Source organism: Rhinolophus sinicus, linkage group LG16 (assembly GCF_036562045.2).
Source record: "Rhinolophus sinicus isolate RSC01 linkage group LG16, ASM3656204v1, whole genome shotgun sequence".
Taxonomy (NCBI): Eukaryota; Metazoa; Chordata; class Mammalia; order Chiroptera; family Rhinolophidae; genus Rhinolophus; species Rhinolophus sinicus.
Window position 1 is genome coordinate 11399582 of NC_133765.1, and position 72089 is coordinate 11471670.

Consider the following 72089-nt stretch of genomic DNA (forward strand, 5'->3'; position numbering starts at 1 on the left):
TTCATGCTGATCCAAGGACGACAGAAGAGTAAAAGTTGTTTGCTCTTTATCAAGTTGTGACCCAGCGTTTAGATGCCAGTGCAGAGCATTCAGTAAGCACCTCCCTTCTCCTATTACCCCACGGGAAGGAAGACAACTGTGTGGGGAACCTCCTCCTTGTCAAAGAAAGCAAGAAAGGAGGGAAGGGGACACTGAACTCACCTCTCGTCAGAAACTTTCTGAGGTTTTATTTATAAATGAAGGAAGGCTTATGAAGGCTGTTAAAGTAAAAAGATAAAAAAGGCAAATCAGAGAACAAAAGTGAATCCCTCCACTTGCTTAGCTCTGTACATACCAAATAACTTTCTAATGGCCCGTTCATGGCTACAGTGACAACAGGCAGGGCCTCAGAATTAATCATCTGGCTAACTCGATGGGGCGATCCCCAATGTGCAGCAATTGTTGCTTGTAGGTGATTAATTTTCCTCGAACTTATTTTTAAATTCCTTTAATAATGCTAACCTCCAATAGGGTTAATAGTACGTGATGCAAAGTTGGTGATGCCTCAATTTTGTATTGCTTCATCAAAAGTCTACTACTAATTTTTACTTATTCTGTTGGTTTGAGACACACAGAGTTCATAAATACATTCCTACTACCTTATGGGAAAATAAGGTTTTAAGAACTGATCTACTTCATTTGAGTCTTTTTGGAGAAGAGGGAACCTGTGGCAAGCAACTTACCATGATCTGATTTAGCAGATCTACCCTGCAAGATAATTGACTGAATATAACTGAGGATGAGAGTTTAATGGCAAGAAGGGTAAGGAGTAACAGGGTGGAGGGTAACTTTAGAACTTGATATATACCCAAGGAGACTAGACCTCTGTATGATACTACCCATGGGAGATTTGGGGCAGCCAATAAAAAGCATGTGAAATCATGAAGCAAGTTTCCACAGAATTGGAAGGAACATAAACCACCATCTGCTCTAGCTCCACATATTTTAAATGAAAAATAATTAATACCCAGAGAAATAATGTCCATCTTGTGATCACTCAGGTTGATAAGACCAGGACAAGAACTCAATTTTCCTGACTTTTAGTCCAGAATCCTTTGTGCAAAGCCACATTGCCCTCCTTCTCTTGAGGCAATGCCCACAGGTCTAAATCTTATCGTGTGGATCTCAAAACAACTGTTAAATGTGAACAATAACAACACTTGTCATCTCTCTCTTTTGTTAAAATTCAAAGACCAACACAGAGTTGTACAATGGTCATGGTGGTCTTCATATCTCTAATGAACTTATGTCAACTTGGAACACAGAAGTGACTCCCATAGGGGAAAGTAGCAGTGAAAAATCAATCTGCGTTTTTGTTTTGGTAGACAAAGATTTGGATTTAGTTTGAGCTGAGTTTATTTGCATAGATTGGAAAATTTTCTGTTTGGATATGATGTTTTGACTTTTTTGGTATGGGGGCATTTTGGTGGGTGATTGAGGAATTGATTTGTACATGTTATCTAAAATGCCTAAAACTGTTATTTCATTTGAACAAGAAAGGGAAAAAGAATCGCTATTAATGTGTAGAAATCTTGCGTTTCCCTTGCTGGCACCAAAACCAGTGTTTACTACCCTTTGGGAATATATTCCATAATGTAAGAAGTTATAATTTAAACTTTGGGTTCTCATATCCTGGTAGGTCCTACAGATTAGGTACACGTGTGTCTGTGGGAGTTGTTGAGAGACACAGAATCCTCTTGAGGTCTATTCCTTTGTAGGATGCTAAGAATGCCTTTCTATAACTTTACAGTTGGATATTGCTACTGCTGTCACAACAACTATGGAAAAATTTAAAAATTAGAAAATAAGAGCCTGTCCTTGACTGGCTCTTATTATATAAGTAATACAATCTTATTATAAAAGTAACACAAGTTCACTGTAGTATATATAAAAAACACAAATAACAAGACAGAGGGTATAAAATGAAAGATAACAGGTCTATCTAGACTCTCCCACAATCTAATTTTTACATATAAATGAGATTATACTACGCATGTATTTCCACTTGCTTCTTGCACCTCTACTTTTTAATACTTTCTGATCATTTTTTCGTTGCAATACATGTAGGTCTATATCAATGTTAACAGCTCTACAATAGTTTAATTGCATACTTGTACCATAAGTTCAACCATATACAGTGTTTCCCCGAAAATAAGGCCTAGCTGAACAATCAGCTCTAATGCATCTTTTGGAGCAAAAGTTAATATAAGACCTGGCCTTATTTTATAAGACCAGGTGTAATATAATATAATATAATATAATACCGGATCTTATATTAATTTTTGCTCCAAAAGATGCACACATAGCTGATTGTCCAGCTAGGTCTTATTTTCAGAGAAACAGGGTATTCAGCCAATCCCCTGTTGATGAAATTTGTTTTCTTCCAATTTCTTTCAATTACCAACAATACTTCAGTGAATGTCCTTTCAGAGACCTCCACTGACCAAGGTAAGTATAGACTAATCACAAATAAAGTGAGGCAGAAAGCAGCAATGACCAAATGCAATGATCTTCTCAACTCCTTTCCAGTGAGAATTGGAATGCAAATGTAAATCAAAAGAACATTTGATGAACATACAATGGGATTTATAGATGATGTAATACAGAATTGTACACCTGAAATCTATGTAATTTTACTAACAATTGTCACCCCAATAAATTTAATTTAAAAAAAAAAAAAAAAGAACATTTGAGTGAATTGTTCCAAAAACAAGTTTACATTTAGATTTAAAAATGGGGTACATTTTGTAGATGAGAGAGAATTCAGACAGCTCTCTGTACTAGAGAACTAAACCAATTTCTGCAAAAAAGAAACAGAAATAATGAATTGCTAAGCAACAAAGATCCTGTTTATATGCAAATATTGGTAGTAATAACAAAAAATGAAACAGTACAAGAATAACACAGGAAATATGATCTGAAAGTAAAATTGCCTATAATAAAATATTTGGGTTTTGTTTTGTAGTGATTTGGTTTTCCACAAGTCAACAGCTACTTATGTTGACAACATCTGAATTAATCTGCCCCAGAGCTAACCTGACATTTAGCAACCTGCCATCTGTCTAGGAAGGAATTTTATTTTGACAAAGACAAAGACCAAAAAAGTGTTTGTGTGTCAGCTTTCTTTTCAAAGGACCTTAATAAGAAGGTCAGTCTTGTGATACTTTAGTCCTTTCTTATTAACTCTCAAAATAAGATTATTTCTACTAAGATGTTGGCCCTTTAAACTATCTTACTTTATTCTTTACTAGGGTAGACTGTTTACCTTCCAGTAGAATGCACAGAGGCTAAATAAATTTACATATTAATTTCAGAGTACATGTCCTCTGCTGATCTAAGACAACTACATAGGACTCTAATGTTTAGGATGCTGCTGCTACTCAAAAGGCATTAGAGGAATCTTGATGGATCATAACTTCATGTGCCCATGTAAAACCTTGAGGTTAGTTGGCCTGACTCAATTCACACCTCAATTTTTAAATCTTAACACTATTTCTGTTCTCCACTCCCCACCAAAATGAAAACCTCTTGAAGAAAAAGAAAAAAACTTTCAAAACTTCTTTTTTTATCCATTCTAGTGCCATGCTTTGCAAATTATCGGTATATAGTAAATGTTTATTGACTAAATTCCAAGTTTATTAACTAACCTCCTAGTACACTAAAGATGCTATGTGTCATTCAAAATTTATTCATATACTCAGTAACTACTTATTCACCACCTACTATGTGCCAGACAATGTCTAATGAGTTGCTCACTCATAAATTTATTGGAGATTTATTGGAGAGGACAGATAACCAAATGATAATTAATTATTCATGAATGGGTATTAATGATAAGGTGCTATGGAAGCATACAATAAGCATCTCAGGAAGAAAGCTATCTAGGTCAAGATCTCAAGGATAAATAAAAATTATTCAAGTAAAAAGGCTGAGAGAATATAGAAAAGGAGTGGCAAACACACTACAGGCATATTTAAACAGTGTATGCAAAGTCCAGAGAAGGAAAGAGCACGACACGATTGAGAAATGAAAAGAAATTAAACATGGTTAAAGCTTATAGAAGGGAGTGGGTAAGGGATGGACCAGGTTACTGACTGCTTTGTAAATCATTTTTCTTTTAAAAATAATTTCTTTTGAAACTAGTTACTTTCTTTTGAAAATAGGTACTTCTCTAAGTTTCAACTATACTTAGTTTTTTTTTTTTTTAATGAAATAAAATGCATTTATTGATTCACAAAATCTAGAGAGAAAAGTTATGGCCATATATATATATATATATATATATATATATATATATATATATATGACTTTATTATTTTAAGAGCAGTTTTAGGTTCACAGCAAAATTGAGAGGAAGGTACAGAGATTTCCCATGTAACCCCATCTCCACTCATATATAACCTCCTCCACTATCAACATCCCCCACCAGAACGGGACATTTGTTACAATTGATGAGCATAAATTGACACATCATGATCACCCAAAGTCCATAGTTTACATTACATTTCGCTCCTGGTGTTATACTTTCTGTGGGTTTGGATAAATGTATAATGATGCCGTACATGTCCTTCTCTGTGGTATCATACAGAGCATTTTCACTGCTCTAAAGATTTTCTGTGCTCTGCCTATTCATCTGTCCCCCACTCTAACCCCTGATCGTTTCACTGTCTCCAGAGTTTTGCATTTTCCAGCATAGTATATAGTGGAAATCCTGAAGTACTTAGACTTTTCAGGTTGGTTTCTTTCACTTAGTAATATGCATTTAAGATTACTCAATATCTTTTTTATAGCTTTATAGCTCGTTTCTTTTTAGCTCTGAATAATATTCTATTGTCTGGATGCACCACAGTTTATTTACCCATTCACCTACTGAAGGACATACTGGTTACTTCCAAGTTTTGACAATTAAAAATAAGGCTGCTATAAAACATTTGTGTAGAGTTTTTTGTTTGTTTGTTTGTTTGTTTTGTGTGTGGACACAAGTTTTCACCTCCTTTGGGTAAATACCATGGTGTGCAATTACTGGATCATATGGTAAAAATGTGTTTAGTTTTCTGAAACACTTCCAAACTGTCCCTCAATGTGGCTGTACCATTTTGCATTCCCACCAGCAATGATTGAAGAGTTTCTTTTGCTCCACATTCTTGACAGCGTTGGATGTTGTCAGTGTTCTAGATTTTGTCCATTCTATTAATAATAGGTGTGTAGTAGTAGCTCATTGTTGTTTTAATTTACGTTTCTCTGATGACATACAAGGTGTGATCAAAGAATATGGTGAATACTACTGCCAAGTGCCATCCAATGGAAAGGCAGGGATCTTCAGTACAGGAAGCTGCATGTCAAACCTTAGTAACAGCGTGTGACAAGTTTCAACTTATTCAATGCAGCCAGTCTGGTGTGAACTACAGTAGAGAGAAGGTGTGTTTTAAAGTGTGCCATAAATCATCTCCATCATGACAACATTCTGTGTCACACATCACTTCTGGTAGGTGGCAAATTCTTTCAAATAAAAACATTGCAGTGTGTCCTCATCCACCTTATTCATCGGATCTGGCACTATGTGCCTTCTGACTCTTTCCCAAAGTCAAAATGTCCATGAAAGGTAAACATTTTGAATTGATTCAGGACATTGAGGCAGCCACGACAGCACAACTGAAAACACTCATGAAAGAGGATTTCCAGAACTGCTTCAGAAAATGGCAAGAACAATGGGATAAGTGAGTTCCAAGTGAGGAAGAGTATTTTGAGGGAGATTAATAGCAATGTGTTTTTACTGTAATAATTTTTTAAATTTAAACATTCACCATATTTTTTTATCACACCTCATATCATATGGAGCAGCTCCTAATATGCTTATTTGTCACCTGTATCTCTTCTTTGGTGAGGTGTCTTTTAAGGTCTTTGGCTCATTTTTTTTTTAAATTGAGTTGATTTTTTTCTTATTATTAACTTTTAAAAGTTTGTTGTGTATATTATATAACAGTTCTTTATCAGATGTGCATATTTAGTATTTTAAATTTGCTCTTTCTTTTTTTAAAAAAAGTCATTACTTTATAAAATTTTCCACATGGTCAATTCTACCTATAAAACTTACAGCTCCAATTTCTATCTTGGAGAACTCCCTCATAAAAATTACAATCCTTCGTTTCAATTTAGAATGACCTTTACTTGGTACTATTGCAGAGCTGTCACCTGGTAATTTCCTTAGATATGGTTTTTATCATTTCTAAACTGTCTCTTGTTGCTCACCTATGTTGGGTGAACAAATTCATTCACTGTCTTGATATAGTCACTTGCTTTGGTGGATCATGTTTCCAGCAACTTTTCCAGGAAGTAAAAATAAATGTTAGGCTTTTTGTTTCTAGATTTTTTTTTTACATGTGAAAATATATTTTTCTGTCCTTAAATGTGTTAAATTAGTGATTATACAAGAGTAAAAACTAACTTCTTAACTGAAATAATGGAGGACAGAAAGCAGTGGAATAAATTGCATAAAGTATTCAAAGAAAAATCTGTCAACCAAGAACACTTTATGCAGCACAATTACTGTTAAAAAAAAGGGTAAATTAACACTTTGCAGATAAATAAAACTGAGAAAACTTGTTGCTATCAGATTCACCTTACAAGAAGCACTAAAGATTAATATGTTCATGCCAAAAGCAAGTGATCACCAGTCGTAATTCAAATAACAGGAATAAACAAAGAGTAAAGGTAAACAAAGAGGTAAAAGTAGTTATGTACTTATAAAAGACTAGAGTGCATATATTTCTCCTTTATTCTCTTAACAGATCAGAAAAGCAATTGTACAAATAATATGTGCATAATGTATTATTAGGCTTACAACATATGGAAATAGAAATGTAATATATTTGCCAATAATAGTATAAAAGAAGTAGATGGGAGTAAATTTGTAATGGACTAAGGTGATTATGACAGATGGTAAAATAATATAATTATAACAATGTTTTGTTGGGTTTGTAATAGATGTACTATATATATATATATATATATATATATATATATATATATATATATATATAACAATAATATAACAAAAAGGCGGAAAAGGAAACAGAAATGTAGGAGTAATGTACTAACATATCACTAGAATTAAGCGAGCATAAATTTAAAGCTTATTCTCATAATTTAAGATGTATATGGCAAACTCTAAAGCAGCCACTAAAAAACCCCCAAAATATATTTTAAAAATCATTAATGGAATTAAAATGCTACATTAAAAATAGTCACTAAATGCAAAGTAAAGCAGCAAAATAGAAATAGAGAACTAAAATGGCATGCAACATATAGAAAACAAAAAGTAAAATGGCTGACCTAAATACAACCATAGACTGTAATAAAATAAATGTAAATAAATTAAACAATCCATTCAGAATACAGATATTATTAGACTGAATGACAAAACATAATTCAATTATATGTTGTCTCCAGAAGACATATTTTAGATTCAAAGACACAGATAGATGTAATGTAAAAGGATAGAATGAGATATGTCTTGCAAATAGCATTGAAAAGAAAGCTGGAATACCTTACTAATATCAGATAAACAGACTTTAAAATGATAAATGTTACTAGAAATAAAGAGGGGTATTTTATAATAAGAAAGGTGTTAACTCATCATCAACAAGATTTAACAATTATAAACACATGCAACTAATAAGAAAGCATCAAAATAAACATAATATAGGAAAAACTGATAGAAATGAGGGAAAACTGAATAATTCAACAATAATAGCTAGATACTTTAATACTGCACTTTCAATAATGGATAGAGCAATTAGACATGATTAATAAAGAAACAGAAGGGTTGAACAACACTATAAACCAACTGCACCTAACAGACATCTATAACACTACCCAATAACAATAGAATGTACCTTCTTGTTAAGTGAATGTGGATCATTCTACAGGCTACACTGACCATATGCTGCACCATAAACCAAACTTCAATAAATTTAAAATAAAAGAAATAATAGAAATCTCTGACAATAATGGAATGAAATTAGAAATCAATAACAGAGAACAAAATAATCTGGGCAACTCACAAACATGTGGAAAAGGAGTAATATATTCCTAAGTAACAAATGGGTTAAAGAAAAAACCAAAAGAGAAATCAGAAAAAACTTTGTGATAAATGAAAATGAAGATAAAATGTACAAAAACATGAATTGCAGCTAAAACAGTGCTTAGAGGGACAGTTACAGCTGTGAGTGAATGCTTATGTTAGGAAAGAAGGAAGATCTAAAACCAGTAATTGGACCTTCTACATTAATACACTGGAGATAGACCAGCAAACTAAATATAAGGCAAGAGAAAGAAAGAAATAATAAAGACTAGAGCAGAAATTAATGAAAAAGAATACAAAAATAATAGAGAAAAACAAATCAAAAGCCAGGTTTTCAAAAGCTCAACAAAATTGGCAAAACTTTAGCTAGTTTAACCAAGGAAAAAAGAGAAGAGACTCAAATAACTACAATCAGAAATAGAAGGGGGCATAACTACTGACTTTAGAAAAAAAAGATTATTTTTAAAATACTATGAAAAATTGTACATCAATATATTAAATAAATAAGATAAAATGGACATATTCCTAAAAAGACTCAAACTACCTAAATTGACTCATGAGGAAATAGACAATCTGAATAGAACTATAACAAGCGAAGAGATTGAAGTATTAGAAAGAAAAGAAAAGAAAAGAAAACGGAAAGAAAAGAAAAGAAAAGGAAAGACAAGAAGAGAAAAGAAAAAGTACCTACAGAGTAAATATGTGGCCCAGATAACTTTATCACTGAATTCTATCTAATATTAGAAGAAGAATCAAATTCAATTTTTCACAAATTCTTCCAAAAACTGGAAGAGAAGGAAAAACTTTCCAACATATTCTAGTACCTTCATACCAAAACTAGTCAAAAAAATCACAAGAAAAAACAAAAACAAAAAAGGAATGCTATCTGTTACGAATATGGAGGCAAAAATCCTAAACAAAATATTTACAAACCAAATCCAGCTGTATATAAAAATAATTATTCATCAGACCAAATGGGATTTACCTTAGTTACTCAAGGATGGCTTATCATCTGAAAAATCTATTTATGTAATATGTCTTATCAATAGAATAAAAACAGAAATCACATGATCATTTCAATAGATACAGAAAAAGATCAAAACTCTTGAACAAAATCCAAAACTCTCAAAAACCCACAGCTAATATCATACTTAATGGTGAAAGACTGGATGATTTATTCCTAAAATAGAGAATAAGACAAGGATGTCTGCTCTCACCACTTCTATTCAACATTATACTGGGAGTTCCAGCCAGAGAAATTAGGCAAGAAAAAGAAATAAAAGGCACTCAAAATAGAAAATAAGTAAAACTATACTTACCGACGGCCTGATCTTACATATGGAAAATGACAAAGGATCCACTAGAAATTATTAGAATTAATGAGTTCAACAAAGTTGCAGCATATAAGGCCAAAATACAAAAAAAATTGCATTTCTATAGATTTTAACAATCGATACAATGAAATAAATTAAGACATCAAATCCATTAACAATAGTATCAAAAAGAGTATGATATTAGGAATAAATTTTACAAAAGAAATGCAAAATTTATATTCTAAAAACTATAATACATTGTTTAAAGAAGATCTTAATAAATGGGGAAACATACCTTGTTCATAGATTGGAAGATTTAACATTGTTATGAAGGTAATACTACTCAAACTGATCTGCAGATTTGACAGAATTCCTACCATAATGCCAGCTAACTTTTTTTTGTTGAAGTTGAAAAAGTGGTTCTAAAATCTATATGGAATTTCAAGGGATGCCGAAAAGCCAAAACAATATCAAAAAGAGGAATAAAATAGGAGAATTTACACTTGGTGATTTCACATTCATACAGAGCAACAGTAATCAAGACAGTGTGTTATTGGCACAAAGATATATATGTATATATATCCAATAGAATTAAATTGAAAGTCCAGAAACAAAACCAGTCATCTATGGTCAACTGATTTTCAACAAAGATGACAAAACTATTCAATTCCCGACAAATGGCCCTGGGACAACCAGATAGTCACATGCAAAAGAATTAAATTGGACATTTATTCACATTATATACAAAAATTAACTCAAAATGGATCAAATATCTAAATGTAAGAGCAAAAACTATAAAACTCTTAATGAAAACAAGAATAAATCTTAATTACATTGGATTTTCAAACGATTCTTAAATATGACACCGTAAGCATTGGCAACAAAAGAAAAATAATAGATAAATTAAACTTTATCAAAATAAAACTTGTGCTTCAAAGGGATTCACAAAGAAAATGAAAAGATAACCCACAGAATGAATGAAAATATCCGCAGATCATGTGTCTAATTAGAGACTTGTATCTAGAATATATAAAAATCTTTAATAATTCAATAATAAAGGGACAGTTAATCCATTAAAAATAGGTAAATATACAAATGGAAGATATACAAATGGCCAATATGTGTCGTGTTCCGTGTGACGAGAGTTGTGGGGAGCGAGGAGGGTGGCGCAGCATTAAGGAAAGATAGCAGTCATGAATAGAGTTTAAGCAGACCAAGGGACCCCCAATCTCAAGGACTAGAAGCCCCATTCGGGCCTTGCATCAGCTTTTATTAGTTTGGTGGGGAAGCAAAGGAGATAAAGCTTGTCAATCTCAAGATCTGTGAATTCTATACATCATAATAGGAAACATTTAAGTCAATCATCCTTGCCTGCAGGCAGCTGGGCCTTAAGTCTCAACTATATGCATATGAATAGATGGAGAGAATCTCATTGAATCATTTCCCTTGCAGGTTTTGGGAAGGAATGCAACCACAGAGGCTGAGGATTTCCTTAGCCTGAGGAAGGTGGGGGGGCTGTGCCCACCTCTGTGAACCCCGTGGGTTCTCCTGTTGGTCCCCACGATTGCGCCTGGCTTGAATTGTTCCTTCCGTGAGGAATCTTACTCGTCATTGACTGTCCAGTCATCTTGCTGGGACCAAACAGGGAGGCATAAGGAGCAAACACAAAGGTTTAGCCAAGTCCCTGAAAGGATCCGTCTTACAAACTCTCCTTTCTTTGGGGGCAGGTAGAAGGAAACAAACGGTTAAGCTGTTGTGTGGTGACAAATGTGTACCTGCAATAAGCACACATAAAGATGCTCAACATCATTAGTTATCAGGAAAATGCAAATTAAAACAACAGTGAGTTACCACTTGACACCCACTAGAATGGATGGAATGAAAATAAAACTTGAATACATTAAGCTAAGTTTTAAAAAGCCAGCTGCAAAAGACCATATACTATATGATCTCATTCTTATGAAAATCCAGAACTGCTAAATATATAGAGAAAGAAAATAGATTCAGAGTAGCTTAGGGCTGGGGTGGGGGGAAGGCATATGAGTATAAGGGAATAATATTTAAAGAGTAAAGAGGTTCATCTTAACGTAATTAAGTGTTGAAAATTGACTGTGGTGATGTTTTGTCAAAAAAATGTATACACAGTTTAAGAAAGGAAAGAAAACTATTAAAATTATGCTGATGGTAACCACTTTGAGCACCTCTTGTAATTGCAGAAGTCAACGTGACTTGTATTCATCTTTTATTATCAGTATATATTGAGTATTACAATTTTAATACAATTTTTCCTTTTTAAAATGTGTATACTTTTTTTGGCACCCTCTGTACTTGTGAATATACTAAATTTTATATAATTGTCATTTTAAATAGGTGGGTTTATGATATATGTATTCTATCTCAATAAAGTTATGGGGTGGGGGGGAGAAGTACAGAATTTGACCTGAAGTTTCTGATAGTAAATCAAGAGAATTTCTTTGACTTCCAACATGATCTCTCTCTCTCTCTCTCTCTCTCTCTCTCTCTCTCATTGGAATTAGGTACTTGATTTCACTAGATTTTTGTTTTGTTTTTTCCCTTGTTTGCTTTCTATAGCAAGAACTCCCAAACTATTTAAGGAGGAAAAGCTAACTAGAACAAATTCAACAAGTCACCACTCAAATATACTTTCTGGTCCCCGAAGACCTTGGGTCTTCATGAAATCCTGTTGTATTTTAAGGTGAGAATGGGTGATATTTTAACTATGCAACCGTAAAAGTTACACTGGACTGATGATACGGGCCAGCAGATACAACTTCTTCATGAATATGTATATATTTGATAAATATGTGAAAGAGTATTTGATCATATAAGATGTAGAGTGGGGAAGGCTACTAAGTATTGAGTTGACCATACTGTTGATTTCTTTGAAAAATAGGATGAGGCTGGAAATATCAAAGATAGCTCTAGATTAAGAGCTTGTCAAGAAATTATAAAAAAAAAAGGAACATATTTTGACCTTCTAACTACTACTTAGAATACAAATGAAGAGCACACACAGACTTTGGAGTCAAAGAGATGAGAGTTGTATGGCTTTCCCAAATTTATTAATTGCTCTAAGCCTTTGCTAACATGATTGAGAATAGACAAAATAATATATTGGATTTGAATGTATTGTTTAGTTCTCCAGGGCAGCAAAGCTCTGTGTGTTTATAGGTAGCTCAATGTGTCCAAGTGTGTGAGTGTTGGGAAATTATTTTGAGAGCAGATGAAACATTTTAGCTGAGATGTGTGCACTGAATGAGGTCTGTTTTCTACATCTAGCAGCTTACTTTACCTCAGGAATAAAAGTTGAGGTTTGGACCTTTTTTTCTTATTAACGGTCCTCCTAACTCCCAACCCATGCAGTTCCCACAGATTGAAACCAACATGCTCTGGCCCACTGTAGCCTTTCCTATGCTTCAGGAGCCTGAGATATATTAAAACATGGATTTGCTGAAGTCATTTATTCTGCAATTTCCCCAAACACATACTGAATAAAGAAATTCTAAAACTTGTTTTTATGGGCTATTTGTTGTTTCTTCTCTTCCCACACCCCACCCCCCTTTTTAAAACTTAAATGATGACTGAAGTCAGCTCCAAAGTACATAAGTGACGGTGATTTTGCTTCTCATGTGCAATGTTTTTACTGGCTTTAAAACTAATCTGATCATTCAAAGAGTTGCAAAACCCAACCCTGTAATAGGCAACCCTAAATGGGGGAGGGTGGGCATCCAGAGCTGCTGACTAAGAGAGCACTTCCACCAGGTGTGACTATATTAAAGCCGTATTTCACTTTAATAGGGAAGGACTGGAAGGGACTTGGGGGAAGGTGGCCTCTCCTGATGCATGGGGCTCCATTTGAGCTAATAAAAGACCACTTAGCTATGAGGGCTAGTTACAATTAAACTGTCTCTAAACAGTTGGTTGCTTGGTAAACATCAGGAGTAGACCAGCTGGAGCGTTTGTAGCTGGGGGAGCTGAGCTCTGCCCCTGCCTCTGGAGCCAGAGTGCATTTCAGTGACCCTTGTAAATCTAACTGTGTAGGAGGTGCTGCTGAATGTACTTTTAGTCCTTTTGTATTCAGCAGAGGACCCATAGCCAATATATTGATCTGCCTGCCCTAAAGCTCAGTATAACTTACTCATATCTTTTTCCTTTCTCATGCTATTCTGTTCTAGCATAGTTTCAAGGTAATGTTAGTCTTGTTAAATGATTTGAGGATTGTTCTTTCTATTTCCTGAAACATCTTATAGGGTACGTGTTTATGATTTGAGTCTTTAATTGAACTCACTATACAACCTGAGAACAGGGACTTTGCTTGTAGATTTTTGTTTTTAAATGTACACTTGGTAAGTTTTGACATATGTGTATACCCATCAAGCTATCACCATGATAAGATAATGAAAATATCCATAATCTCCAATAATTTGCTTTAGTTCCTGTGTAATTCCTCTCTCTGGTTCCTCCACACATTTAGCCCAGCCTGGAGCCCAGGCAGTCATTGATATATTTTCTGTCATCACAGTTTGCATTTCCTAGAATTTTATATAAGTGGAAAAATATAGCATTTGCTCTTTACTGAGTTCTTAAATGAACATAATAGTTATAAGATTTATCCATGTTGTTAAGTGCAGCAGTAGTGAATGTTTTTTTAGTGTTGAGCAGTATCCTATTGTATGAACCACAGTTTACTCACCCATTTATCTGTTATCCAATGAAGATCTGGGTTGATTCCAGTTTTTGGCTATTAAAAAATCAAGCTGGGAAATTGATCAAAATGGAGGCGTGAGGTGAGTCTCACGGAATCTTCTCTGGAATTTACAACAATTGAACAACTATAACTCCACAAAGGACTCCCTGCACAGCAGACAGTCACGATGAAGAGGCTCACTACTGAATTCACCTAAAGGTGGGCAAATTGTGCAAGCAGGGGATGAGGGAAGGGAGAAGTGTGGAGATGGGGTCACGCGGGCACAGGTCGCAGACCTAGCTCAGTGCTCCAAGCTTGCTGCATCCCGGGACTACTGCAGCTGCGAGAGAAGGAAGAACTAGGACTGCTAGGGCTCCGTTTATGGCCCACAGGACTGAGGGGACAGCATATAACACAGCTGAACCCAACGCTCATGGCAGAGCCCTCGGAGCACAGACTGAGGGAAGAAGACTGAAAACAGTGGTTTAAGCCCTCACTGCTGAGCAGAGAACAAAAGCCTTAGGCACTGAGACTAGCCGCCCCCTCCCTACCTTCCCAGAGCTTGCCCCCCCCACCTGCCCAGTGCTAGAAACAGAACAGTAGCAGTGTCAGATCAAAAGAATAGAGACTGGTGGTACCCTAAGAAGCCCAGGAAGTCTGGCTGTGCCCAGAAGGACTGGTGGTACCCTGAGAAACCCTGGCTGTGCCCATAGAGCCTGGCTGTGTCCAGGATAATGCATTCACCTCCGGGCTCCTCGCACAGGGCCCCTCGCGGAAGACACTTATTATGTAGATTGTGAGGCGAGACCCTGTAGGGGTGAAGTGTGAGGACAGAGCCAGGAGTGCAGTTTCCAGGCGCTTGCCCTCACATGGAAAGGTGCTCACTTGGGGAGTAAATGACCATCAACTGTGATTGGATGACCGTCAGCTGTGGCTAGTTGGCCATCAACAGTAACCAGGGAGCCATTGACCACTCATATAACTGCCGTGGCTATGCTAGCAGCAAATGGGGGCTAGCAAGAAAATGGTGGCTGGGCTACCAAGAGCGGATTGCAGTTAGCATGGCGAATTGCAGTTGGCAAGTGAGGTTGGTTGGCAGAGAGAAGTGGACGGCAGGTTGCAGATTGTGTGGCTCCTGCTTTCTGTGTCTCCAACCCAACCCCCAGTGAGAATATAGTGGTATGACTCCCCTATCTATGGCTCCGTGGGTGTTCCTTTTTGGCCTCACCATATCCTGCATTCTTATGTGGGGAGCGGGAATAGAAACCCCGCATGCCACCCTGCATGACACACCCCATTGTGTGAGAAGCTGAAATATTGCAGAGAAAACATAACACTACAGTGTGAGAGAGAAAAAAGGCTGCAGTCGGAGAGAAAATAGAACACTCTACCAACACGTACTGGAAAACAAAAGAAAGATCTCTTCCTATCAACCTGTTGTAGAACCCACTCCTGTAGATATTTAGGAAGAGAAATAATAAATCATTAATTGCCATGAATAACCAAGGCAACAAGACAGCTCAGAAAGAAAGTGAAAAGTCTCCAGAAAATGAACTTAAAGATATGGAAATATGTGACTTAAATGACAGAGAATTCAAGATTGCAGTTCTGAAAAAGCTCAACAAGATGCAAGAAAACACAGAAAGGCAGTTTAATGGACTCAGATACAATCAAAGAGCAACATGAACATTTTACCAAAGAGATTGAAATTTTTAAAAAGAAGCAAACAGAATTTCTGCAGATTAAGAACTCAATAGAAGAAATGAAGAATGAAATAGCCAGCAAGGTAGTAGAGTTGCCCAGATGGAGGAAAGAATCAGTGACATCAAAGATAGAAACCTGGAAATGACATGGACAGAAGAAGAAAGAGACTTGAGACTTCAAAGAAATGAAAGAACTCTACAAGAACTTTCTGACTCCATCAGAAAGAGCAATATAAGAATAATGGGCATACCAGAAGGAGAAGAAAGAGAGAAGGGAACACAGAGTATATTCAAACAAATAGTCGATGAGAACTTCCCAAACTTGTGGAAAGAACTGGATCCTCGAATCCAAGAAGCGAATAGAACACATAGTTACCTCAACCCCAACAGACCTTCTCCAAGACACATTGTATTAAAGCTGTCAAAATCACTGACAAAGAAAGACCCTCAAGGCAGCCAAGGAAAAGAATATGGTAACCTAAAAAGGAAAGCCCATTAAACTATCATCAGATTTTTCAGCAGAAACTTTATAAGCCAGAAAGGAGTGGAAACAAATATTCAAAATATTGAAAGAGAGAAATTATGAGCAAATAATAAAATACCCAGCAAAGATATCCTTTAGATATGAAGGAGGAATAAAGACCTTTCCAGACATACAGAAGCTGAGGGAATTTTCTAATACACGACCTGCACTACAAGAAATACTAAAGGAGGCTATTCAACCACCATCAACAGGGACAATTTGTGGCAACCAAAACATAAAAAGGGGGAGAGTAAAGGCCTGAACTGGAATATGGGAATGGAGAAAGTAAGCATGCTGAAGAAAATGGAATACTCTAAATATCAAACTTTCTTTTACATAAACTTAAGGGTAACCACTGAAAAAAAATCCAGAACTGAAATGTATACTGTAATAAAAGAAGAAACAGAGGGAAAAATCAAAGAATACCACCACACAGAAATAACAGACAACAAAAAGGAAAAGAAACAATGGCGACACAGTCTTACCAGAAAACTAAAGATAGAATGATAGGAAATCCCCACATATCAATAATCACCCTAAAAGGAAATGGACTGAACTCACCAATAAAAAGACACAGAGTAGCAGATTGGATCAAAAAATTAAACCCAACCATATGCTGTCTCCAAGAGACGCATCTCAGCTACAAGGACAAGCATAGACTCAAAGTGAAAGGGTGGAAATTGACACTCCAAGCAAATGGCATCCAAAGAAAAGTAGCCATACTGACATCAGATGAAACAGACTTCAGGGTGAAAAAGGTAACAAGAGACAAAGATGGACATTTCATAATGGTAAAGGGGACTATACAACAAGAAGACATAACCATCATCAATATTTATGCCCCCAATCAAGGAGCACCGAAATACACCAATGAACTACCAACAGAACAACAGGGAGAAACTGACCAAAGCAAAGTGATAGCAGGGGACCTAAATTCATCATTGACAGCTATGGATAGATCATCCAAACAGAACATAAATAAAGCAATATCAGTCCTAAATGACACTTTAGATGAGATGGACATAATTGATATTTATAGAGCACTTCATCCTAAAATATCAGACTATACATTTTTTTCTAGTGTACATGGAACAATCTCAAGGATAGACCATATATTGGGACATAAAACCAACCTCAGCAAATTTAAGAAGATTGAAATCATTCCAAGCATATTCTCTGATCACAAGGCTTTGAAATTGGATATCAACTGCAAAAAGAAAGCAGGAAAAACACAAATACATGGAGATTAAACATACTTTTAAAAGAACGACCGGGTCAAAGAAGAAATTAGAGGAGAGATCAAAAGATACAAAAAAACAAATGAGAATGAAAATACATTCTACCAAAATTTTTGTGATGCAGTGAAAGCAGTTTTAAGAGGGAAATTTATATCATTACAGGCCTATCTCAAGAAAAGAAAAATCCCAAATAAATAACCCCATGTTACACCTTAAAGAACTAGAAAAAGAAGAACAAATGAAACCCAAGGTCAGCAGAAGAAGGGAAATAATAAAAATCAGAGCAGAACTAAATGAAATAGAGAACAAACAGACAATAGAAAAAATTAATTTGACAAAGTGCTGGTTCTTTGAAGATTAACAGAATTGACAAACCCTTGGCTAGGCCCACTAAGATAAAAAGAGAGAAGACACTAATTAACAAAATCAGAAATGAAAAAGGGGAAGTTATCACGGATGCAACAGAAATAGAAAGGATCATCCAAGAATACTATGAAGGACTATATGCCACCAAATTCAATAACCTAGAAGAAATGGACAAGTTCTTAGAAACATAGAGCCTTCCAAGGCTGAACCATGAAGAACTGGAAAATCTAAACTGACCGATCACTTGTAACGAAATTGAATCAGTCATCCAAAACCTTCCCAAAAGCAAAAGTCCGGGACCAGATGGCTTCACTAGTGAATTCTACCAAACCTTCAAAGTGGATCTAATACCAACACTGCTCAAACTCTTCCAAAAAATTGATGAAGAGACAGTACTCCCTAACTCATTTTGTGAGGCCAACATTACCCTGATACCAAAACCTGGTAAGGACAACACAAAAAAAGAAAACTACATACTAATATCTCTGATGAATACAGATGCAAAAATCCTAAACAAAATTCTAGCAAATTGAATGCAACAATGCATTAAAAGGATTATTCATCACGACCAACTGGGGTTCATCCCAGGGGCACAAGGGTGGTTCAACATACACAATTCCATCAATGTGATACATCACATAAACAAAATAAAGGATAACAATCATATGATTATATCAATTGATGCAGAAAAAGCATTTGACAAGATACAACATCCATTTATGATTAAAACACGTAATAAAATAGGTATAGAAGGAAAATACCTTAACATAATAAAGGCCATATATGACAAACCCTCAGCTAATCTCATAATTAATGGTGAAAAACTGAAGCCCTTTGCTCTACGTTCAGGGAACACGACAGAGCTGCCCCTATCACCTCTGCTTTTTAACATAGTGTTGGAAGTACTTGCCAGAGCAATCAGGCAAGAGAAAGAAATAAAAGGCATCCAAATTGGGAATGAAGAAGTTAAATTATCACTCTTTGCAGATGACATGATGCTATATATAGAAAACCCTAAAGACTCCACCAAAAAGCTATTAGAAACAATCAACGAATATAGTAAAGTTGCTGGCTACAAAATCAACGTACAAAAGTCCATTGCATTCCTGTATACTAACAATGAAGTCTCAGAAAATGAAATACAAAAACAATTCCTTTTGCTATTGCAGTGAAAGAATAAAATACCTAGGAATAAACTTAACCAAGGATGTGAAAGACCTATATGCTGAAAACGGTAAAACATTTTTAAAAGATTGAAGAAGACACAAAGAAATGGAAAGACATTCCATGCTCATGGATTGGAAGAATCAACATAGTTAAAATGGCCATATTACCCAAAGCAATATACAGATTTAATGCAATCCCCATCAAAATCCCAATGGCATTTTTTAAAGAAATAGAACAAGAAATCATCAGATTTGTTTGGAATCACAAAAGACCCTGAATAGCCAAAGCAATCTTAAAAAAAAAAAAAGAACAATACTGGAGGTATCACACTCCCTGACTTTAGCTTTTATCACAGGGCAACAATAATCAAAACAGCATCGTATTGGCAGAAAAAACAGACAGATACACCAATGGAATAGAATAGAGAACCCAGAATTAAAACCACATAAATATGGACAGATAATTTTTGACAAAGAAACCAAAAACATACAATGGAGAAAAGACAGCCTCTTCAATAAATGGTGCTGGCACAATCGGAAAGTCACGTGCAAAAGAATGAAACTGGACTGCTATTTGTCACCATGTACCAAAATTAATTTAAAATGGATCAAAACTTAAGCATGAGACCTGAAACAATAAACTGCATAGAAGAAAACATACGTACTAAACTTATGGACCTTGGGTTCAAAGAGCATTTCATGAATTTGACTCCAAAGGCAAAGGAAGTAAAAGCTAAAATACATGAATGGGAGTATATCAAACTTACAAGCTTCTGCACAGCAAAAGAAACCATCGACAAAATAAAGAGGCAACCAACTGAATGGGAGAAGATTTTTGTAAACAAAGCCTCCGATAAGGGTCTAATATCCAAAATATACAAGAAACTCATGCAACTCACCAACAAAAAAACAAACAACCCAATTGAAAAATGGGCAGAGGACCTGAAGAGACATTTCTCCAAAGAGGACATACAAATGGCAAATAGACATATGAAAAAATGCTCAACATCACTAATCATCAGAGAAATGCAAATAAAAACCACAATGAGATATCACCTCACCCCAGTTAGAATGGCTATCATCAACAAGACAAATAGTAACAAGTGTTGGAGAGGCTGTGGAGAAAAAGGAACCCTCATACACTGTTGGTGGGAATGCAGACGGGTCCACCTTCTATGGAAGGCAGTGTGGAGGTTTCTCAAAAATTATGTGGCTGTTCCTCAAAAAATTACGAATAGAATTGCCATATGACCCAGCAATCCCTCTCCTGGGTATCTACGCAGAAAATCTGAAAACATTTATACATAAAGACACGTGTGCACCAATGTTCATTGCAGCTTTGTTTATGGTGGCCAAGACATAGAAACAACCAAAATGTCCTTTGATAGATGAATGGATAAAGAAGTTGTGGTATATATACACAATGGAAAACTATTCATTGGTAAGAAAAGATGATATAGGAACATTTGTGACAACATGGATAGATTTTGAGATTATAATGCTAAGCAAAATGAGACAGAAAAAGCAGAGAAGCATATGATTTCACTGATATGTGTTATATGAACCAAAAAGAAGAAAAAGAACAAGAGAAACAAATGAGAAACAAAAACTCATAAACACAGACAATAGTTTAATGGTTACCAGAGGGTAAGGTGGTAGTGGGGAGTTAGATGAAGGTAAAGGGGTCAAATATATGGTGATGGAAGGAGAACTGACTCTGGGTGGTGAACACACAATGGGATTTATAGATGATGTAATACAGAATTGTACGCCTGAAATCTATGTAACTTTACTAACAATTGTCACCCCAATAAATTTTAATTAAAAAAAGTTAAGCTGATATAAACACTTGTGGACAAATCTCTGTATGAATGCATGCTTTTGATTATTTTGATTAAATAATTTGCAATGGAATGGTTGCATATATGTTTAATTTTTAATAAATTGCCAAATTGCTTTCCAAATCAGTGATACCTTATCACCTTCTCATCAACAGTGTATAAGAATTTGAATTTTTCAGCATCCTTACCAAGGCATAGTATAGTAAGGATTTTAATTTTAGCCATTCCAATAGGCGTATAATGATAGATAACTCATAGGGTTTTAATTTGCAATTCCCTAGTGACTAACGGTCTTGAATTATCTTTTTGGTGAAGTATCTGTTCAATTCTTTTGTTTGTTTATTTTAATTTTACCCTTATTACTAAGTTTAGAATATATTCTGAGTGTAAGTACTTTACTAGATATACAGAGTGTGCCAAAAAAGCGTATATACATTTTAAGAAAGGAAAAATACTGTATTAAAATTACGCTGATGGTAACCACTTTGAGCACCTTTTGTAATTGCAGAAGTCAAACGTGACTTGTATTCATCTTTTGTTATCAGTATATATTGAATATTACAATTATTTGTTTAATTGAAATTGGAATGGTCATTAGAATAGACTTAGTTCAACACCCTCATTTTTCAAACTAGGAAGGTAAGGTCCTAATAAAACCAATGGTTTACCCATAGTCTCACAGCAAATAATGATTTCCTGACTCTCTGTCCAGATTTCATTTCATTAAACCATACTAAAGGTAGGAAGAGATAAGCGGAATATACTGAAATTTGTGCCTAAAGAGTAACCCCTCAGCTTTATATCTGGAAAACAGGGAGGCTGAAATAGGTCAATTATATTGCCTGTTTCGTGTTTCTATTTTACTTTTATTTTTTAAATTTTTTATTTTATTTCTTTATTTATTTAAATTAAAGTTTATTGGGGTGACAATTCTTAGTACAGTTACATAGGGTTCAGGTGTACAATTCTGTAATACATCATCTATATATCACATTGTGTGTTCACCACCCAGAGTCAGTCTCCTTCCATCACCATATATTTGATCCCTTTTACCCTCATCTACCACCTGCTCCACCCACAACCTCTGGTAACCACTAAACTATTGTCTGTGTCTATGAGATTTTGTTTCTTCATTTGTTGGTCTTGTTTCTTTGTTGTTTTCAGTTTTATATGTCACATATCAGTGAATGACATGGTTCTCTACTTTTTCTGCCTGACTTATTTCACTTAGCATTGTAAACTCAAGATCCACCCATGTCGCAAAAGGCATTATTTTGTCTTTATTATGGCAGAATAGTATTCCATTGTGTATATATACCACATCTTCTCTATCCAATCATCTATCGAAGGCCACTTTGGTTGTTTCCATGTCTGGGCCACCATAAATAAAGCTGAAATGAACATCGGAACACACATATCTTCATGGATAAATGTATTCAGATTTTCTGGGTAGATACCCAAGAGAGGGATTGGTGGGCCACGTGGTAATTTTATTTTTAATTTTCTGAAGAACCTCCACACTGCCTTCCATAGTGGCTACACCAGTCTGCATTCCCACCAACAGTGTATGAGGGTTCCTTTTTCTCCACAGCCTCTCCAACACTTGTTACTGTTTGTCTTGTTGATGATAGCCATTCTAACTTAGGTGAGGTGATATCTCATTGTGGTTTTTATTTGCATGTCTCTGATGATTAGTGATGTTGAGCATTTTTTCATATGCCTATTGGCATCGAAATTTCTATTCAGGTCCGCTGCCCATTTTTAAATTGCATTGTTTTTTTTCCATTGAGTTGTACGAGTTCCTTACATAATTTGGATATTAGCCGCTTATCAGAGGTGTTGTTTGCAAAAGTCCCATTTGATTGGTTGCCTCTTTATTTTATTTTCAAAAATTAATGACAAAGGAAAAAATCCTCAAGGCAGCCAGGGAAAAGAAGATGGTAACCTACAAAGAAAAGCCCATTAGATTATCATCAGATTTTTCAGCAGAATCGCTACAAACCAGGAGGGAGTGGAATCAAATATTCAAACTACTGAAAGAGAAATTATGAGCCAAGAATAATATATCCAGCAAAGATATCCTTTAGCTATGAAGGAGGAATAAAGACCTTTCCAAACATACGGAAGCTAAGAGAATTTTCTAACACATGACTGGCACTACACAATATACCGCAGGAGGGTATTCGACATAAAACAAAAAAGAAAAGAATACAAAATCATTTATAGTATTACAGACAGACAAAAGCAGGAAATGGCAACCCCTACACCAAATAATATACCATACACCTGTCAGATGGCTATAGTCAATAAATCAGCAAACAAATGTTGGTGAGGATGTGGAGAGAAGGGAACCTTTGTGCACTGTTAGTGGGATTGCAAATTGGTGCACCACTGTGGAAACAGTGTGGGGGTTCTTCAAAAAATTGAAAGTAGAACTATGTTATGACTCAGCAATTTCACTTATGGGTATTTATCTGAAGAAATCCAAAACACTCATTTGAAAAGATATATGCACGCCTATGTTCATTGCAGCATTATTTACAATAGCCAAGATATGGAAGCAGTCCAAGTACCCATCAATAGATGCCTGGATAAAGAAGATGTGATACACACACACACATACACACACACACACACACACACCACACACACACACACACTGGAATATTACTCAGCTATTAAAAAAAAAAAAAAAAAAGAATCTCTAGGAATTGGATAGCCCTGTGAGGACAATCTCTCCAGAGTCAGTAAAGTCTCATATGTTAAAGCATAAGAGATACAGAAAATAAAAAGACACGATTAATACAAATGGCTAGAGGTATATCAATTTTATTAATTTCCTCAAAACACCAGTGTCATGCAGGGTGTCATGTGGCGTCTCTGGTCCTGCTCCCCACATAAGAACGCAGGATATGGTGAAGCCAAAAAGGAACACCCACGGAGCCATAGATAGGAGAGTCATACCACTATAGTCTTGTTGGACGCTGGGTTGGAGACACAAGAAGCAGGATCCATATGACCCACAAAGGAAGGAGAAATTGGCCATGCAACTTCAGGAAAAGGCACTTCCCAGAGGCTGGTCTGCCCCACAGTCAGGAATGAATTCCATACAGATGCAAGAAAACCTCTCCCAAGTTACAGGGCCAGGTGTGCACACTGGTCTGAAGTAAACAGAACCATTGAAACTGGTATGCATTGTAGATGCACAGTAAACAGAGTCATCAAGGTATAGTGGGAGGAAAGGGAAGCAAAGAAAGGGAAAAAAAAATTCAGAAAGTCTCAAGAGAAACCATTGTCAAATTGAATTACATCAGAGATCCAAATTTCAAAAATAGAAGATACCATTACACCATTACACTGTCTTTTACGCTTATATATTTTACGTACACATATATTATAAACTTCATCTTACATATTTATTCTTTTTTGTAAATAGCCAATTATCTGTTGAAGACATTTAAATAATAAAAAAGTCACATATATACACACTACATATATATAGTTACTTATGGTATTATTTATATTTATACACTAGTATAAATATATATATATATATATATATATATATATATATATATATATATATATATATATATTCTAGCATATGTAACTATCCATTTTTTGAGGTATATTTGTATATGTCCACATTGTCTTATCTTTCATCTGCCTTAAGGATTTCCTGTAACATTTCTTATAGTTTGGTCTTCTGGTGATGCATTATTTCCACTTTTGTATATCATTCTGAAAATTATTTTCACTGAGTATAGTATACTAGGTTTAAAGTTTTCTTTTTCAATACTGAAAAGATATTGCTACACTGTCTTCTTGCTTTCATTGTTTCAGACAAGAAATCTGCCATAACCATAATTTTTTTTATACTATTTCTTTTTCCTCAGGTGGCTTTTAAGATTTTCCTATTATCATCACCAATTTTGATCAATTTAATTGTTTGTCTTGGTACATATAGTATTAGACATTTTTTTTGTGCTTAGGGTTGACTGTGCTCCTTAGACTTGTGTGTTTATAGTTTTCACCAAAATTGGAAAAGTTATTTTTTTAAATAAATTTTTTTTTTAAATTACAGTTGGCATTCAATATTATTTTATGTTACTTTCAGGTGTACAGCATAGTTAGACATTTATATAATTTATGCAGTAATCCTCCCAATTAGTCTAATACCCACCTGGCACTATACAAAGTTGTTTCAACATTATTGACTATATTCTCTATGTTTTGACTATTTTGTAACTACCAATTTGTATTTCTTAATCCCTTCACCTTTTTCACCCAGCTACTCAAACCCCCTCCCCTCTGACAACCATCAGTTTGTTCTTTGTATCTGTAAATCTATTTCTGTTTCATTTGTTCATTTATTTTTGTTCTTTAGATTCTGCATATAAGTAAGATCATACGGTATTTGTTTTTCTCAGTATGACTTTACTTTTTGTTGTTGTTTTAGAGGCATTTTATTTATACAACTAAAAACAACTAGATGTTCAGAAGAAGTGTGCGATGAAAGAGAAATCAAGCCAGCTACTGTATTATGTATTCTCTCTTCTCTACAACTAAAGCAAAAAACTAGCTTTCTACTTGAAGGAAAAAGTCAGAAAAAAAGTCAGAAAAATAGGCCAGTGTATATTTTTTTCTCTATAATAACGTTAACAGCTATAAGAAATCTAATTATAAAGAGAAATTGGATGCTGGCTTGCACATATTCATTAAAAAGACAGCACACCATCGTACTACAAGAGCATAACTCCACTTGCCTTCATCTGGTAGTCTTGCATTTTTACTTACAGGTAACACTAAGTTAGTTAGTGCCAGAACTGGACGTAATTCATATTCCTCAATTTTCATTGTTCATGTTTGTCTTAAGCAGAGAGTAACTCTGAATTGCTGATGCTTTCCTCCACTTGCTTGTTTTAGTCTGTAAGCTGTATACTATCTGTGACATATGTCTGATACTCAAGTCTTCACTTCAAGAGTCGAACTAGATGGAATGTGAAATTTCTGAAGCAGTTTCTTCTAGCTCCTCTTCCCATTGTTTCTGGAAAACTGATCTTTGGCTTTGCCGGCTCACCACTGTCTTCTTCAGGAAGAACACATTTCTAAAGGCCATATGTTCTTCCTACCGCAGTTTGCCGTGGTCTCATGTTCCATCTTTGGAACCACTGGCATGTTCTCCTCTATCAGGACTAAATCTCACACAGTGACTAGGACCAACATGTCCTTTGTAGGATTCTAATTCTTTTCCACTATGATAATCATACCTACAAAGTTCAATATCTTTACCACCTGCAACAAGATATTCTTTCTCAGGATAAAGAGATGTAGAATTGTTGGCTGCAGGAGCATCAAAGGATTTAATTGGGTCGAAACTTACTGCACTGTGAAAAGCAAAAGATCATCCGTAAGTTTTTACCAAGATCTCTCCCTAAGGAATGTATTCCACACTGCTAACAGACATATTAAAATTGAGAGATTTCACTTCTGTCGTAGTAGGATTATCCCAAAGGTGGGCAGTTTTATCATCAGCTAAAAGAATCTGCTTATTCTCACTGCACCGTAGAGCCTTTTTAATACTAGAGGTATGACCACTGATTTCCTTAGGTTCTGCTTCAGGTTTGTTGAAGTTGTATATGTGTAACAGTTTTTCCTGTCCCTCAGTTAACAAGTAATTACTATCTTGCGTAAAATCCACAGTCTTGACAATGTGTTTATGAGCCAGAGTCACCAATTCATCTCCTGAGACAGCATTCCCCTCTTTGACTGTGAAATCTGCAGCTGCTTTGGTGGCATCATTATTCAATGTTACACCCCAAATAGCACACTTATGACCCCAAAATGTTCCAATCCGGTCTCCTGTATCTCCCTGGTGTAGTTTAGGCTTACCATCCTTGCAAGCACTAATTAAGAAATAGCCATTAGGCATGATCTCACTGATGGCCAAATCAACCTCAGGCTGCGTATGGCCGGAGCAGGTGAGTGGAGTCTGCTTCATTGCTGTGGTGGTGGCGCAAAAGCCAGCCAGCGGGGCTGGGGAGCTGAGGGTCACATCATTCTTTTCTCTCTTCAGCTGCAGCTCCTCAAGGCCTCTACCCTGACACTGAGGCTGGGTGAGAAAACAGAAAAAGGGGGCCAATCTGGTGTCACTGAGGTCAGGAAAAGTTTGGGATGGGTCAGGGGGTCTGCTTCAGTCAAACAGCAACCACAGAGGGAAGAAGAGGGAGGGAGGAAATTAGAGGATGGAGAGGCTCTGAAAACGTGTGGCCACAACCCTCAGAGTCCACACCGGCAGGGAGTTAGTCTGACTTATTTCACTTTAGGTCCATCCATGTTGTTGCAAATGGTAAGATTTCCTTCTTTTTTATGGCTAACATCCATTGTATAAATGTACCACAATTTCTTTATCCAATCGTCTATTGATGAGCACTTAGTTTGCTTCCCTATGTTGGCTATTGTAAATAGTGCTGCAATGAATATAGGGGTATATATTTCTTTTTGAATTAGTGTTTTGGATTTCTTTGCATAAAGAAAGTGGAATTGCTTTGGATAAAGAAGTGGAATTGCTGGGTCATAAGATAGTTCTATATTTAATTTTTTGAGAAATCTCTATACTGCTTTCCATAGCAGTTGCACCAATTTGCAATCCCAATAACAGTGCATGAGATTTCCCTTTATTCCACATCCTCACCAACACTTGTTTGTTGATTTATTGATGATAGCCATTCTGACGAGTGTGAGTTTTGACAGCTTTTTCTTCAAATATTTTCTTTTTGTCCCTTTTTCAGGGATTTCAAATACATGTATTAGGCTACTTGAAATTGTTCCAGAGCTCACTGATGCTTTAAAAAAAAAATTCATTATTTTTTTTCTTTCTGTGACTCATGTAGATAGTTACTGTATCTTCAAGATTGATGTTTAATAGGTGTTAATCTCATTTAATCTGCAACATTTCATTTATTTTCTGTAGAAGGTTTTGTCCTAAGAATTAATTAAGAAACTTGCAGTTTGATCCTTTTGCTTCCTGCTTTGAAGATTTGTTAATGAGATCAGAGAAGCATTTAGTCTCAGCCTAATTATTTCCCACCAGTAAGGCAAAACTTTTCTGAGTCCTGTACCCAATGACTCATAAATTACGAGGTTTTTTCCCTCTGTTTGGCTGTAACAGGTAATATCCCTGCACCGTGTATGAGGTCTGACAATTAAGTTCGTGTACTTATTGCAACAATGTTGTTATATCAGAGGGATTATTTTTTTTTGCTATATCAGAGGGATTATTCATTATGAATTTGTACCAACTGGACAAAAAGTTAACCGAGTTTACTATTTGGAAGTGCTGAAAAGGCTGTGTGAAAAGTTAGACGACCTGAACTTTTCACCAACAATTCATGGCTCTTGCATCACGACAATGCATCAGTTCACATGGCACTGTCTGTGAGGGAGTTTGTAGCCAGTAAACAAATAACTGTATTGGAACACCCTCCCTACTCACCTGATCTGGCCCCCAATGACTTCTTTCGTTACTTGAAGGGAAAGGAAATATTGAGAGGAAGACATTTTGGTGACATTCAGGACATCAAGATTAATATGACGAAAGCTCTGAGGCCATTCCAGAAAAAGACATTCAAAATTGCTTTGAAGGGTGGACTAAGCACTGGCATTGGTGCATAGCTTTCCAAGGGGAGTACTTCAAAAGTGACCATAGTGATATTCAGCAATGAGGTATGTAGCCCTTTTTCTAGGATGAGTTTGTGATCTTAATTGTCAGACCTCGTATATGTCTGCTACTATTCTTCTCTCTAATCATTTTGGGTTTTTCTTTCTCCTGCTTCAAGTGGTTTTCTCACACACATGTGTTGATAAGTGCTCTGCTGAATACTCAAGGAGAATCCTCTGCTTGTCTCTAGGGTTTTCTCTCTGTGCCACGTGCTCCTGACATGCTGTCCTGCTAACTCCAGTCTTCTTGACCACTCTGGACTTTCAGTCCTGTCTTTTCAACTCAGGGAGCTTTCCAGACTTCACCTGGGTTACCTATTCCTGAGTTACATCCTGGACACTCTCAAAAAAGTCAGGTGGGAAATCTTAGGCCTCACCTCATTTCTTTCCTAGATCCCTGTTAGGGACCATTATTCTTTGTTGCCCCTCACTATTCTACTCTGTCATTATGAGTTAGATTTTTTTTTTTTTTAGTTTCCACATCTAAGTGAGATTATACAATATTTCTCTTTCTGTGCCTGGCTTATTTCACTTAACATAATGTTTCCCGAGTTTGTCTATGTTTTCACAAATGACAGGATTTCCTTATTTTTAAAGCTGAATAACATTCCATTATATGTATGTATACTCACTTTTTTTTATTCATTTATCTGTCCACAGACACTTAGGTTGTTTACATATTTTAGCTACTGTGAATTATGCTGCCAAACATGGGTGTATAGTCAAGGTTGCAAGGTTTTTCGTTTTGTTTTGCTTTGTTTTAGTTCCTTGTATGGTTTAGATTTTATTTCTTTAATGCTGAACCTCCTAACTACATTAATACATTTTTGGTTATTATTTCATACTAAATAAGATTTGTCTTGCTATTTTTTTTAAAAATAAGAACCCTTTGTGGCCTGAGTTTTTTAGGTATCCCTCCACTAAGGTTTTAAATTTGCTTGTGATATGCAGAAATGAGAGTGGAGAGATGTGATGAGGCATCATCTGTTTGGAGTCAACATGGTAGAGAAAATAGAGATAAAGAATGATTCATAGAATTCAACTGGAGCTGCTATTCACCCTAAAGACTTAGGAGGTCTCAATTTTATTTTCAAATTAGGTCCTTTGTTCTTTTCCTGCTGAAAATATAGAATTCCTCCACTCCCTGCTATTCAAAAATATAAACAGCAGCAACACAGTACAAACAATTGCCAGCAACTACATCCATCACTTGCAGAGCATGTTTTGAAGGAGAATTAAATTACATGTAATTAATTTTAGAGGTTTCTGGTCTAGAGTCATGCTAATTGAAGTCCTTTTTTAAAAAAAACAAAACATCTTGACCTTTGAATACTCGCATGTGTAAACATTAGAAAAACTTTTAGTTGGTATTATAATTTTTAGTACAAAGAACAATTATGCTAGGCTACATAAGACAAAACAGGATTCAGAAGCTAATAGCAAGAGGAAATTTTCATTAGCCCTACATCCTAAATTTCAATGCTATTACCATAGTCATACTGTCTATTCATTCATTTACTCATTTGATAAATAGCACTAAGTCCCTGCTATATTCCCATATAGTCCTGCTCCATATGGCAGTGATCAAAGCAGAAATGGCTGCTCCTCTCCTAACTTTAAAAATTGCTTATGTTATTTTTGTATAAGTTAACTATGGAATTAGACATGATGACTTTATTATTATCTGGGTTGAGTCATTATCGATTAACTATTTATTTGTCTTTGAAGAATTTTTTTGTTATTGTTGGGGAGGGTTTGATCAAGAGGTTTTGAGCACCCATGAGCAGCACTGGCGTGTCCAGAAAGAATTCTTTATATTTGATTTTACTCTATACATACCTTTGCTTTCAGTATAAAGACCACTGCTTTTTGCTCCTCTTTATATCTCTGGTTTTATTTTATTCCACCCCTACAAACATTTTTCCCTGTCTTCAAGCCACACTGCATTTATTTGGGTTCTCTGATCCATTAACTGCTCTGCCTATATGTATATCACACAGGGAAACCTTAAACATATTCTAGGTACATCTTCATTATTACCTTATATTTCTCCTTTATTACAATTACCATAGCTCACAAATACATATAAATATATGTGATAATTTAAAATGTTAAGATACTTTCAAATTGTAAGTAACAAAAATATGACTCAAATCTTTGCTAAAATAATAAGGGCTTTGTTGTTGTTGATGTTGTTGTTATATAGATATAGCAAGGGTTTCTTGCCCTTTCATTGTAAGGAGTTCCTTAGTAGCTAATCATTTTGACCCAGTTCTGATCTCTGGAAGGATTTCCCTTGTCAAATATCCACCATGGCCCCAACTTTAAGGGATATAAGGAAGGATGCACCCCTATTGCTTTAGTAGTCCATGTCCTGTTGATGTGAGTTTAAGGACTTGAAAATTGCTAGGGACCAAAAAATCATAGGTTTGGGATTTTACTTACTCAGTGAAAATCTAAGGGGCTTACAACAAAACACATGTTTTCTTGCCTGTAGGTCTGTAATAAACAAGTGAATTCTGTTTCCCTTTGCAGGCTTCAGGTGAGGTTCATGTCTACTTCATGTGTCCTGTTGTGGGTCCCTGGCTGAAGAGCAGTGTTTGCTTTGGACGTGCTTTTCTACCAGTATTTCAGGAGCTTCAGAGCCCAGTCAAAGTATATTTAAGCCATCTTCTAGTGTCACATACACTTATATCTCATTGATTACAGCAAATCACCTGACCAACTCCACATATCAGTAAGAGTATATATATATATGGATTTATATATATATATATAAATCCACGTTACAGTGGACAGTAATCCAATCAATCAAGGAAAATGATATTGAAAGGAATAGGCTTTCTTTTTTTCTATGTCTTGCCAGAACTTAACACTGATGATAAAGTTGGTAGGACTATTTTTCTAAACTTGGCATTTTCTTCCAGCTTTAAATTACTCTTCCCATATAATTTGAGAATCTCTTAGTTATATATAGTCTTGTTATATATATATTCCTATTTTCTATATCTATGTCTATACATCTATTAGTGTTCTATATCCTTATCTCTTCGTTATATATAATCTGTTGTCACGAAATTTATTTGCAATGTTACCAGTCGACTTCAAATTCAGTTTCCTTCTAAAGTGGCCATCTTCCAGGAATGTTAGCTCCACATTTGTATGAGAATTTCAAACAAGTTTTCACATAGGCATATGCCCACTTGCCACTAGATAAGCCTTACTAAAGGATAATCCCTTAAATAAAGTGTCCTTATTAAAGGACAATCCCTTAAATAAAGTGTCCTAAGCAGATGTGTGTTTTTAAAAATATTTTTTTGAAAGAGGTACATATGTGATTTAAAAAAAAAGTTTACTGTGTAAAACCAACAGTCCTCCTATACTATCAACTCCTGGCAGGATAGAAAGTATTAAAAAGAGTAATGGCACAGTGCTTGTCCAACATAACATATCATGATGTCACACATCAACATAACATGATGTCTGTACAATTCAGGAATATCATGGAGATGTGTTACCTTGGAGTTGGTCTTCACCCTGGGCTTCAGATCTTTCTGCCTGTGCCATCTTTCTCTGCATCAGCACCTTGTTTCCTGTCTAACTTTTCATTGACAAGCCAATAAGAATGACTCATGCTTCTAGTGAAGTTTACTATGAAAATTACATGTGCTTGGAAAAATACTAAACTTGGTAGACTACTATGTGATTAATGAAATTCGTAGAAGGGAACATTGAGCTCATAGAGAATGGATCTCTTAGAAAGGAAAATGTAAGGTGAGTTGACATTTCTATTAGGTCCAGGCAGGGTCTCTTGATAGAAAAAGGAAATAATTTCAGTGAGAAGACTCTGTGGAGAATTCATCAGTCACTCTTTGACTTTCTATGAATTCCATACCAAATGATACTTGCTTTAACTGAAAGATAATGCTATTTTATCACATCTTCATCCACTTATAAGTTGTCCATATATTTTCCAATTGAGCATACAGTTTGGTCTTTCATATTAGAATCCATATGAACCAGCAGAGATTTCTCTGGGATTTTTGGAGACATTCTTATCTTGGGAGTCAGAAGAATAAGATGTACAACTTGAGACGTTTTGGTATTTAAAAAATGTTGAATGTTCTATAACCTCCTCCAAGATGCTTTCTCATATTTCTAGGTCATGATCATTTCTCTACAATCTAAAATTTTTTTGTAGTTATAGTACATATTCTTACTATAGTAAAAATTATCTTTACACGAAGTCTCAGCATATGGAAATTTACTTTTCTATATTTTTCTGTGAAATATTTTAGTCTGTGTATATACTAATCTGAATAATTTTTGCTGGCAATTATTTGAAGGAAGGGGGTGGGTTTTAAAACATATCCTTGGGATAGCTAAGGGAAGCAGTAGAAAATAAAACTGATCATCAGATGTATATTTCAGTATGATTTTAAAATGTTGGTTGAGGAGGGCTGAGGTAGGTGAAAGAAAAAGCTCCTATATATCCAATATGCTATGTTACAAGGTTACTAAAGGGTGGAGTTAAGTTTGCAGTATTTCATGTCCTGGAGGGGGCATTTGAGAAACATTTCTGAATGCAAGTGACTGTGTGGTCTAGGACTATGGAAAAACTCAAAGACACACTAAGTAACACTCAAGGTAATAAATTCATAAAAACCATAATATGTTTTGATGAAAGAAAAGATAAAGAGAGTAGTATTTTATTGTGCATGTTACTGAAATAAAGTGTAATAAATGTATAAATGTTTTATTGAATATTTACAGAAGGATTCAAAGTTGCAAAGGATATTATTAATAATTTATATAAGTGCCATTATCTTTTTAAGTTTAGTGTGATATTTTCAATAGTGTTTACTGGGTAATACTTGTATTATGTCCATAATTTATTTCTGAGATGTTATTAGAATATATCATGAAATTACTTGCTGTGCTTACTGAAATATTGCTAAAGATATCTTTCAATAGGTAATAAAGCATGTTCTCTATGAGAACCTATAGGTTCAGGGGAAATTTTTCTCTATTAGCAGTATCAAAAATAGCTGTGCTTTACTTGTACAACTGATTTACTTCTATCTTATAGACAGTCAAGTCATTCAACAAAAAAAAAAACAACACAAACTGACAGGGGTGCCAAAAAATATACACATTTTAACAGACATTCTCTATATATTACTTTTTGAAGTTGAATTGAATTACAGTGGCAATGTGTAGTATGACATTCACTCAAAAGATGTTGTTAATCAAATGAATGCTATTGTCATTCAGTGCATTACAATATTAATACAGTTTTTTCTTTTCTTAAAATGTGTATCTTTATTTTTGGTACCCTCTGTATTTAGGGCTTATTGTGTGTCACCTGCTGTGTTAGGCACCAAAGAGATTGCTGTTAACAAAACAGTCAAAAATTCCTCAGGAAGCTTATATGCTAGGGGGGGGAAGTACATAACAAACGACAAAAATGAGTAACACATACAGTATTCCAGATGATGAAAGTGTTTTGGAGAAAAAAGCAAAAAAGGGAGAGGAGGTAGGGAAGGGATGGTGCAATTTCAGGGATCCAAGGAGTCATCACCGAGATAATGACATTTATGCAAGAACTCAGAATGTAAGAGAGAAAGCTGTGTGCATATCTGTGGGAAGAATTTTCCAGGCTGAGGGAAGGGCAAGTACAAAAGCTCTGAGGTGGGGGCATAGATTTACCGTGTTCCCCTGAAAATAAGACCTCCAGACAATCAGCTCTAATGCATCTTTAGGAGCAAAAATTAATATAAGACCCGGTCTTATATTAATCATATAAGACCTGGTCTTTTATGATAGTAAAATAAGACCGGATCTTATATTAATTTTTGTTCCAAAAGACTCATTAGAGCTGATTTTCTGTCTAGGTCTTATTTTCGGGGAAACAGGGTAGTATTTGAGTAACAGCAAGGAGTCAGGAATGACTGAAGAAAAATAAACAAAGATACAAGTAAGTAAGAAGTGAGGTAAGGGGATGCATCAGTTCTAGTCCTCCCACCAGACAGAAAACACTAGCGATTTGAACAGGGAAATTTTAATATAAGTAAATATTAATTATGATAGGAGATTAGAGTAACAGTAAGAAGAGGTGTAGAAAGTGCTAATGAGCACAGAAATAGTAGATAGAGGAGCAGCAACTACTCCTAATGCAGAGATAGAGCATCCAAGGAAGGAAAAACATCTGGAAAGGGGTGTTGTCATGCAGGGACTCTGGTCCCGCTCCCCATACAAGAACGCAGGACATGGTGAGGACTAAAAGGAACACCCACGGAGCCAGAGGTAGGGGAGTCACACCACTATAGTCTCGCTGGCGGCTGGGTTGGAGACACAGGAAGCAGGAGCCACACTATCTGCAATCTGCTGTCTGCTTCTCTGCCAACAAACCTGCCAGTGTAGCCACGGTGGTTATATTAGTTGCTAATGGCCAACCGGTAACAGCTGATGGCCTACTAGTCACAGCTGATGGCCATCTACTACCCGAGCCAGCACCTTTCCATATGAGGTCGCGAGCCTGGAAACTGCTCTCCTGGCTCTCTCCCCACACTCTACCCTCCAGGGTCTCGCCTCACAATCTACACAAGTGTCTTCCACGAGGCCCTGTGTCATATTAGCCTATAGGCACCAATGGGCAGAAATAAATAGTAGTCTTAGGAACCAACAATGGCAAATAGCTCCCATCTGGGAGGATACATGCTAGCTTTTTGTCCTGGGAAAGGAGGGTCGCTGTCACAGGCACCTTTCCTGGTTTGTGGTACCAGATGTTTATGGCAGTGCCTGGGGTCCCTTGCATAGTTTTAAGGTGTAATGGAATAGGGGACCCCATAATAGGCCATAACGAGAGAGCATAGGTTCCCCACAAAATCGACCTGGCATCGGGACTTCCTTATACCACAGTCACTTGCGGTGGCCACTCAGCCACCACCCCTGGCGTCACTTGCAAATCATGGGTCAAATCAGCCGCACATGGGGCTATCAGGCCCAACCATCGACAGTGGGGGCTTTTGACCCACCAGGGCCAAGTCCATTGCTGCCATTTCCCTGCTTTCAAGCATATGGGTGCTGGCAGCAAAATGTTTCCATTTCTGCCATAGCATGGCTTTAACAGTCTCACTTGTTGTAACCTGTAACTGAATGGGAGCGGCTGTTCGATGTAGCAGAGCTTCTACTGGTGCGGGCCCTCCCTTCCGTGATCTCTTGTTCAGGATTCTCAAAATGTCCCATAAATGTGAGGCCCAGTCACGTATCGTGGGAAGGTGTTTTGACACACAGAGGCCTTGCTTCAAAAGGCCGTTGTAGCATTCAATCATGCCAGCTGCTTGTGGGTTGTACGGGGTATGAAACAACCATTGTACATTCATCCTGGCAGCCCAGCACTCACTTCTTGCCCCGTAAAATGGGTACCCCTGTCACTTTCAATGACTTGGGGGCACCCATAGAGGGCACACAGCCATGTAAGAGCGACCACTGTATGTCGCTGATCTGCAGCGGACACAGCCAAGCAAACATCAACCCCATAGCAGTGTCCACTGCAGTGAACGCATACATAGCATTGTGGGCCTTAGGCAGGGGTCCAATGTAATCCACTTGCCAGCGAGTTAGGGGCACCCTCCCTCACATAATCTGCTGTGTCTCCCAGGGGAGCTTCTGCCTTTGGGGGTTGTCCTGGGCACAGATGGCACAGTCATAGCAGGCATCTGCTATCTCCTGTCATTTCAAAGATAGACCCCAGTGTCTGCTCACTTGCCACATGGTTTGGCTTCCAGTGTGGTGCAATTTCCTATGCAGCCAATGGGCTATATCAGTAGCTGGGGCCCGTTCTAACCATCGGAACTGTGCTAGGGCATCTGCTTCATCATTACCTGGGGACACTAAGGGAGAGTGACCTGTGACACGCATTAGGGTCACCTCTTTTCCCTGCCCTAGGTCTCAGAGCTCCTGCCACATGGCTTGACCCCCCAGTGGACGGTGTCCTACCAACAAGTTTTGGTGTTTCTACGTGGGAAGCCACAACGTTAGGCCCCGGAACACCGCCCAGCTGTCAGTACAAATAACTAGGGGTCTGGGCTCGTGGCTGATTATCATCCACACAGCCCATAGCTCAACCCACTGTCTACTCTGGCCTGTCCCAGTATCAAACTAAATGGTGTCTGCTTTGGGCTGCACATCAACAGCCGTCCAAAAGGCTACAGCTCCTTGCTAAAGCCATCAGTATACCAGGCATCCTCAGGTACTGGGGACTGTCCTTCTTTGTAGGGTGAGGGCTCCAAGTCCTCCCCTCTAGGCAGAGCACTTGGCTCAGCCTGGGCTACAAGCTCCACAGGCCCCAGGACCTGCTGTAGCTCTGTGCTCAAAGGGCTTGAACTAAGGGTGCTACGTTGCTCCAAGTAGGCACCCCATTTGGTGAGGGTGGTGGTCTGTGCCACCCCCGTTTTGGGTCCCTGGGTCCACATACAGACCCACCCCTGGACGGAATAGGTTGTTCGAAACAACACCTGTGCTGTTCCTGTGATGGCTTCTGTGGCCACTAGGGCTGCGTACACAGCAGCCAGCTGTTTCTCTATTAGAGAGTAGCAGACCTCCGCTCCTTTCCATAATTGAGACCAAAATCCCACTGGTGACCTGACACACTCCTGCCATTGCCAGAGGCTGCAACCATACCCCTCTTGGGTTATGTGAACATCAAGTTCAAACAGGCGACCAGGGTCTACTACTTGCAGAGCATGTGCCTGCTTCACTGCCTGTTTTGTGACAACAAAGTCCTGCTCTATAGCCTCTGTCCAATCCCATGAGGCCCCCTTTTTATCATGTTCTACAAGGGCCTTGTCATTTGTGCTAAATGGGGTACAAACACCTGCCAATACCCTAGCAGACCCAAATACGTCTGCAGTTGGGAGACCTTGGTCGGCTGGGGAAATGCTTGTATTTTATTAATAATCACCTCAGATAAGACCTTTGTCTTACCCGACCACACAACACCAAAAAACTTGACAGATAAGCCAGGGCCTTGGACCTTTTCCTCATTCACCGTCCAGCCACGTGACTTCAGGTGGCAGAGAGAGAGGAAGCTGCTTGTTCTAAATCTGAAAGAGAATCAGATGTTAGTAAAATATCATCAACATAGTGAAACAAGATCACAGAGGATGGGTGATCCCACTGTGCCAAGTCCTGGGCTATGAGCCCATGGCAGATAGTGGGGCTGTGCAAGTATCCTTGCGGAAGGACTTGAAAAGTCCACTGCCTCCCGTCCCAAGTAAAAGCAAACTGCTCTTGACACTCGGATGCAATGTCAATGGAGAAAAAAGCATTGGCCAAATCCACTACATAGTGATACGTTCCCAGGCGGACAGACGATCCATCAAATCGTGAATTGAAGGCACTGCAGCGTGCAAAGGTGGCATCACCTTAGTTAACTCCCTATAGTCCACAGTCATTCTCCAGGTCTCATCTGGCTTCTTGACAGGCCATACTGGGGAGATAAAGGGACTGTGCATTGGCTTCACAATATGTGCCTTCTCTAATTCCAATATTGTTCGACCAATCTCCTCCTGTCCTCCTGGCAGGCGGTACTGTCGCACTGTAACCACGCGCCAGGACTGTGGCAACACTTGAGGAGGGTGGTGAGCATGCCCGCGTGTTACCCTTTTCACCACCCGGATCTGGAGATGGAACTCTCCTACCACGTCTGTAAGCTGAGGCCATGTAGCATGTCCACCCCTACAATATATCTCGGGACAGGGGGGACATATACTATTTAGGTTTGGGGAGGGGAAGCCTTCCTATTCCCACTGGTAAGGAAACAGCTTTTACCGTCACAATCTTTCCCCCTTAGTCATCAGTGCAGATAGCTGATCTGGGGAACAGTTCTGGGTTCCCATAAACAAGACTGCAGTCTGTGCCGGTGTCAGCTACGGCCAAAACCCTCTGCACATTAGAAGGGGACCAACGTATGGACAGTTCCATGTGGGGCCTCTGGTCCCCACTCATCCCCTCTGACCGGGTACCTTGGCCCCACCCCTAAACAAGCTGAAAGTAGTTGTATCGAGCGGCCGCATGAAGTCCTGGAGGGACACAGGTCGTGCTTTCCTGGACTTCTCCTTTAGGCTTCACCGGAATTGCTTTTCCAGACACAGCAGTTTCCAAAGTTTTAACAAGAGTGCATTGGGTTATTGGTATATTTTTTCCTGATCAACCCCCGCTGCTACAAGATCATGCCACATCTGTGTGCATGTTACTCTCTGAGGCCCATGACCTCGCCCCATTACTTTTGATTTGGGCTTCCAGGTCTTGACTTCTCGGACCTCGTGTCTTAACTTTCCTTGCCACTGGCTTTCAACATCCCCCAGGGTGGCCATGGCAGAGGTAACTTCATGGATACGCCACCCCACATAAGACATAAGAATAGCAACCAAGGATCCAAAAGCACTCGCAGGTGCAGTATCCAAAGCCAGATCTCTCATGCTGGTTGTAAAACGCTCGTCATCCGGCCCCCGCATACTAGGGTTGAACATAGCATGTCTCATACCCATTTCACTGATGATTTGAATAAGTTCAGTATATGACTGCCATTTACTCACAGTGTCTGGCAGCTCGCCAGCCTCTTCCCATATCGTGCATATCGCAGTGGTGAGCCACTCCCTTAGTGTGTGGTTACCCTGGTCTTGGGCCAACCTATGGCAGTTCTGTAACCTTTGTCGTAGGGTCGGATGCACTGCCACAGAGGCGAGCTTTTCCATCTCGCCTGGGGAACAGAGAATGTTGTCTGCACCCCCATCCTGTAAATGTAGTAGCCAAGCCGAGACTGGCTCTCCAGGGCGCTGTCAGCACCGCCTCCCCTGCTCTTGCAACTCAGTGGGAGTGTAAGGGGTGCAGGTTGTGAACTCAGCCACTGCTGGGTTGCCGGCAGCAACACCCCTGGGACTGAAAGGTTGCTCATGCTTTACCTTTTGTTTCACGATGGGCTGGGCATGGAGGTTAAGAGCTACATCGCTCCCACTCTCTTCGTCTGCTTCTGCCTTAGTGTCTCCACTGTGGGACTCCTCCACTAACAGGTGGCCCTGAGCTTCCAGCACCTCCCACCGGGACTGCTGATCCCAGACCTGGGCTATTTCATTAAGTGTGTCTTCTGCATTAGGATGCAACGCAGTGAGGAACATCCAGTCCATGTGGCCGACTGTACTCTTCGCCTCCTCTGGCAACCACTCAGTCAGAACCTGCAGGGCCCTCTCCACGCTGGCTGGAGAGCCATCCGTGTCCTCCCACCCCTTCTTAGGGGTCCAACTCCTGAGAACAGTTGCTACCGGGTACCACACATTGTGGTACCACATGTCTTCCTGCCCAGAGTCAGACACTATTCCTACCTGGCTGGAATCCTGCTCGCCACCTCAGGTGTCCAATTGGGTGGAGGCCTCGGTATAAGATGTCTACAACTCTAGGAGCCCACAGCAGCAGCAGACCACCATAGGAAGGTGATACCTGCCATGGCCAATAGGGTGGCGTGCCAATCTGAGGCTAGAGAGGCCCACCAATTTACGGAGGCATCACATTTCTCCGCGGCAGATTGCATTTTGAGCTCCTGGTGCCGCTCCTCTTGGGCTTCCTGAGACTGAACGCTCATATGCACAAGCTGCTCCACCACCTTTTGGAGAGTTTCAGCTGACACCACACCCTGCTGGCTGCGCCATTTGTCATGCAGGGACTATGGTCCCGCTCCCCACATAAGGACGCAGGATATGGTAAGGATAAAAAGGAACACTAACAGAGCCATGGATAGGGGGGTTCATACCACTATAGTCTCGCTGGTGGCTGGGTTGGAGATACAGGAAGCAGGAGCCACACGATCTGCAATTTGCCATCTGCTTCTCAGCCAACCAACCAATCTACCAGCATAGCCATGGCAGTTATATTAGTGGTTAATGTCCAACCAGTAACAGCTATTGGCCAAATAGTCACAGCGGATGGCCACCTAGTACCCGAGCCAGCACCTTCTGAGGTTGAGAGCCTGGAAACTGCTTGTGTGGCTCTGTCCCCACATGCCTTCTTCCCAGTGCCGAGATCTAGACTCTGTTGTTTTGCAGCATTTCTAGTGTGTCTAGAATGCTCCTTTGTGTAACAAATTTCTGTAGTCAAAATAAGAAGATGGCCTTCTACAGCTGAGTCCAAAAGGCAGGCTCTGAATCAGATTTATCTGCATTTTTAAAAAATTTATTGGTTAGTAAAATATATAGATTTCAAGTGTACAATTCCATCATATATCATCTATATATTGCATTGTGTGTTCACCATCCAAAATCAATTCTGCCATCACCGTATATTTGACCCCCTTTATCATCTTTTGCCACCCCCCAATTTGCCTGCATACTAAATTGCAGTTTCAACTATTTACTAGCCTCACCACTTAAGTATCTTGTCCTAAATACCTAACCTCTCTGAGCTTCTGTTACCTTATCTGTAAATAAGAATAAAAATATTTAGTCGCATAGGATAACCATTGTGAGAATTAATAAACTAATCCTTACAAAGTACTCAGAACAGTGTCAGTCACCTGATAAGCATTAATTATTAAGTATTGTTATTAACGTTATTTGATAGATTTCACATTATTTTTATACATTACAAAAATGACAGATATGTGGTTACAACTATTAATTAGTTATGATGAATTTGTTCAGAAAAAAACACCTTCCTCATTAAGTCTAGATGCAAGGGCAACTTCAGTTTAATGCAAAGTTGATTGAAAACATTTGGTCCCTCCCCCTTCCAATTAGTGGGAATGAGTACAAGAGAAGCTTTTGGGATACCCGCATGTGAGTACTCCCCTAGATTCCTTCCAGGCATGGGCTTCAGGAATGATGGTTACTATTTGTACCCAGTGGGTTTGCAAGGGAGAAAATGGGGTGAGATGGTATGGCCTTGTGTCATCAGGGATGTGCTAGGGAATAACATCTATTCCAGAAAGAGGATGATTGCACAGTCATGAACCCTGGGTTCAGCCTCTTATGAGGAATAAACACTGAACCCAAGTGCATTAGCCCTTCTCCATGCCTTTCCAATTAGTACTGCAAAAATAAACAGTTTATACATTCAAAGTAACCCTAGAATATCCTCACCAATTATTTTATAAGTATTCCTTGGAAGACAAGCACATTTCCCTTGCTCTTCCGTCCTCAGCAGCCATTTGTCTGCCATGAGCTGCTGGAGTGGGAGAGTAGGCAGGCTGCTTTCCCCAGGGCCTTATGGCTCAGAACTACTTTGCAGAATAGGGTATCTGTGTATTGACACTCTCTGGCAAAGTGTTCTTTTGTCTTAAGGCTCCCTCATAAAGACCTTCTACCTCTCCACCTGACTGAGGTTTTCTATTCCTGGAATATTTGAAGACTGATGTTGTCCCGGGAAGTAGATAAGGTTGGGATTTAATGAAGCAGCAGTAAAGCTAATACTTAAACTTCTCCTCTGGTCAGATTCCTGGGAATAAAAAATATGCATATCTACCTCCACTGAGCACATACCACAGGCCAGAGACTGTGTAATTTTATTTAATTAATATTAGTGTAATGAATAGTGGGTATTAGGTTCAAGATCACACGAGCAGGTCAGTGCACGGGATGTCTCTTTAATGCCACTTACCTTATTCCAATGCCATACTCATTCTACTGTGACATGTTTCCTGTAAGGACAGGTAGCATACATTTCATGCCCCTGGTGTGCAAAGAGATTAATGAACACAATTGCCAGTCATTATAAGGAGCCATGCTGGTAGGGATGGATCAGATAGGAAAGCTAGTTTACTTTTGTCGTGCGGGAGACCCTGCTCGCTGCGCCATTTGTCGTGCGGGGAGACCTGCGGGGTCTCTGCTCCCGCTCCCCATACAAGAACGCAGGATATGGTGAGGCCAAAAAGGAACACCCACGGAGCCATAGGTAGGGGAGTCATACCACCATATTCTCTCTGGCGGCACTATACTCTCACTGGGGGCTGGATCCACACTGTCCGCAAACCGCCATCCACACTTGCCAGCCCAGCCGCCATCTTCTTGCCAGCCCCTATCTTTCTCTTTCTTTCCTCTTCTGCTAGTGTACCCACAGCAGTTATATTAGTGGCTAATGGCTCACTGGTTACAGCTGAGGGCCATACAATCACAGTTGATGGCCATTTACTACCTGAGCCAGCAGCTTTCTCTGAGGCTGAGAGCCTGGAAACTACTTTCTGGGGCTCTGCCCCCACAACTTTATTAAGCGGATTACTCATGGTCCTATAATTAGAAAGTGATAGATCTGATATTTGAACTCAGGTCTCATCTGCAAAGCACACTCTTTTCAATTTATATCGCTGATTATTTACTCGAGTTAACAATCTTTTTATCACATCTGATCTCATCTTTTTCAATCTCCCATAGTCTATCGCTGTGCATACTAGCACATTTATTTCTCACTAAGAAACTACTTTTCTTAACTTATTGGGAAGAGGTGGGCAGAGTTAATGTAATCTTTGTTTCCCAATCTTTTTCTTTCACTAATCTGGGAATTGTCTGTGTTTTTGTGTGTGTGTGTGTGTGTGTGTGTTTTTTAAACTTCCCTTCTCTTATTAAAGACAAGAAATGATTATATGGAAGCTTTTTCCTTTGAAGAGTTCATTAAAAACTATTATTCCTTCAAGGCCATTTTGTCCTTAGTTAAGAGACCTGTGGGAACAGAGCCAGGAGAACAGTTTCCAGGCTCTCTGCCTCGCGTGGAAAGGTGCTGGCTTGGGTAGTAGATGGCCATCAGCTGTGACTGGTTGGCTATCAGCTATAACCAATTGGCCACTGATATAACTGCTGTGGCTGCACTGTTTGGTTGGTTGGTTGGTTGGCAGGCAGAAAAGTGGACAGCAGATTGTGGATTGTGGATTGTAGATCCTGTGGATCCTACTTGCTGTGTCTAGCAAGGCCACCAGCGAGAATGGGGTGCAGGAAGACCCTTTGTTGGGGTACTGGTGGTGTTTGTTCCCTGTGTCTCCAACCCAACCACCAGTGAGAATATAGTGGTATGACTCCCCATCTATGGCTCCGTGGGTGTTCCTTTTTGGCCTCACCATGTCCTACATTCTTATGTGGGGAGCAGGACCAGAGACCCTGCATGACAACCCATGTGACAAGACCTTTCTAAAGTCCTTTGGGATTTCAGAATTGACTGGATTTTTATTAAATATATATAATAAAAAGGATATATATGAGTTCTGGGATAAGACACTTGAAGCTCTAATAGGCCATATGACTGAATAAATATGTATTTTGTTTCTTATCTGAAAACCTATGAACTCTACACTTCTGATCAATTTGTAGGTTATAATGAGCTAGATCTCAGAGGAGGATTGAGCTTATTAATAAATCTAATTATATCAGAGTTACCTGAGAAAGTGAGGGAGTGAATATGAAGTAGCATTATTTATAGAAACCCTCCCTACAAACTTCTTATTAGAAAGAGAATTCTCCTAATCCAACCCAAATTCTAACCAAAGACTGAACATGATTTTAGAGGGTCTCCATAATACTTAGGATTCAAATTTGGTATCAGCCTAAAATTAGGTTAATGGCTTCAGAGTTGATGTTACATAAAATTCTTTTTGTAGCATATATGGTCTGTTGTAGAAGTAGTGAATCTATTGGGTGATATTTTAAATGTCCAAATCCATCCTCTCTCCAAACCTACTAACTTTGGGTAAGAAACAAATCATGAGGAACATGATTTGAACTTGGAAACTCTGGTGTCAGAGTCCAAATTCTTATACCTAAGAATGATGTAAAACCAAATGAAAACTAGAGGAACTTGATAATATCACTGATTATTGTTATCAAATCAGTAACAGCTCGACTTCTTTGTAGTTAATAGGGATCCTTTTTAAAAATTTTATTTTTCAAGTGTAGTTGACATACAATATTATATTAGTGTCAAGTGTACAACATAGTGATTAGACATTTATATATCTTATGAAGTGATCACCCCAATAAGTCTAGTACTCGTTTGACACCACACGTAGTCAGGACAATATTATTCACTACATTCCCTATGTTGTACTTTACAACAGCCAATTTGCACTTCTTAATCCCTTTCTCCTTTTTCACTCATTCCGCCCTCAAGCTCCCTCCTAACTGGGGACTATCAATTTGTTCTCTGTATCTATGAGTTTGTTTCTGTTTTATTCATTTATTTTGTTTTTTAGATTCCACATATAAGTGAAATTATATGGTATTTGTCTTTCTCTGTCTAAGTTATTTCACTTAGCATAATGCCCTCTTGGTCCATCCATGTTGTCACAAATAGCAAAATTTTATTATTTTTTCTGGCTGAGTGATACTCCATTGTATATATGTAACACTTCATTCATTCATCTTTCGATGGATGCTTAGTTTGCCTCCATATCTTAACTATTGTAAAAAGATGCTGCAATGAACATAGGGGTGCATGTATCTTTTTGAATTAGTATTTTGGATTTATTCAGATAAATACCCAGAACTGGAATTGCTGACTTATATAGTAGTTCTATTTTTCATTTTTGAGGAAACTCCGTAGTGCTTTTCACAGTGGCTGCACAATGTGCAATCCCACCAACAGTGCACGAGGATTCCCTTTTCTCCACATCCTCGCCAACACTTGTTATTTGTTGATTTATTGATAATAGCCATTCTGAGAGGTGTGAGACAATATCTCATAGTAGTTTTGATTTGTATTTCCCAGATGATTAGTGATGTTGAGCACATTTTCATATATCTGTTGGCCTTTTGGAGAAGTGTCTGTTCATGTCCTCTGCCCATTTTTAATTGGATTGTTTGTTTGTTTTATGTTGAGCTGTATGAATTCTTTATATATTTTAGATATTAACCTCATATCAGATGTGTCATTGGCGAATATCTTCTCCCATTCAGTAGGTTGTCTTTTGTTTTGTTCATAGTTTTCTTTGCTGTGTAAAAACTGAATATGCAATGGGGTAAAGATAGTCTCTTCAATAAATGGTGTAGGAAAAACTGGGTAGATACATTCAGAAAATGAAACAAGACCACTTTCTTACACCACATAAAAAATAAACTCAAAATGGATTAACGAATTAAATGTAAGACCCGAAACCATAAAACTCACAGAGGAGAACTTAGGCAGTAAACACTTTGATATCACTCTTAGCAATCATCTATCTATCATCTATCTATCTGTCTATCTATCTATCTATCTATCTATCTATCTATCTATCTATCATCTATCATCTATCTATCTATAATGTCTCCTTGGATAAGGAAAACAAAAGAAAAAAATAAACAAATGGGACTACATAAAAAATAAATGGATCCTCTATTAAACTCCCTTGTAAAAGAGTCCAGGACTAGAATGAAGGCATCTCATAACCTTCATAAGTGGAACCTACTCCTTGACCCTTTATTTTATATTCTTGACCCCTCATTTTATTGCTTGCCTGCCTCACTAGATCATAATTGCAGCATTGCTCAGGTGGGGTGCATAATGGCTAATATTTATCAACTCTAACCACAGGCTAGTATTCTTCTAAGCATGTTTTTCAAGGATTATTATATTAAAATCTTTTAAGACCCCATCAGGTAGCTAATATCATTATATCAGTTTTACACATGAGGAAATCAAGACCCAGATAGATTAAACAACTTGCAAGGTCATACAACTACATGAACATGATTTCAACTTGGAAACTCTGGTGCCAGAGTCCAAACTCGAAACTATCAAGCTATATTGCCTCAATAAGTAGTTGTTGAATAAATGTCTGTAGCCTATATTAATATATTGCATATGGACATAGTCTATGTACAATAATTTAGCATATTTATATATATATTTATATCATGCATATAATATCTATCTATTACATATAGTTTATTTTACATTAAGGTTGCTAGCATTATATAAGATCTCAATATTTATTGAATAAATACATGTATATATGTAATATCTGACTATACAATTATTCCACAAATATTTGTCAAGGTAATATAGCATATATATATACATATATATACATACACACACACACACATATATATATATATATAACATATAATAAATACTACATTCTTATATAATTTATAAGGCATGAATATTAAATTAATACTAATAGTCCTTGAATGAATGAATAAACATATAATCCCTGTGGTCAGTTTAGCATGATGCCTCCTTTACTTTTCTTTTTCCTGAATCTGTGACTCTGGTATCAGTTAAATGATTCAGGGCCTACACATTCCGGTTGTTTTAGAGAAGTGACGAAAAGGAAGCATCTACACTCTCAATTTTTACTGCTGGTTTCCCAGTTCCTGAAAGAACAAATGCTCTTTACTATGGTAGCTTCATATTACTAGGGTTTCTTTTTTGGGATAACAAAGCAAAATTTGTTTTTCTAGGATCTTCTGGCCTCCAGAGCTTTTTGATTTACTCTCCCATGACTTACCATAGACTTGTACGTCATACATAATAGCCTCATAATTCTGGCCAATTTCGCTTTTCTCAAGAAGAAGCAGAACTTTGGCTGAGGATAGAGCATCCATCACCTTCTAAAAATCATTTGATAGCTTTGCCTGATAGGTGAACATGTTACTAGCCTTCCCTGCTCAAAGACACGTATATGACTCACCTTGTATTTTGGCAATAAAATGAGAGATAAAAAATGACAACAAAATCCCCTACATTATTTGTTTTTAATGAGAACATAAAACCTAAGTTTTGATCAGACAATAAACTGAAGACTAAGAGAGGAGCCTGGGAACATCCACTCTGTTGATTCAGATTGTGGAATTCAGGCAACATTCCCAGATTTGAAATTGGGTAAAAGATGACCATTAGAACCAAGAATGAAGGAATTAAGATCCATGATTACATATTGCCTCATAGGAACTAGAGTAGACAGATCTTCAATGAAATAGCTCCAGCTTGGATATGGAAAGATCTATTTCTCTGTATATATATATACATATTCCTTTGTTGGTCAAATAAAGTTGTTTGTAGTAATGCTGTTGCTTTAAGACCCCAGCCTTTAGTGAGCGGTTCCATTTTCCCAGAGCAGTTCAAATGAACATGGAATTGAAAACAGATGTGGGCTCCGACATGTTATTGCACAAGGGCAAATGGGGCATAGGGAGGGAAAAGAGGGGGAGGTGGCAGGGACCGCGTGAAGGGACCTTCAGCAGCCCCAGGACTCTCATCACTCGAGGGGGTCTGAACTCCAAATTCCACCAGCCTGCACTCTGAAAATGAACTCCTAACAGAAAACAGATGGGAGTTGACCTAGAGTTGGGGGAGGGGAAATAGAAGGAGGCCTGATGTGGAAAGTGTGGTGAGGAAGGTTAGAGAGTAAGCCGAGTTAGAAACGGGTAGACTGTGGGTTTATTAACATTCCTTGTGTAAGGAAATAAAAGTGCTTGAGGAGGTGATGGGAGTTGGGGGTGAGACATGCCTAGAACACCTAGAGCCTCCTACAGACGGAATTCCCATTCTTTTCTGCCTTGCTGAAAAGAACCAATGGCGTTAAGATATTCCAAGAGCAGGAAGAATCAAGCCAGATTTCTTTTTCTTTCTGCCTGGGAAACATCTCATCCAAACAGACCACTTGCTTTTGCAAATGCCAGTAGTCCTGATAAATCAAACTCACTGCAGTCAGCAGAGTCCTCGTGTTACTTTCCATAAGGGCTTTGTCTGAGCAGAGGCATGCCAAGGAGTGTCTGCAGTGGGGGAGGAGGGAGCTGGTCTAGTGCAGTCTGGACAATAATATCTCCTAGGTCTTTCCATCCTGGGAACCAGAGCTAATTCACTTCTGTTTTCTTCCACCAGCTTATCAGAGATTTGACAGTTCCCAGATTTGAATGAACCTTTTTTTCCACTTTCTTTTTTTCAAACAGCTTGATCCTCCCACCTCAGTGAGAGGAAGAAGTAAAGAGCTATAGGGCTGTGGTGAATCTAAGAACGATGACATTTGGGGGTGTTGTAATGCTGGGTTTTAAGAGTGCTGAGCTAGCACTGCACGCCTAGTGGGTTATTTGGTTCTGGATCCTTGTTTGGCAAGACAGCTTTCAATGTTCTTATGCAAGCTGTATAATCATAAGGCAGTGGTTCTCAATGGGAGGATGAGTAGGGAAGGGTTTTGTGCCCCTTTGGAGACATTGGGAGTGTGTAAAGTAATTTTTGGTTGTCATAAATGGAGAGATGGTTACTAACCTTTTGATGGGTGGAGTCCAAAGATGATGCTAAACATCCTACACTCCACGGGGCAGCACCTCACAACAATGAATGTCTGCCCTGAAATGTCAATCATCCCATTATAGAAAAAAAACCTGTGTAAGGTTTTTATGATTTTTGTGACAATTTGAGGGCAAGGATGGTATGGATATATAAATACAAAGATCATCCTTTAATCTTATTTTAAGGCAATTATCTTTGAAACCCTATGCCTCCCAAAACAACTTGATAATGATGACGATAAAATAGCAATGACAGATATTAATTATGTTGCACTATATGCCAGGCACGATTTCAAGCACTTTATATATTAATACACTTGTTTTTCACAACAATTTTATGAGATAAGTCTGATTATTTTCCTAATTTACAGAAGAAACTGAGGCACAGAGAGGTTTAGTAATATGCCTGAGGTCACACAGCAAGTAAGTTTAAGGCTGACTGCATGGGTATTTAGTCTGTACAATTGCACAGGGCACCATACATGGTTTAACACTCTGTCATTGCTGTCTTAAAATACTTAATAATTTTAATCTATAAATTTGTGTTTTATAATTAAAGCTCAATGGGACAATAAGTGTAGGCATCTGCAGAGGAGGTATGTGTAATACAGGAGTCTGCTGCTCAGTTCACATGTAGTATATAGTGTTCATGATGTCCCATGGGCACAGGGTTCCAGGGGACCGACCCGCCGTGCATGGGAGTTCAAAAGACTCAAAGCGAGTTCAAAATAAGCATGCTACATCTATAACTAAGACGTGGGGACAACGACAGCTCCAAGAGGCCACCCTTTCTAGCTAAACCTGAACTCACACTGAATAAAGAAAGAAGGCAATGTCATTCTAAGAAACGTGGATGCCCAGGCATCCTATTCTACCCCTTCTTACTCATGTTATTTCCCTGTATTAGTCAACTGCCTATGCTTGAAATGATGACAGAAAACGAAAGAGAAAGATCGGATGACCCATAAGTCCTTTATCTTTCATTTCTTCCTTACTCATTAGTAAGTCAAAGGTAGAGTGTTGGCAGAATGTTCACATATCAAGAAGTGAAATTAAAATGGTTGTGTTAGTTTTGTGCTGCATTTCTACTGTTCGGGTAAGAACACAATACACATGCATATATGAACTATGAATATGAATCGTATAATTTCAGTAATCCTGCATACAATTTAAAAATGTTCTTATATTTGCATTTAAACTGGTATTGTACAATATAACGATGAATGGTAAAAATTGTGCTAATAATTAAAAATTTTAATTTTTCTTTACTTACACTGACATTAAATAGCAAATCAAGTTTGATGAGAGAGACTGTGGAAGAAAAAAAGCTTTATATTTTAGAATATTTTTTATTTAAAACATTTTTAAATTTATTGGAGTGAGATTGGTTAATAAGTACATAAGTTTCAAGTGTACAGTTCTATAATACATCATCTGTATATTGCATTGTGTGCTCACCATCCAAAGTCAAGTCTCTTTCTGTCACCAAATATTTGACCCCTTTTATTCTCTTCTACCTCCCCCGACTCCCTTTCCCCTTCAGTAACCACCATAGTATTGTCTGTTTCCTTCAATAGATGATTGAATAATGAAGATGTGGTACATATATAAAGTGGAGTACTACTCAGCTGCAAGAAACTGCCATTTCCCATCCCTTGGATGGATCTTGAGAATATCATGCTAAACAAACTAATTCAGGCAGAAAAACAAACAAACATTAAAAACCCCACAAGAACCATATACTTTAGTGTCTTTAATGGCACATTCTCCTTGGTTTTTGTACAAGGGACCCTGCAGTTTCATTTTGAGCTGAGCCTGCTCATTATGTGGCTCGCTCTGAAGGACAGAATCATGACTTGGATCCTGGCAGTGTGGGCCTAAAATGTACACTCTTATCTACTAGAATATACAGTTCCATTGTAGGATCCAATGTGATAAAATTGAGCTGGACTTTCAGACAAACGTCTCCATCTGTGACTTGATGCCTTGTAGGGTACAAATGTCACCAGTCTATTGGAGTGGTGAGGGTGGGGTCCATTTCCTCCAAGTTGCAATAGTTGGTTTCAGTGGGTGGTGAGCCTTACCCGAAGGGCTGCTTCCTGTGCAGGATGCTCAAAGCTGTCTTTGAGAGCAGCTAAACTCCTGCGTGCTGCAGTCCAATTTGTGTGTTTGGGTATCACACCTTCCAGTGATCTGTGTCTCTAGTTGATAGCAATCATAGATTTTGTTTATTGATCCCTATGGTTTTACATGTATTATCTAATTTTACATCTATTGTCTCAAATTAATTTTCCCCATGTCTTTAAAAGTTGATCTCCTGAGTAAATAATGATAAGAGGTCTCATAGAAGGAAACTGTGAGTCGTTATTGGAACCCAAGTCTGAATGATGTTCTTCACCTCCCCTCTGCTGTAAAGGTGCTTGGCCATTTTCTGCCAGGTTTTCAGTTGAATATCTTTTGCAAAATGAAATGTTATTTAGGGGACTTCCTGTGACTTTTAACATGTCCAGCAAAGTTGACATCTCTGGAAAGCTGCGTTTTTATAACACTTGTTAATTTGTAGCATCCTGGCTTAAAATAGCTCACTGAAGTAACTTATAGAGCCCAAGAGAGTTACTGAGTAGCATTTTGTTGAAATAAGTATAAATGACCCAGATATGCTTCCCTCTGAAATACACAGGGATAAAAAGTTTGAAGTAAAATGATTTTTGAATGTTACATACATTGGGGCATTTTAATGTGTTAGTGATGTCACTGGTTTTTATCCTGAATGCAAACTTCAGTGACATTGTTCAGCCTTCGCTTGAAATTGTTTTAAAACTCCAAAGGAAATTGTCAAAGAAAGACCATTCTAAGATATTTTGATTTAATTTACATTTCAACATTGCTAAGAAGTATCACATTCATCTTCAGGAATTATATCTACAGCCGTTGATACAACACATACAGTGATGAATAAACTGGTACACAGCTAGCTACCTTCCTTAGGATCCATGAGGTACGTATGCATCTACCATCCAGAAGCAGGGACTTGGAAGTGCGGTCAACACATGCTCCTCAAGCACGAGCTGCTAGAGCGATGGACAGAATGCAGCACCTTACACTCTTCAAAGAATATGTCTCCTTCAGCTTTTCAGGAGAAATGCAGAGAAATATGCGGCCCTTTGGAATATGATTGCTCTGTAAATGTGGGGTCTGTGTGTGCATTTTATTTGTGTATTATCTCTTTGACTTATTTTAGTTTTGCTCCCTTTTATTCCCCCAACTTGTGCAAGTCAAGATAGTAGAGAGGTTATCATAGCCCATAGCCTAAAGAGTCTTATTTAACTTGGTTTAATTCCAAGCAACTCTACTTCTTTTCCTTTTTTTTTTTTTTTTTAACTTGGGCACATTTATCTAACCTCCCCAAACTTCGCTTTCTTCACCTATCAATGAAAATAAAAGTTACCTACCTACTCTGTGGGGATGTTAAAAGATTATATGACAGAAATGTAAATTGACTGGCACATGGTAAATGCTCAATAAATCAAGATGTGGTATTTATTACATTGTGGGATTTCAATGCTGATAAAAGAAAAATAATATATCTAATTATTTTGTTCTTAAACCTGTCTTAAACCTATTTTGTGCTAAAACCTATCCAATCTCTGTTGATACCAACATACAACAATTATGAATACACAATTGCCAAAACAGTACAATTTTTTTTGCAATAGTATATTTAATTTAAAAAAATTTTCAATTACAGTTAGCGTTCAATATTATATTAGTTTCAGGTGTACAGCCTAGTGGTTACACCTGACAAAAGTTATAGCATTTCTATAACTTACCAAGTGATTCCCCTGATAAGTCTTGCAACCACCTGACACCATATGTCGCGTCCAGTGCAACAAGGGCAGTGAGTGAACGAGAAGGGGCGGTGAAGAGTTAAGAAAAAAACAGAAATCAAGAGAGTTTTGAAACAGGGGCCAAGGGTCTCACAGCCTCAAAGGACTGAGAGCCCCGAATCGGGCCACCTTGTGACATTTATTGATGCACATATAAGGAAGTAACATTGTTTTTTCTACGGTCTGTGAGTCTCATACACGATACCAGAAAACTGGTTCAAACCAATCACCTTTGCCTGCCGAAAGTCCCATGATGTATTAGTAATTGTTGTTTGTACCTCCCCACGGGACAAAACCTTTATGCTGAAACTTGCTGAGATGGAGAACTGATGTTATCACATCTAGAATCACTTCCCAAGCAAGTTGTGGGAAGGAATATAGCCACATATGCAGAACCTCTCCTTAGCCAGGGGACGGTGGGAGGCTGTGCCCACTTCTATCAACTCTGTGAGTTCTTCTGGGGTCCCCACGTGGCTGCGTCTTGCTTGGATTGCTCCCCCCGTGGGGAGTCTTACCGGTCATTGGCTGACCAACCATCTTTTGGGGGCCAAACAGGGAGACATAAGGTGTAAGCACAAAGGTGAAGCAAAGTCCCTGAAAGGATCCGTCTCACAGACTCTTCTTTCTTTTTAGGGGCAGGTACGAGGGGACAGACGGGCAGGCAGCTGCGTGACAACAACCATACATAGTTAATACAATATCATTGACTATATGCCCTAAGCTGTACTTTTACATCCTTGTGACTATTTTGTAACTGCCAATTTGTACTTTTTAATCCCTTCACCTTTTTCACCCAGCTCCCAAATCCCCATCCTGTCTGGCAATGATCAGTTTGTTCTATGAGTTTGTTTCTCTTTTGAGGTAAATACTAGTTATTGCCATTTTAGTTTTTTCTGATCGTTTTGCCGGTTCTTCTGCATTCCTTTCTTATTCTCGTGCTCTCTTCTCTTGTATATTGATAGTTTTCTGTTGTGTTGTGTTTGGATTCCTCTTTCTTTATTTCTTGTATACCATCTCTTGTAGATTTTTGGTTTGTGGTTACCATGTGCTTCATATATCAAGCTATGTTTATAGCAGTCTACTCGTATTTTAAGTTGGTGATTGCTTAAGATCGAACACATTCCAAAATCACTAACATTTTTACTCACCCTTTCCATGTTTATATTTTTGTCATTATTTTTTCTTTGTGTGTGTGTGTGTGCTTGAGTGCATCCCTTAATTTACTGTTGTGATTACACTTGATCTTCCTACTTTTGTCTTTAAAAAATTTATAGTAGCATTAGTGTCTTTAAAAAAAATTTATAGTAGCATTATAAATTAGCAAAATTTATAGTGTTGGTAGATCCACTGCTTTTATATACATTTGCATCTTTGTTAGTGGGATTTTTTTCTTTGTGATATTTTCCTATTCATATTTTTGAATTTTTCTTCTTCTTCTTAAAGAAGTCCCTTTACCCTTTCTGGTAATTCTGGTTTGGTGGTGATGAACTCCTTCAGATTTTCCTTGTCTAGGAAGGTTTATTTGTCCTTTGATTCTATCTAATAGCTTTGTTAGGTAGAGTAATCTTGGTTATAGGTCCTCACTTTTAATCATTTTGAATATTTCGTGCCAATCCCTCTGGCCTAGAAAGTTTCCATTGAGAAATTAGCTGACAGTCTTATGGGAGCTCTCTTGCAGGTAACTAATTGCTTTTCTCTTGCTGCTTTTAAGATTCTCTTTGTCTTTAATCTTTGGCATTTTAGTTATGATGTGTCTTGGTGGGGGGCTCTGTGGGTTCGTCTTGCACTTTCTGGACTTGTACGTCTATTTCCTTTGCCAGGTAAGGGAGGTTTTCCATCACTGTTTTTCAAATAGGTTTTCAATCACTTGCTCTTGCTCTTTTTCTTCTGGTGCCCCTATGATGTGAATGGTCCAAGAGGACTCTTAAGCTATTCTCATATTTTTGTTCTTTTTCCTTTTTGCTGTATTGATTGTGTATTTTCTGTTACTTTGTCTTCCAAATTGCTGATTTGATCCTCTGCTTCATCTAATTTACTGTTGATTCCGTCTAGTGTATTCTTCATTTCAGTTTTTTATTCTTCATTTCTGATGGTTTTTTTTTTTTATGTTTTCTATCTCCATTTTTTAATCGTTCCAAACTGTTTGTAGAAGTTCTCCCTGAGATCATTGCTATCCTTATAACCAGTGTTTTAAACTCTGCATCTGGTAGATCACTTGTCTCCATTTTGTTTAGTTCTGTCCTTTTCTTTTATTTGGGATATGTTTCTTTGTCCCCTCATTTTGGGTGCATCCCTGTGTTTTTTCCCCCTATGTGTTAGGATCTGCTATGTCTCCCAGTCTTGGCAGTGTGGCTTTATGTAGTAGGTGTCCTGTGGGGCCCAGTGGCACAGTCTCACTGTTTACCTGAGCCAGGTGATACAGGGGTATCCCTTATGTGTGTTGTGTGTGCCATCCTGTTGTACTTGAGCCTTGATTGCTGTTGACATATCAGTGGATAGGATTGGCCCTCAGTCTGACTGGCTGTGAGGACTGCCTATGACTACAGCAGAGAATCTCTTGTGCAGAGACTGACCCCATGGAGTAAGATTCACTTTAGTGAAGCTCTGATGCCTTTTGGGTGTGTCATTTGTGGTGCCAGTAGGGTGGTGCTCTGGTGTGGTCTGAACATGGTCACCACGTGTGTTGGTTCTAGGGCCTCTTGGGAGGGACTCCAGTATAGGTCCAGGTCAGCTGCTGCCTCTGCTTGGCCTGGGGCCAGCTGGTAGAAGCTGAAAAATGATCTGTGGTTGGTAGCTTCCTGTTGTGGTCTTAGAGGCACCCTGGAGAGGATATGCTGTGAACTGAAGTTGGCTGCCACTAGTACTGGTCTTTGGGTCACTTAGCAAGACATATGGGTATGCTGAGGACAGCTACTGATTGTCTGGGGTTTGTGGACCTTTTAGAAATTTTAGGGCAGTCTTCAGGATGGGCTGAGGGTGATCACTTGTGAGCCACTGAAAGAAGTTCTGACCTGTGTGTCAGTTGAGTGGGGTGGAGTCTCAGGGATACACTAGGGTGGGACAAATTTGATGGAGACTCAGAATTGTGGCCCACCTCACCCAGAAGGCTGGGTGGGGGAAGTGTTCCCTAAAGGAATAAAGTGCTGGAGAGAGCTTCCCTCCAGCCCTTGCCCTAAAGCCAGACAGTTCAGTTCCTCCCCATATGTCCTTGGCACTTTTTGAGCTGCTGCTCAGTGCTGGAGTTCAGAGTGAGTGTGTCCTTCAGTGAGTAAGTCCATGTGTGGACCCTTTAAGAGGAAAGCCTGGGGACTCTAGCAGCCCTCTGTCTCACCCAGATGGAATCCCCGCTGATTTTCACAGCCAGATATTATAGAGACTCCTCTTCCCAGGACTAGTTGTGTGGACTGGGGAACCCAGTGTGGGGTTGGGACCTCTCACTCCTCATGGGGGACCTCCACACCCAAGATATCCCTCCTGGTTTTTCACCACCACATGTATGTGTAGGACCAGCCTGTGCCATGTCTCTGCCCCTCCTACTAGTCTCGAGGTGGCTTCTTCTTTATATCCTTAGTTATAAGAGTTCTGTTCAGCTAGTCTTCAGGTGTTTCTCAAGGTTGTTTGTTCTACAATTTAGTTGTAATTTTGACAAGGTTGTGGGAGAAGGTGAGCACAGCATTTACCCACTCCAGCACCTTGACTGAGAGACTTGCAATAGTCTATTTCTTTATAAAATGATAAAATGCTTGGCCAACCAAGACACATAATTGTGAATTACTGGATTTGTTTATTTAGGGTAGCATTTATGTTATTAGGAAATTAGAAATTAGCATTTAAAAGTAAAATTTAGATGAATAAATATGCAGCAAATGTAGCTCTGTGATTTCTCAATTCATGGTTACAAGGCATTTCAAATATCTGCTTAGGAACATTTGACATCAGAACATAAACACTGACATTCACATTGAGGGGAGTTTGCCTATCAATGTTAATATCTACTTTCCCCTTAGAATTGATATTACTGAGTTAGAAAATAATATGTATGTGTTATAATAATATAATATAATATAATATAATATAATATAATATAATATAATATCTGTAATATCATGGATTAGCTCATTGGGTTTTATTTTTTGTTTGTTTGTTTGTTTCATCAATCACAATTTTTTTTAGGGATTTTTTTTTTTAAAGAAAAGAGTATGGAAAAGTGTTTTCCCCCCACCATTTCTTTTTCCCAGAAGCAACACACCTGGTGACCATCCTCAGACCACACCAGAACACCACCCTATATACATCAGAAAAACATTAAACCCCCATCAACTAGCTTACATTTAAAATTAATTTAAACATATGTAACCTTTCATTTACTTTCTTGAAAAAACATTTTGCATGATGTGGCTGACTTGATAGGAGAGACACAGTTGAGGCCGTTCCAAGAAAACTGAAGTATAAAGATCAAGGGTAGTATCTCTTGATGACACTGAAATACAAGCATGATGGAAATTTAAACACAAGGCATTTGATTTCCTTTTATGATCTAATACACAGAAAATCATGGCATTCATTCTTTTATTCATCTCTTTACTGTATGTCACTTATTCCACAAAATCCTGGTCACTGATTTTTCTATGACCTTATGTTCTTCAGCAACTGTTTTAACAAATAAGAGCTAACTACTATCCTGGACCCCTAGAAAATGTGTGACTTTCCCAAAGGTCATCATAACTTAGCATCTGCTAAATGCAGCTTGAGAGCTCTAAATGAAACACAACTGAGAAACTATGTTCTAACCCTTGTTTATCATTAATCTAGAGACAGATAGTCTTTTTCTGCTAACATGAAAACTCAGGCATTGAAATTTGTACACTAATACACAGGCACATTCACGCTCAAGTGTTTTGCTGAATCAGCTGAACTAAATGATGCGTTGGAGGCAAACTAACTGCCCTGTCAGTGACACATCAGATAATTGATGGTATTTATGATAGAAATGAAATTGGAGACTGGGAAACTAATGACAACAACAAAAAACTTCCCTGGAATTGTGCTTCTGGTGTTTTTGGAAGGAGGGAGGGACACAACGACTCAGTTTGGCATTACACTGACCTCATCAGAGAGCAATGCCAGATATTGGGTTAAAGCTGAATATCCTGCAAGTAAATGTAATATTGAGACACATTTCACAACCAACTGTTTTCTGGCAGTCAGATACACTTTAAGGAGATAACAATGGACAAGTTTGAACAGGAGAAAAAGCAAAGAGACTGAATATACTATGAATCTGTTCTAAAAATTTTAAAAGCAAGCATAAGAATCATGCCAATATTAAGAAAATTACAGAGGGCCAGCCCAGCTCCGTGCTCCTAACACCGAAGGCTGCCGGTTCGATTCCCACATGAGCCAGTGGGCTCTCAACCACATGGTTGCTGGCTCGATTCCTCGACTCCGCAAGGAATGGTGGAGACACAATTAAATAGTTCTGCCCCCTGCAACTGTGATTGAACATGGCACCTTGAGCTGAGCTGCAGCTGAGCTCCCAGGTGCTCAGTTGGTTGGAGCACATCCTCTCAACCACAAGGTTGCTGGTTCGACTCCCTCAAGGGATGGTGGGCTGCGCCTCCTGCAACTAACAATGGCACCTGGACCTGGAGATGAGCTGCACCCTCTACAACCAAGATTGAAAGGACAGCAATTTGACTTGAAAAAAGTCCTGGAAGTACACACGGTTCCCCAATAAAGTCCTGTTCCCCTTCCCTAATAAAAAAAAAGAAAAAGAAATTTATAGAATGCTGCCACACTATTAGAAATGTATTGTGAACATGAGATTTCATATGACTGTGCAATATAGATTATACAATGTTGGCCACACAATGCAATGATAGGACTATATTAAAAGAGAAGTTAATGATAATAATAGCTGTCATACAGTAAGCACTGTCTATTGTTTTAGATACCTTATGTGATATAAATAATTGATCCTCACAAAGAGAGGCTAACAGCATTCCTCCCTTTGCAATCGTAGAATAGGAGGCTTGGAGATGATAACAAAAAATGAATACAGGAGTCTATACGTTGTCCTGTGTTTAGGTAAAACCACAACACATTGCAATGTTAGGGAGGTGGTACTGCCTACAAATACACAGGTGACATAATAAAGACACGCAAATCTTAACAGCATTGGCAGAGAAAAGAGTTGTTTCTTTGCAGATGAAAAAGTCTTAAATTCTCATCCTCGTCTCATTTTGTTTCCAAATATGCTTTTCTATAAAGTCTGTAAAGTAAGATGTAGGAAAGCCTTGTGTTCACTGTTTGCTGTGCCTTTGACCCACAGTTCTCAATAAAGTGCTGGATGGGTGGGAGTTTTGTGAATCAGAACCACTTACAGGAGCTTTTCCAAACCATACAGTCCTTGCAGTTGACAAGACAGATTCTAGTGCTCTGAGTGGCAGATAGAACTGAGCATGTCATTATTTCAGAGAGGCTTCAGAGGAACTTAAGACCACACAGTAAGGACAATTCTACTCACCTCTGTCCTTCACAAATACAAAGCCTCATAGGACAAAGCGCTAATTCACTTTAATTGTCCCCTTTCGTGACAGAAGATGGCTTTTTATTAAGCCCAGGGTGAGTCTCAACACGAAAGCATTTCCTTAGAACTCCATCAATTAAGGCCACCAGAAGATCTTTCCTGTCAAAGTTGAGACTCCATCAGAAAAGCTGATGGTATATCCGCACTGAGGAAGCCACATAAAACTGCAGGTGTGGAATCAGAAGCATTCACAGAGAGATGAAGACAATCTGAGAGAATGTAGAAGGGCTAGAATCCTAATTTGATAGTCATACATCATCTGGAATTAAATGTCTTACATAAAAACATGTTCATACAGGACATTTGGAAGTTGTAGTTTATGTTTGTGTGTGTGCATGTGTGTGTGTGTGTGTGTGTGTGTGTGTGTGGAGGGGGGAGAGATTATATGTATTGGCAGTCATGTTTTGAATTTCTAAGACTTCTTTCTCATTTTCTGATTGTTCCTTATACACAGCTTTCTATTCATGGTAATAAGTGCAATATATACATTTGAATTTTGAGGAAAATAATTCAAATGGTATTAAATTCTTGAATTAACCCCCCTCTTCCCCTGTTTGTACAGAGAGGAGAATTTCTTCTTCAAAGAAAGAAGACTGGGTATAATTTAAAACTGATGTTGCCTCTATGTGAACGCAAGGAGCAGTGATGTTGATGGCAGCTGTACTCTCCCTACCTCTTATATGATGTCTGCTTTCTTAGTGATCTTTCTGGGTTTAGCTGGCTATCCAAGGCCTGTTTAGCTCACTGTTCCTTGGTGAACTCTTCTGTATATTGGGCATGGTGTGTGTGTATGACTGGGGGAGCCCTGAAATACTAGGGCCCTCCCCACTGGCTACTGCTAACAAGATAACAGCCTATTTGTTGTAGCATTTCTCATTAGTGGTATTATTGTTATCCCTTCCTATTAAATCTGGAGGTCACTGAAATACACTAATAGTTATCACATGATCTAATGGCCACAGAGTCCCTGATAACGTCTATCACTTACTGAGCGTCTATTCCATGCCAGAAACTTAAGAACACAATCATATTTCATTTAATAATCTCTAAAATCATGTAATGTAACTGTTTGAGTCACATACTATACATAAAGCATCTAAGGTTTGGCTATATTTAGAAACGTTTGTAAGACAGCACAGAGAATAAGTGATAGGACGTGGAGGCATACTGTGATCCATTCAACTTAAAAGTCCGCTCCATCCAGTCGCAGAAGATGAGTGCCATGAACTTCATTAATCATGTATTCAACAAATGTTTACTGAGCACCCGTCACCTGAATAGGCGCTGCTCTAAGCACTGGGGTACGGTAATGAATAGGAATAGATGATAATGGAGACTCTCTCCTGCCCATGTTTCCTGACCAATCTCTGTACTGTACCACATTGCCTCTGTGAGCCCTAGAATGCCACTTAGCACCGTCCAGACCCTGTTCTAACCCCATTGCTAAGGATTAATTAACAGTCATCTGTGATTTAAATTCAGTAGCTTTGATTTCCTATCAGTCCCTTTAGAACAGGATAATGTTATTCCCACAGGGTCCCTAGAATTTCTCCTTCTTACTTGCCTTGTGGTTGCAACTTACAGTGCTGCACAAGCAGAAAAGTTATGAATGGTTCTTTTCCCTCCTCCCACCTCAGCCTCCCAACAGGAGCAGCTGTTTTCTATTACAAAATAGGCTGACAAGGTGCTGGTCTGGAGCAGTGTCTCTTTGGCAGGTAATTTTGATGAGGCCCAGAGGTAAGGGAGTGGGTGTCTCTGATGGGTTTCCGGTCCTGTTATCAGCCCTGTCCGGCACCCCCAGACATGGCTGCCGTCTGTACAGAGGGCTGATTTCTGGCTTGGGGCCCTTGCTTGCTGAGAGCATCAGTCATCTGTCAGGGCTAATCCATTAACTTTTTCTACTTACGCCGAGGGCTTGGACATCAGGCAAACATCCAGCCTCCCTCTGGCAGAGAACTTGGTTCTTGAACACTGAATAACCCTACCAGTTGACTGGACACTCAAGTTTTGATTGTTTTTTTCTTTTCGTAATTTTTATTCTTGATTTAGCAAAGTAAAGTAGTAATTCCAAACATTAAGAGGTAGACTTGTTACAGAAAGAAAGCAAATGCTTTGTGAACTTACAGCCTGTGTGTGTGATGAATTCCCTCCACTGCCAAGCTATCTGCAGAAGAGTAAATCCACTGATGTTTTTGCACAGGGAACTTTTACCTGTGACTTCAAACCAGACTTCATATTACCTTGGTTTTCAGGAAAAACAGGTACCCTAGCAACAAAGCTCAACTAAATCCAACTGAGATTAGTAACCTGGGTCCTATTCTATATACTGGCCTTCTCATGAGTATTTCCAGGAACTGGTTTTCCTTTGCACTCAACTTTACTGTTTAGATGCAACAAACAGGTGGAAAATCTAATAAGATTTATCATTAAGGAAGAAATTGTTCTTGCCCTTAATTGGTTTGAACGGTTTCTTCTTGTGAAGAACACTGTACTCGTATGTCAGGAGACTTGGGTGCTTCTTCCAGCTCTGTGATTAATAGTAATACTAACAGTAATGAAACAGAACAGGAGGATTTAACATTCAGTAGCATTTAACATTAACAATATTTATCAAGCTCTTACTCGGTTAATATGGAATAAAGTATGCGTGTAACATACATTATCTGACTTTAACTTCACCACAACTCTGATAAAATAGGTATGATTTTCATCCCTCTTTTAGAAATGATGAGATTGAGCCTCAGAGAGATTAAATACCTTGTCCAAGGACACTACTTATTAAAATCACGAATGTGGAATTCATTGCCTGGTTTATCTGTTTCCAAAGCTCTTATTCTCTGGATACAGCCTGTCTTAACCATTACTGTGTAACCTTGGAAATGACATGAGCTCACTTTCCTTCCTCACATGTAAAGCAGAGGTAAGGACAGGGATTGCAGGTCATAGTTGCAAGTTTCTGTATAACTCCGTGATCTTTAAGAAAAAAAGACAGGAAACTGTGGCAAGCTCTAACATGTTATATGAAGCTTACATTACTAGTGATGATAATACCATAATGAATTTGTAGCATTTTATATAATTTGCAAACCTTTTTCATTTTATTACGGCCATAAACTGAATATTTGTGCCCCCACCCCCAATTCATATGTTGAAGCCCTAATCCCTAATGTGATGGTCTTTGAAGGGAGACCCTTGGGAGGTAATTAGGTTTACATGAGGCCATGAGTGAGGAGCCCCATGATGAAATTAATGCCCTATAAGAAGAAGAGAGCAGAGCTCAATCCCTCTCCTCCTTCAAACCCCCACCCCCATGTGAGGATAAAGCAAGAAGACAGCCATCTGCAAGCCAGGAAGAGAACTCTTATGAGGCACATTGACTTTGGACTTCCCAGGCTCCAGAACTACAAGAAATAAATGTTTGTTGTTTAAGCCACTCAATCTATGGTATTTTGTTATAGCAGGCTGAGCTGACTAAGACAATTACCTTATTTGATTCTATCAATTAATCCCCTCACTGGGTTGCATAGAATAGGTACTACTATTCCAGTCTGAGAGATGAGAAAATGACGCCTCATTGAGTTACTTGCTCTGAGATTCACAAGTTCCTGCAAATGTCTTCAAATGCTGCTCCCAGCCTCAATATTCTCCTTCCTTCACACTTTGGGTTTACAGCCTATGTGTGTGTGATAAATTCTATGTATGAGCTGTTCTGTAGGACTTGAGACTGTTGTAGCTAAATTCTTTCCAGGTAGCCACAAGTATGCACCCAGCCTGAGAACTTTATCTCTGTATGCAAATGCCCTGTTGCTGGTTTCAAATGGCACTAACTTCAGAGATGAGTTGTAATAAAGATCTGGGAACAAAAACTAAATAGAACTTTTTAGTCACGATTCTCTAATTTTCATAAATTTGAGAAGAGCCCCTTTTTGGGGGACTCAGAAATTTAAGCTCCAAGAATCCTTTTCTCTCTTAGTTTCTCTTGCCCAGATACATAAAATCTCCCCAGTCCTCTCAGCCCTAATTACTCTCTCTTTTCAGCAGAAATTACTGCTGCCTGGCCCTTTTAGAAACATTGCACTTGATCCTGGGCTGAAGCGGCAGAAATGTGCAAATTCTCCTGAACCTTCTTCATGGCTACGTCTCTGGGCTCTGGTCAGGTGGCCTATTTGTATGGGTGTTTAGTGATGTACTTCTTTGGATCCAATACTTAACCTGATTGTTTCCATACACAAATGTATCCATACTTAGCACTGACAAAATACGTAGATATTTTTTGTTAAGTCTTCATTAAAGAAGTCATTAGAGAGGTCTCTGACATTCTCAGCATTTTGATCCTGATGGATACGAGAGAGATAGGAGGAGAGAAGGCAAGAAGCATGGTGCCAGGGGAACTTCCTGTCTGGAGGAAGGTAAGCATGTTAGGAGAGCTTGAGAGAGTTGCTCTTGGTCCTCATCTTGTCCTCCTTCAGACTATCCCAGAAGACTAACGATGGCTCCCCCACTGAATGTGATCCAGACAAGACAGCACCCACATCAGCATCCTGTCATTTCTCCCTTCCCACTGTTTTATCTCTTACCCCACAGAACACTTTGGATTTAGTTGTGGGTATGACCCTTGACCCCCAACTTGGAGCCAGAAACCATTTAATCCTCCATGTTCTCTTGGAGGAATTGACATAACCAAGAGGGTCCAATGACAGATACTTTCTGGTCTGGGCTCAATTCTCTTGCAATTCATCTCCTCTGCTTTGACACAATGTCTTTGGGGAAGTGCCTTTCTCAACAAGCATAGACACTGAGGCTAAGTGGACAAATTGTATGTCATCCCCGAAAGGTTCCCCAGCCTGGGGGAGTGAGCAAAACTCAACTTTGCCAACACCCACACTTCTTTCACACCACACATTAAAATGCTGGCAGATTTGACTCATCCACTTCTCCTTCAGATACAGATAAAACGAATGCCTGGCAGTTAGCTGTGTGGGAAGGGTTTGGTTGAGGCTAGGAGAACATATAACAGATGTTACAAGTGATAAGGAATGAGCATATGACAAGACTAGAATGGAGGACACTTTGAAAATTTGGACTCTGTATGGTCCTTGGGACATTGACTGCTGGGACACTTACACAGAAACACACACACAAACACACATGAGCACACATATACTTGAAGTCTCAAGAGCTAGACTTTTTTTCATTTTTCCTATTTTATTATTTTTTTCTAGTACTTATTTTTTTCTTTTGCACATACCCCTCCATCATTTTGTCAGTTTTTCTTACCACTTCATATCCTATTGTAGAATTAGCTGTATCAATATTAGTTTGGTGCAAAAGTAATTGAGATTTAAAAGGTTAAAAATAATTGCAAAAACCAATTACTTTTGCACCAACCTAATAGCATTAAAACTTGGTTTTAGGAGACCAAGCACTATTATTTGATCTGCACTCATAAGTGGTTTGCCTTCAGGAACTCTGGATGGACCCAAGCATCTTCAAAACATTTTTCCTAAGTGTGCTTTAAATTTCACAACTAGAAATCCATTTCTTTGATTTCATAAATCTTGATATTCTAATAATAGTAAGGAATTTAACGACGTGTTCAGGCCTTAGAGTTCGAATAGTCTGGATTCAAATCCTTACCAATAATGTAATATTTACTTTCATTTGTGAAACGGAGACAGTAAAATAGCACCAACCTCTAGGGTTACTTGAAGGATTAAATGAGAGTGTCTCAAGGACTCAGCACACTGCCTCATTAGTAAATCATCAGTATCATCATTACTGCCATCCTTAACCTTAAACAAACCTCAACCAATGGTATGTATGTATTATTCACACCAAGTTTTATCCACACTGGACTTGACTAACTCCCATGACAGGATCTTCCTACCTCCTGAAATTGCCAAATAAAATTTCTAATTGTTAGAAAAGTTGTAATTGTTAGAAATGTCTTTCTTAATTTGAGCCTAATCTGTCTCCCTTTAACTTCCAAATGTGGGTTTCAGTGAGGGCCCCTGAAGCAAAAGACTACAAATCAGTGACAGTATCAGAAGGGATTTATGTTGACTACTCCCTTCTTTGTTCTCTCACTTGTTCCTAGTAAGATTCGCTTTCGGTGCCCTCACCATGTTGGCTGTTCTGCTTGTAAATATGCTGACTTTTAAATTTAGAAGTCCCTCTTAAATTTTCTAGGTCAGGAAACCCTGTAGCATTCACTAAAAATGGGGTCAAATATATGGTGATTGGAGATTAGACTTTGGGTGGTGAGCACACAATAGAGTATACAGATGTTGTGTTATAAAGTGCCTGAAATTTTTATAATGTTATTAACCAATGTTACCCCAATACATTTTTAAAAAAATAAAATAAATGTTAATTAATAAATACTCACTTATCCATCACCAAAATGGAATAACTGTTCATATCTTTTCATATATTCTCTAGACTTGGCTAAAGGTAAAAAACAAACAAACATACAGGTAAAGATGAGGTCTCTATGATCTCCTACATAATTTCACTTTCCTCCTTTCTGGAACTAACAATTAAGAATTTGGTGTGTATCCAATTCCATATATTTGCTGTTTAAATATAACATTATACACACAATTGTATGGACATACATATGTATGTATGTATGTAAGTATAGTTTATATATGTACATATATTAGCAAAGCTATATAATTCCTTTGTGACAATATTTAAATTAAATACAGTATATGTAAAGCTTTCTAACATGCTTTTCGTTCAATATTATATTTTAAAGAGATTCAAGGTAGTATATATATAGTTGGTTACTTTTTTAACTGCAGTATATTTTATTGTATGAATACACAACTCTCAGTCTGCCCATCTGTCATTGATCAATATCTATCTATCTATCTATCATCTATCTGTCTATCATCTATTTATCCTTTATCATCTTGGTACAGCTTAGTGTTTGTATTACTTCCACTTTCTTTGCTGCAACAATGTTATATTGGACAACCCTATATATAATTATACATTACTCATTGTAAGTCTGTTCAATTTATCTAAGGCAAACACATACACATGCACACACACACACACACTCACTCCATCATGGATGGCTAGGTCATAGAGTGTATAAATTTTGAGATATAGTTATTGATCTTCATGATGGCTCTCCTAGTTAAAATTATTGAGGAGAATTATTCAATTATAAAATTATCAAGGACAATTTGTTTTCTTTTTCTTTTTCTTTTTTTTTTCCTTTTTATTAGTTTCAGGTGCACAAAACAATGTAATAGTTAGACATTTATCATTTATATCCTCACATTGTGTCAACTCCCCTCCCCCCATCCACTATCCCTCTGACATCGCACAGACATTACATTTCCACTGTCTCTATTCCTAATGTTGTACTCTGCATCTTGTAACTATATACATAATACATATATGTATATATACACATATATATGCATATATATACATATGTGTATATATATACATAATATGTGTGTATATTTATATATATATATAAATATACACACATATATACATATATAAACTTGTAGTTGACATTCATTATTGCTATTGTTCACCTTCAGTTTCAGGTGTACAGTGCAGTGATCAGGCATCTACATCATCCCTGAGGTGGTCTCCCTAATGAGACAAGTATCCATCGGATACCCTAGAAAATCTTTACAACATTATTGATTGTAATCTCCAAATTGACTTTCGTATTCCTGTGGCAGTCTTGTGGTTACTGACTGTGCGTTCTAATCCCCTCACCATCTCGCTTATCCCCACCCGCCCTCCCATCTAGCAACCCTCATTTTTTCCTCTATGTCTCTGAAACTGTTTCTGATTAGTTCATTCATTTATTCTTTTCTTTAGATTCCACGTATAAGTGAGATCATATGGTATTTGTCTTTCTCTGTCTGACTTATTTCACTTAATATAATGTTCTCTAGGTCCATGCATGTTGTTGCAAATGGTAAAATTTCTTTCTTCTTTATGGCTGCATAATACTCCGTTGTATAAATAGACCACAGTTTCTTAATCCAGTCATCTACCGATGGGCATTTCAGTTGTTTCCATGTCTTGGCTATTGTGTATAGTGCTGCAATAAACATAGGGGTGCATAAAGTTTTTTGAATTCGAGTTTTGGATTTCTCCGGATAAATACCTAGGAATGGAATTGCTTGATCATATGGTAGTTCCATTTTCAGATTTTTGAGATACCTCCATACTGTTTTCCATAGTGGCTGCACCAATCTGCAATCACACCAACAGTGCACGAGGTTTCCCTTTTCTCCACATCCTTGCTAACACTTGTTGTTTGTTGATTTATTGATGGTAGCCATTTTGACTGGGGTGAGGGTGTATCTCATTGTGATTTTTATTTGCATTTCTCTGATGGTTAGTGAAGCTGAGCACTTTTTCATATGTCTGTTTGCCATCTGTATGTCCCTTTTAGAAAAATGTCTCTTCATGTGCTCTGCCCATTTTTTAATTGGGTTGTCTGTTTCTTTGGAGTTGAGTTGAGTGAGTTTTTTAATAAATTTGGTGTATTAACCCCTTGTGAGATATATCATTGGCAAATATCTTTTCCCATTCAGTAGGATCCCTTTTTGTTTTATTGATGGTTTCCTTTGCTGTGAAAAAAGTTTTTAGTTTGATGTAATCCCACATTTATTTTTTCTCTTAATTCCCTTGCCCGAGGGGATATATCAGTAAAAGTCTTACTCCGGGTAATGTCTGTAAAGTTTCTTCCTATATTTTCTTCTAGGAATTTTATGGTTTCAGATCTTACGTTTAAGTCTTTAAGCCATTTTGAATTTATTTTTGTATATGGTGTAAGGAGGTGGTCCAACTTCATTTTTTTTTGTATGTGTCTGTCCAGTTTTCCCTGCACCATTTATTGAATAAACTATTTTTACCCCACCGTAAATTCTTGCTTCCATTGTCGTAGATTAAATGACCATATAGGCATGGATTTATTTCTGGGCTCTCTATTCTGTTCAATTGATCTATGTGTCTGTTTTTATGCCAGTACCATGCTGTTTTGATTAGTGTAGGCTTGTAGTATAATTTGATGTCAGGTATTATTATACCTCCCACTTTGTTCTTATTTCTCAAGATTGCTGAGGCTATCTGCGGTCTTTCATGGTTCCATATAAATTTTAGGATTATATGTTCTATTTCTGTGAAATATGTCCTTGGTAGTTTGATAGGAATTGCACTGAATATGTATATTGCCTTAGGCGGGATGGACATTTTAACAATATTAATTCCTATCCATGAACATGGTATGTGTTTCCATCTATTTGTATCTTCTTTAATTTCTCTCTTCAGTGTCTTGTAATTTTCTGAGTACAGATCTTTTACTTCTTTGGTTAAATTTATTCCCAGGTATCATATAGTCTTTGAAGCAATTGCAAATGCAATTGTTTTCTTAATTTCTGCTTCTGATAGTTTATTATTGGTGTATACAAACACAACTGATTTCTGAATATTAATTTTGTATCCTGCTACTATACTAAAGTCACTTATCAGCTCTAATAGTTTCTTGGTGGAGTTTTTAGGGTTCTCTATATATAGTATCATGTCATCTGCATATAATGAAAATTTTACTTCCTCCTTACCGATTTGGATGCCTTTTATTTCTTTTTCTAGTCTGATTGCTGTGGCTAGAACTTCCAGCACTATGTTGACTGGAAGTGGAGAAAGTGGGCAACCTTGCCTTGTTCCTGATCTTAAGGGGAATGGTTTAACTTTTCTCCATTGAGAATGATGTTAGCTGTGGGTTTATCATATATGGCCTTTATTATGTTGAGATATGATCCCTCTATTCCCACTTTCTTAAGGGTTTTTATCATAAATAACTGCTGGATTTTGTCAAATGCTTTTTCTGCATCTATTGTGATTGTATGATTTTCATTTTCCATTTTGTTAATGTGGTGTATCACATTAATTAATTTGCGGATGTTGAACCACCCTTGCATACCAGGGATGAATCCCACTTGATCATGGTGTATGATCTTTTTAATGTATTGCTGAATTCTGTTCGCTAATACTTTGTTGAGGATTTTGGCATCTATGTTCATCAGAGATATCGGCCTGTAGTTTTCTTTTTTTGTAGTGTCTTGTCTGATTTTGGGATCAGGGTGATAGTGGTTTCGTAAAAAGTGTTTGGGAGCCTTCCCTCCTTCTGGATTTTTTGGAAGAGCTTGAGGAGAATAGGTGATAATTATTTTTTGAATGTTTTGTAAAATTCACCTGTAAAGCCATCTGGTCCAGGGCTTTTGTTTGTTGGGAGCTTGTGGATTACTGATTCAATTTCCCTGGTGCTAATCAGTCTATTCAGGTTTTCTGTTTCTTCTTGAGTTAGCCTTGGAAGGTTGTATGCCTCTAGAAAATTGTCCATTTCTTCCAGATTGTCAAATTTGTTGGCATATAGTTGCTCAAAGTAATTTCTTAAATTTTTTTGTATTTCTGTGGTGTCTGTTGTCACTTCTCCTCTTTCATTTCTGATTTCATTAATTTGGGTCCTCTCTCTCTCTCTCTCTTTTTTTTTTTTTTTTTATAAATCTGGCTAAAAGTTTGTCAATTTTGTTTATCTTCTCTAAAAACCATCTCTTGGATTCATTGATCTTTTATATTGTTTTTTCTGGTTTCTATTTCATTTATTTCCACTCTGATCTTTATTATCTCCTTTCTTGTACTCCCTTTGGGCTTATTTTGCTGTTCTTTTTCCAGATCCCGTAAGTTTGATGTAACTGTTGATTTGTGATTTTTCTTATTCCTTTAGGTAGGCCTGCAATGCTATGAATTTCCCTCTCAGGACTGCTTTCGTTGCATTCCATAGATTTAGGGTCGTTGTGTTTTCATTTCTGTTTGTCTCGAGATATCTTTTGATTTCTTCCTTGATCTCATGGTTGAATTCTTCATTATTTAGTAACATGTTATTCAGCCTCCATGAATTGGTGTGTCTATCAGTTTTTTTTCCCGTAGTTCATTTCTAATTTCATAGGACTGTGGTCAGAGAAAACAACTGGTATGATTTCAATTTTCTTATATTTATCAAGACTTGTTTTGTGGCCTAACTTGTGGTCTATCTTGGAAAATGTTCTATGTGCACTTGAGAAGGACATGTATTCTGCAGCTTTGGGGTGAAATGCTCTGAAAATATCGATTAAATCCAAGTGATCCAATGTGTCATTTAAGGCCATTATTTCCATATTGATTTTCTGTCTGGAAGACCTGTCCCTTGTTGTCAGAGGTGTGTTGAAGTCCCCTACTATGATAGTGTTACTGTTGATCACTGTCTTTATGTCAGTCAATATCTGTTTTATATATTTACGTGCTCCTATGTTGGGTACATAGATGTTTAATAGGGTTATGTCCTCTTGTCAGCCCCATCCCTTTATTATTACATAGTGCCCATCTTTGTCTTTTAATATATTCTTCATTTTAAAGTCTATTTTGTCAGATATAAGTTTGCAGCTCCAGCTTTTTTTTCATTTCCATTTACATGAAATATCTTACTCCAACGCTTCACTTTCAGCCCGTGTATGTCTTTTGATCTGAGGTGAGTCTCTTGTATACAGAATACACAAGGGTCTTGCTTTCTTATCCACTGAGCCACCCTATGTCTTTTGATTGGAGCATTTAATACATTTACATTTAAAGTGATTATTGATAGGTACATAGCTATTGCCGTTTTTAAATTTGTAGTTAGATTGTTTTCATCTTTCTTCTGTTTACAGAAGTCCTTTTAATATTTCCTGCAATGCTGGCTTGGTGGTAATAAATTCCTTTAGCTTATTCTTTTCTGGGAAGCTCTTTATCTCTCCTTCAATTTTAAATGATAGCCTTGCTGGATAAAGCAATCTAGGTTGTAGGCCTTTGTTTTCCATCACTTTGAGTATCTCCTGCCACTCCCTCCTGGCCTTCAATGTTTCTGTAGAAAAGTCATTTGATAGTCTTATGGGAGTTCCCTTGTATGTAACCCTCTGTCTTTCTCTTGCTGCTTTTAGGATTCTCTCTTTGTCTTTAACCTTTGCCATTTTAACTATAATGTGTCTTGGTGTGGACCTGTTTGGGTTTATCCTGGTTGGAACTCTCTGCACTTCCTGGGCTTGTATGTCAGTTTCTTTCACCAGGTTAGGGAAGTTTTCAGACATTATTACTTCAAATATGTTCTCGATCCCTTGCTTCCTCTCTTCACCTTCTGGTATTCCTATGATGTGCATGTTGTTGCGCTTGATGTTATCCCAGAGATCTCTTTAACTACCTTCATTGATTTTTATTCTTTTTTCTTTTTGTTGTTCCGTTTGGGTGATCTCTGCTAACTTGTCTTTTAAGTCGCTGATTCAATCCTCTGCTTCATCTAACCTGCTCTTAATTCCTTCAAGTGCATTCTTTATTTCAGTTATTGTATTCTTTAGTTCTAACTGGTTGTTCATTATGATTTCTCTTTCCTTTATGTCGTCACTAAGCTCCTTAAACATTCTTATCATCAGTGTTCTGAACTCTGTCTCTGATAGGTTGGTTACCTCTATTTCATTTGGTTCCAATTCTGGAGGTTTCTTCTGTTCTTTTGTTTGGGACATGTTTCTTTGTTTCCCCATTCTGGCTCTCTGTGTTTGCTTCAATGTATTAGGTAGATCCCCTAGGGTTCTTAGTTTTTGCTGGGTTATCTT

At 38.0% G+C, this 72089-nt stretch overlaps 1 pseudogene; it reads right to left on the minus strand.

Annotated features, from left to right (window-relative positions):
- Positions 1-25970: 25970 nt before the first annotated feature.
- LOC109437551 (serine-threonine kinase receptor-associated protein) lies at positions 25971-39459 on the minus strand (annotated as a pseudogene).
- Positions 39460-72089: the final 32630 nt, after the last annotated feature.